General features: G+C 36.7%; 3 protein-coding genes and 1 long non-coding RNA gene across 4 annotated transcripts; 1 reads left to right on the top strand and 3 right to left on the bottom strand.

Annotated features, from left to right (window-relative positions):
* The first annotated feature begins 38,344 nt into the window (after positions 1-38,344).
* On the top strand, positions 38,345-39,623 carry LOC144350473 (uncharacterized). Its single transcript, XM_078008656.2, has 3 exons — positions 38,345-38,610; positions 39,141-39,221; positions 39,338-39,623. The coding sequence occupies exons 1-3, from the start codon at positions 38,371-38,373 to the stop codon at positions 39,401-39,403; spliced, it is 387 nt and encodes a 128-aa protein (XP_077864782.2). The 5' UTR covers positions 38,345-38,370; the 3' UTR covers positions 39,404-39,623.
* Positions 39,624-45,644: 6,021 nt separating this feature from the next.
* Positions 45,645-47,649, bottom strand: LOC146736537 (uncharacterized). The gene is made up of 2 exons (XR_014930942.1): positions 47,357-47,649; positions 45,645-47,064 (listed from the first exon to the last, which is right to left on the bottom strand). It is a non-coding gene; the product is annotated as an uncharacterized LOC146736537 (long non-coding RNA).
* A 925-nt stretch (positions 47,650-48,574) lies between these two features.
* Positions 48,575-50,552, bottom strand: LOC100378974 (serine protease 23-like). The gene has a single exon (XM_002736748.3). It carries the CDS (start codon positions 50,327-50,329, stop codon positions 49,226-49,228), a length of 1,104 nt encoding a protein of 367 aa, XP_002736794.2. The 5' UTR covers positions 50,330-50,552; the 3' UTR covers positions 48,575-49,225.
* Positions 50,553-54,413: 3,861 nt separating this feature from the next.
* Positions 54,414-64,035, bottom strand: LOC100372766 (uncharacterized). Its single transcript, XM_078008655.2, has 4 exons — positions 61,853-64,035; positions 60,304-60,486; positions 57,074-57,206; positions 54,414-56,559 (listed from the first exon to the last, which is right to left on the bottom strand). Exons 1-4 carry the CDS (start codon positions 62,420-62,422, stop codon positions 56,261-56,263), a joined length of 1,185 nt encoding a protein of 394 aa, XP_077864781.1. The 5' UTR covers positions 62,423-64,035; the 3' UTR covers positions 54,414-56,260.
* Positions 64,036-70,328: the final 6,293 nt, after the last annotated feature.

Genomic DNA, 70,328 nt, shown 5'->3' with positions numbered 1-70,328 from the left:
TAATGCTCATAATTAAAATGACTAACACTTTCAAATTTAAATGTATTATCGTTTCGTAAAAAGTTAAATATAGTGCATAATATGGAGATTCAGTCATTTCTTTTTTTCACCATGTTTCTTTTTTATTATTTATGTACAGCCTTGCTAAATCTTGCTAAGCATTAAAACGAGAGAATGTTTGCACCTGATATCTATATTCTAAAATAGTTTGTTTGAGTATGTTCCACTATTCATAATTTTACGAAATTGTAACAGTCTATAGCCAAACCTGGATAATAAAAAGCAAAAAAAAATTCACTCCCTAGTGCCCACGAACCTGTCTTTCTACCTTAAAACGAAGCTGGTTAAACAACTCACATTATAACGATATGGATAGTCGGCATGACAAATATTTTACATATACTTTAACATCGAATAAATAGTATCCTAAATATCGATGAATAGAAGAACTTGCATGAATCTGAGACTAAATTTGCGGCACTTTCTGGGTTACTGTAGTGTCATTTACGCTTCGGATAGACAAAACACGCATCCTATCAGTTGGCACAATTACAATAAAGTTGTCTTCTCGCGCGACGTTACTGCGCGCCACTGCGCGTTGTGCTACACATTATACACATAGGATATTTTGACGAGGGCACACATTATCACGGTGACGCCATTCGCAACATAGAACCTGCAAAGGGCAGTGGTCAATACTTAACCGTTTGTTGAGTGACCGTGTTGGTACTCACCTGTTCAACAGAGACCAACTGAATGACGGATGATGTATCAAAGCAGTAGTCGGCAGCAGTAGCTCACAACGCATGCGTCTAGTTTAGTAAACTCTGCGAGACTGGACCTGTTGCTAACAACAGTATTCTCGTGTTCAAATATCACATGACAATCACCTATTTTACAAATGACATCCATCAGGAATAACGATCTCATCTGCAGATGCATTTCAATGTTGTCAAGCTATTCACAGCGTGTGATGAGCAGGGTTAAAGTTAGGTCAGGGTTTCTTTAAACAGATTAACATCCGCGAAACAAACACAATTTGGAAGATAAGCAGAGTGAATACTATGTTAGTTCGCCCTTATTACAGGTTGCAGTCATGCTGTCATATTCATATAAGTCGTATATATACGCAGCTAAGACCAAAATGTTTGGACGATCAGGTTTAAATGTGTATGACTTTATTTCATCATGCGTTACATGTAAGTTCTGTTGGTCCCTGTTGTAAACATAACATGAATGTAGTACAGCCAGATTTTCAATCCGTGTGTATAATAATACTACTTACATGAGACACTTTGTGATAATTGCTACACAAGTCAAAGTAAATTGAGACATCACAAACTAAATCACTCCCTGGATATTGACATAATTCCACTCATTCTACATTGAAATAGATGGGCGTAAATGTAGTTCTCTCATTTACCATTTCCTTATTTGCATTTCCGTGTACTTATCTATTTCCTCTTCATAGATACCACTTGTTTATGTAGCTGAGAATTGTGTGTGATCGTGTGATATTCCAATCATCAGAAAACTCAAAATGCAAAATTGACACAAATGCAAAATTCAGCATCTGACAGGCAAGTCGTTTTGTTGTTGATTGTCTATATCTAGATGCTATGAAATGATGATTAGAGTATTTTTTAATTCCAGATTCTACAGCTATCAATAATTACAATTAAGGGATAGATAAAGACTTCAAAATAATATAGCAGTCAAGAAAAATCTTATATTTATATAGTCTTAATACCAACAAACGTTATCACCAAAGACATATCAGAACACGTATTCTTGTCCTGCTATGGCGTCTGCTCTTATTACGTCTTTAGCTTCATACTAGTTATCTAAATTAGAATAATATCTGGCTGTCGTCTAGGCCATTCCAAATATTGGTGTCAATCATAAAATAACAAAATAATAAAATTGAATGAAAACAATTATCGCGTGTAATAGTAAGGAATATTATTGTTTGTAAAACATTATGTTAACCAGACTGACCATGTATCAGAATCCACACATTCTATCAAATGCAATCCACAGTTTAGATATTCACAGCGTGAGGTCAACGAGTTGCTTTACACAGGTGGATAATGTACACACTACACGACGTGATCAAACATCAGTGATACCCAAACCAATTAGTGAGATAACAGGATTAAATGGGGCTGCAATTGCAACTAATTCACCTTATATCTCATAAGGTAAAAATACCTTGATAATCATACTATTGTGTAGACAGTCTTTGGTTTGCACAGAATGACAGAGTAACTTGTCCTAGTCATTTCGACCGTCAACGAAAAACCAGAACTGAGATAATACTTTCAGGCTTATTCACTGCACGAGCCAATGTGAGTAGAATTTAGTTGCTGAATTCACATCGCACATCCACACCGCCATCCTTCAATCTGTCCTCTTTCCATGCCTTCCCTTCCTTTTTTCTTCTCCACTACCACCTTCCCATACGAATTAGATATAATACAATCAATATTAGCACACTACCGAGATTTGAATGTGATCATGATTGTGCTGGACGGTTCACGGGAATTGATGAACACAACATGTGTGTTGAATTGATTGAACAAAAAAACTGGTTTGAAAGATGAATCTATGATGATCTAGATGAACAGATTAATCGACGTTTCTCGCTACTATCACCTGTTCTGCATTTTCAATTATAGATGACGAATGGCAAAAATGCGTTCACAGCGTAGTATGTTAAATATTATTTATCCCTGGCCAGTACAATTTAGCGCCGCATAGCACCGCCATTAATACACACAATATTTATTTTCTTGTGTCTTTATTTATTTTCTTCAATGCCATAGTATGATACTCAAAATTTGTAATGAGCCTAAACAAACAACACAGAGTTATTTGACCCCAAACTCCTTTCAACTATCACAAACAGCATCAAATATGTCGACCTTAACAACATTTAGACTCTTCGGCCCTGTTCCATTCTACATACACGATATATTAACCTGCATATACGGACTGCCACGTAAAAAATCGTAGTTCATGGTTAAATGACTTATCATAATGATAATATTCATGTTTTTTATATTTATTACATGCACCTATAAACCACTGTTTGAACAAACTAAAATATACCGAAATAATTATGATACAGAAAATAAATAAACTGCTGGTTTTACTCAGTGGTTTCGTCTTTGGCCGTTACATTACGCTGTTGCAGTACACATAGCGCCTGTTCATATATATTATATATTTTCTTCTATCTCTGCTACCTAATGGGTACATGTCAATAAAACTCTAGTCCAGACTAATTATTATTATGTGCCACCTATTAATACTCAGCAGTTAAGTAATTCAACAAATAAGGTGAGGACTTAAATTTAATTTGAACTGTGTGAATCTATTACACTAATATAAGTAGCAATAGGGACGTTCGGTGGTGATGGTTGTCGCGCTACGCATGCGCGAGAAATTGGTTTCATTTGAACGCAGATGGAGACTGTGTCTGTCTGTGTCTGTACAGATCAACAAGTACAAACTGAGACCTAACCAATCTTTAACTTGGTAACCGGCGGTGATTAGTGCATGTCACACCAAGGTCAAAGCTTGTAACTATGATTTTCATTAAAAAAATTCAACGGTGTATTCAACGGTGGGAAAATCAATTTTTATCGCACATGCGCGGCGCGACGTCCACCGCCATTTGAACAGATGTGTGACAAATACACAGACGTTGGGCGTACATGTGGTTAATCAGAGTGACAATGTAATCACCATCGCAATCTTCTTATTCTATTCTGCAGATACATAACAATGTTTTCTAGGTATTCGCAGCATGTGGTACTAGCAATGTCAACGATTGATTGATTTGAACATCAGTTACACACAAACAATAAGGCAAGATAACGTGAGTAAACATATTTTACGAAAACTACAATTGGTACCAGGTCACCTCTTATACCGAGAAGTTAATCTACCCAGCACACAGATATCAGTCCCCATACAGACAGAGCCGCTGCGGTTAAACATGTCTCGAACATTAGGTCCGCCGCCGCTTTTGGTATTATTATTTCTTCAATGCATTTATTTGGTCAGTTCTATTTCGCTGTTTCGTACAAACAACTTGATTGTTATACAGCCAGATACCGAATACGTGTATAAATATGAAGACAGGACTGACATGAAACATGTAGGCATATTCACTACAGTCGCCAAGGTGAGTCGAAACAGTTGATTTGAACGTATCAGTGAAATTTGAACTATGTTAAATCACATATCGTTCTAGTACATCGGATCGTGCAAAACAACAACAGCTATTGAAATGTCAATTTGTTATTGTACGATGGTAGCAAACAATGCGATATACTAAAATAGATAATTTCGCTGGTAATTCTGACGGCATCCTATTGTCCGTGCAAAGTGTGTAATTTCTTTTAGTGTCAACACATGATTTAAGTGCATGATTGTCCAAGGTCACTGAAGAGCAACTGTTTCTGAATAGACACAAAGAAACAAAATTATAACAATTTGGTGATGTGAAAATTTACCATGCACCGCATTAACATGTATGTCCATGGCAATGCGTGTTTACGTTACCTCAACAATATGTAAATACATTAATCAGTTCGAAATGTATAAAAAGCATGCAACTTTGTATATAAATCATCCGTGTGTCTGTCAGACCATCTATATACCAATGCACCAATGCATGTAACTATCCGTCCATCAACTCAATCCAATCGTCCATCCATGCATCAACTTCCTCACTGGACCATTCATCGACCCATCCACCCATCAACTCACAACCTTATACACCTTCGAATCATATAATCAACTGATCCACCCAACCTACCAGCCATACTTCCAACCTTCCTCCGTCCACATATCCACTCCTGGACCAAATAACCAATGGATCTGCCAACCAACATATATGTTTTTGTTTTTATTTTGTATTCAGTTGAGTATCAGTCTGTTGGATAAACGGGACGAAGGGTTTCATTGTCAGCTGCAGTTAAGAGATTTCAATGTTAAGTATTCGAATAAAAACTATGGTGAGCAATATTCTAACCATTCAAACAAATATTGATTGCATATTTCCTATCAACACGCATCAGCGTACAGATATGCTCGTGAGCTTGTTTTCAATCTCTGTCTCAGTGATTTCCCAGTCACGTATTGCACGTATTGGTTTTGTGAACAAGCTAATAGGGAGTCAACAAGTATTCTTTGTGAATCACTGTGAATTTTTTCAAACTTTATATTTTAGTTAGTCTGGCTGATGAACAATGTCGACTTAGGACTTGTTTTTTTTTACGATGGAGTGTTCATTCGTGTCGCAATAACTAAATCGAAATTTCAGACACTCATGTGAATCTTCAGGCATTATTTTGTTGAACAATAAGTTGATATGCAGGATATAATTGTAGCTGTGTTCCATTGCATTGATTTATAGATACGATCAAGCCACCTATGATGCAATGGGATTTAGATGAATGGTATGTTTTATCATTGATTGATAAATTATGATTAACATCGTTACCACAGTTGGAATTTAACGTAATTTAAAGCTGTTATAAAACTAAATAAAAAAACATAAAATAATACAGAATCATGCCCAAAATTTCACCAACCAGGTTTTCATTTGTAATATCTGAACATGGGGAAATACACACCGTATACTATTCAGTCGACGAGAATCCGGAGGTTATAAACTTCAAGAAGTCACTTTTGAATCAATTATCCGCCAAACTTCTCTCCGCTCCATTGACTAGTAGTATTGGTAAATGGTCCTACCGAGTCAATGAAAGCAGCCATGAAGGTAATAATAGATTTGTTAACTAGACAATTTGTTTGTTTGTTAATAGTTGCAAATTATATGCACAGTACCATAGTGGCAGATCAATGCTTACACAACTCTGCTCAATCTAATATTGCACAGTACACTTGGTATATTCCTGAAAACGATTTCAATGACTTTTTTAGGTCATGCCCAGTATAGATATTCAGCAGAGAATGTGGATAAGAATTCTATTAAATTTCGAAAACAATTACACATGGAAGAAGAACCAGAATTTATATATAGAAAGCACGAAAGGGTAAATACTGTTGCAGAATGTTAAATACTACCCATAATAAGTAATACTTAATATTATCGTCACTATTGTCATAGATGATTGTAAATACTATTGTTATGTGTGCTGCATAATATCATAATTGTAACTTTGACATTCAATTATTTTCAAGGAAATCATCTATTCAAACAATCTACAAGTTCCGCATTCTATTTCCATCACAGAAAACCTACAAGACGTTGACCGACGTTTAAGGTAATTTCACAATCACTTTTACATCGCAGTTGTATATAAACAAAATGTTATGTTGTACATCTCATGATATATTTATTAAATTATCAGAATTTCTGAGCTATTACGGTCGAGACGATCGGTAGAAACAGAAGAAGAGGGTTTTGGAACGAACATTACAGGTTGGTTTTAAGATTGTGGACGTTTAATTTCCAAAATTGAATTGTCTGGCTCTCAGACTTACCTGTTTAACATTTAATATCAGCGTAATTTAGTCTCACTGTTTACTGTATCATTTTATAATTCAATTCCTCGGGAATTAAATAAATGATGCAGCTAAATAGGTCGCGACCCGATGCGGAAGACATGTAAGCACCCATTATTACATTCATTTATGATTTCCTTATTTGCGCTTCCCTGTACTTATCTATTTCCTCCCCAGGGATGCCACCTGTTGATGTTGCTGGGAAGTGTAGAATCAATCTTGTTTCTACTTACCATAAAGTATCATCCCAGTTAATAGAAGATGAAATGGTGGACACAACAAAGGATACACTTGTTGTCAGACAGGTATATAATTATTATTGTTAATTCTTGCATTTTAATTAGAAAGATTTACATTGGAACGAACAATGATTTGTGTATTTTTGTTTCAGATACGTCCAAAACTAATACCAATATTTGCAATAGAAAAATATCTGAAAGCAAATCTAACTTGCATGAGAATTAAGCGAGCACGTCCTGGTGAGATATGCATTATACTATACATTACACATGAACATTATATTGTGATTGGATGTTAACGAATATATGTTATGTAGGATATATTAATTGATTTGACTGAAGAGTAGAAATAAACAAATTTCTTTGCTATAACACAGATGCACTGGAGCCTCTGCGTTGTTTTAAAAATCTTACTAAGATGTTATCAAAGTTATCAGATGAGGATGCATACTATGTTGCTGACAACTACATTCGACAACAAGACAATATAAATGTTATGATGGACACATTTAATATCATTGATGCATTGGGGTCGGCTGCAACGCACTCGACTCAAATGGCACTAACTCGGAAAGTATTACTAGCAACCAACCCAAATGCAGATTTTGTCATGGCTGTGCTGGAGCAGTTTGTAGGCCTGGATAAACCACCACCGAAGATATGTGTTGATACGATTGAAAAACTCGCTTTGAAAGATGAACTTAAATTTGAAGGTAATAATAATACAGTATAGTCATGCTAAACCCGGCTTAATTTCAATGAGTATTACTCAGTGACTTGGCCTTTATATTTTATTTCAGATGAGAAAGATTGCTATCATGTGACAAATCGAGCAATTCTGGTTCTAGGTTCCGTGACAAACTCGTTGAAAGATTTTGACTTTACCAAGTATCAGGAACTTATAAGAACCATGGAAAAGAGACTCAAGGAGAATAGTAAGTTCGATACAAAGATCACCATCGCCCGTGGTTAACTCTTAATGTATTTTATTTTTAATAAATATATTTCATTTCTGCATTCCAGATGAAAATTATTACCAACAGAAGTTCATGTCTTTGTCAAAAAGTAAAAAATATCCGTATATTTACAATGAAGCTGCTATGATAATGTCACTTGGAACAGCTCAAAGCGAATCTTCATTCGACTTGTTTGTCCACTATCTTTCCGATACTAAATATCATCATCAAATCCGTAAAGCTGCATTGGTTTCTGTAGCCAGGTACAACACAGTTGAGGTGAGAATAGTCACACTTTAGAGAATAAATTATGAATTTTATTATTGCTATAAACTGTGAAAGTTCAAACTCGCTTATGTTATTTGATTTCACAGGCTGCAGCACTTTTGTTCAAAGTATATAGTTCGGATCCATCTGAAAGTTTGCAATATAAAGCAAAAAAAGAGTTGGAAAACCATTCCCACAGGGATCATTTAGGACGTAAAGTACAGGTACCAACGTACAGGTAATACATATTGGCAATTTGGATGAATTGCTAGTATAGAAATACTCGATCTCTACGAGTTCCACTAAATTGAACAAGATGTGGTCAGAATGTCTATATTAAATAGTTTAGATGAATGGCATCCGTATTAGCTGTTTTTAAGATGTACTAATTCATTGCAATTTCAAACTTGTTCTGGCATGCCTTTCTTTTAATTTTTTTATTTGAGCTGATGTGATGAGGTTCACTTTCTTAAAGTCCATAGAAACATTTAAATTCAGGTGAAATATTTTTTTTTTTAAAGTTTGACAAGTACGTGATACGTCATGACACTTATTCGATAGTGGCCATCTTTGATTTGAAAAAAAACGTGGTTTGTGCTTGGTGCGTAAAAGTTCATTGCTATTGATTATCAATAAGTTGACGCAATTAAACATAACATTGTTTTTTTGTGTGTGTGTTACATACAGTATTGAAAAATTTCTTGTTTATCAATTAGTTTCACGTTGTTTTCTGTCAATTAATATAACTCGACTTAGCTGATGTAATATGTAGTGGTGGACATCTACCTTAAATAAAGAGCATATACATGACAAATACATGACGTTTGTTCCTGGTTCAAAGTCGATGGACGTTATCTGTAAGCTGTACGTTAATGCATTCAGTAATTCCCAATGCAGATAGCGTATCTAATTTAATACTGACACTCAGCAAATAGACGATTCTTAGGCGCGACGCATAGAAGTGCCATTAAACAAAAGAATGACAAACAATGTCTTCCTGGTGGCGTGAACACAACTCAATGTATCAACACTATAACAACTTTGGGTGGGGAATTTTATGGAACATAAATTTATTTATTATGTTCATTACACTCATCAGACCGTGACTAAAATGCACCTGTTCGACACAGGTTAGGTCATATGGTCATATTTTTACATTTTTCATATATATTTCAGGACTTACAATCACACAAATGTTAAGAAATCAGTCACAGTAGCACAGAACAGCGATGATAGTCAAGTGTTCGATGTAACACCAGAGCCCATGGACTGGAAAAAAGATTTCGGCACCAAACTGATAGGAGGAACGTTTAGTGCATTAGCCACTAACCCGTACACTGTTACCGTAGGTGTGTTCGGTCACCTATTGGATAAACAAATTATAACATCGAAGTTGGTTAAAGTGAATTTAGTGAAATAAAAATGCTTATTGTTTTGTTCATTATCTGTTGTCTTATTCGCACTAGAGAATTTTAAAAGCCTTGCAAAAATGGACCTAAATGTTGATTCAACTATTGGTGGTCGCTTACTCTGGATGGATATTTTTTCTGACTTCGTCAGGATGGAAGCCAATGTGAAAGGCGACATTGAATATGACGGAAATGTTCTACAGGCAAGTATTACTAAAAATTGTTGGAGGAAATGTTATTTTCAATAATCAATATTATTATATGTTTATACAATTATGCATTACATTTCCTTACAGCAATGGGATTACAACGTGATAGAACAACAGGCGCATGATTATGACGAAGTGGTTTATGATGTAATTGGGGGGCTTCAGAGTAACGTTACTGACTTTACAGAGTTGATGTTTCAAGCGGACAAGTCACCACGAGAGTTATTCACAAAGCTAACATTAGCAGCCTGTCAATTGGTTGAAGATGTGAAAGATCTGCGCAGAAATGCCAGAGTAGCAACACGTACAGTTGGTGCTTATAGTGATCTCTCCGTTGTCTACCTAGACGTATTAAATATTGTGGAAAGGGTCGATAATCTGTTCAACAATATAAAATCTGATGTCATGGACTTTTACAACGTTAGTTTCCGTTTATAACACGATACCTAAGTATAAATTCGAGGTTTTGTCAAATGTTAAATTTGTTTGATTGTATTATTATAATAGGTTTTACATCTTTCTTAGAAAATTATAGATATGTTGGAGGTCAATATTCCATGGGGAATACATCAGTTAGAAGGTGCCTTGGAATCAACACACTCTGCAATAGATAAGCTGTTTGACTCGCCGAATATTGGTATTGCTGATGCACGGAAAATGATATTGAAGTAAGGGAAACTCAATTCCTGTAGATTAGGAATATCACAGCAGTTTTGAAGGCATTGTATATTTATATATATACATGGTTGTATAAATTCACTGTAATTGCCAAATGATTTACTTCCAGACAAAGGGCAGCTATGGAGGAAATTGGAGACGCGATGAGCAATATCTCCAAGTCGTCATTCCTGTCGGGTGCCAGTTTGTATTTATTTTCAAGCAATGACGTCATGCGTACACTCATGATAGATATTCTGCGCATTCGGGATTCATGGTCGAATATAGAAGTCAGGTTAAGAAGTTCAAGTTCGCCTATGGAAAGTGACCCTTACTTCATGTTTTTAGGAAAAAACAAGGTATTTATAACTCCCTGGGATCACAGCTGCCATTGACCCGAACATGCATTGCGTTAATCTATATTTGACGACATGAAAGGTAACAATGTTAATATACATTTTTGAGGATATCAATCATTCACTTTCTATTTCTAATCTAAGGCTTTTTTATTTTTAATCTAAGACTACAGTAAAGTTGTCTACATTGAAGCATGTGAAGGAAGTTCTTCGTGACGTATTTACTCCACTGAATGGTTTAGACATAGTTTTTAATCCTTTTCTGAAATCGTACACAGACGCAGTGAATATATTCAGAAATATGAAAGACAAGTTCGAAGGAGTGAAAAGGGGGTAAATTATTTCTGAAAAATCGTATTACACAATGACTGAGCAAGTTTCATAACACATTCTTCTGATTACAGCAATCAACATTGTCGACTATTATATCAACATTTTTTCAAACATATATAATATTGTCTCTTTTATAATATTGTCCCACCCTAATATAGGTTTGAAGTTTCTCTGTCACTTATCAACTCCGTGTTCGGCCCAAAGATTGCAAAAGAATTTCCTCGCAAAATCGGGGATTCAACTTGCGGTCATGGTTATTACCCAACAAGAACAGGAGGCACATTACCTGGAATAGACCTTGAAATAGACAAAGAAGTTGTAAGTAGCATGGTATTTATGTAAAAATATGAATTCTAATTGCTATGTTCTCACAGTTAAAAATGTACAATGTTACATCAACATCTAGGACTTGGTAGCTCCTTTTGATGGATTGGCCAAAGTAACTGCTTTTCAACAAGTGAGTATTTTCATGTATACTCAAGATATATCAAATGAAATTGGCAACATAGAAGTGATCATATCACCAGTGGAAATAGCACCGAATAAAGACAATCACCCGGTAAGTACCTAATGTATTAAGACTAGTTATTGGTATATTTAAGTTTATTTATTAGATTTGACATTTTAATCCTTTTTATTCATTTCTTACTGGTGTTCTGTTTCTATAGGTGTATAAGGGTGAGGTTATTGGAACAGTAAAGGAGTCTACTTGTACACCCAATACTATCCATCTGACAATGAAAAGAATGGACAAACACTCATATCTAAACCCACAGCCGTTCCTGGAAAGAAGAAATCTCACTAGTACTTGGGTAGAAGAAATAAATGATTATGTTATTTATGTTATGGTAATGTTTTGCTTGTTTATTAAGGATTTATTGAATTTGTTATCGACACACTATATTTTATAAACTTATCGTAATGAATAAATGTAGGCATACTGGGTAATATAATTATACTTTATAGTTATTTTATTGTTACTTTATTGTTGTGTTTATTTTTATTTCTATTTCAAGAATATCCCATTATTGAGTGGTCGATATGTTGGTGACACTTATGAAGTTGAAACCTCGCCGGATAGAGTGGAAAAGCCGTCAACCAATTACTACACACATCAGGATGTGTTTAGGCATTATCAGAGTGAACCCAACAATTTCAAAACATCAGGCAAGTGAAATGTGACCTAATAGCACGCACGGAAGATGTTTATGTCCTGAACACCCTGTTTAAGTTCTCTACTAATTATTCTGATATGGGAATTGCTCATAGTATATTATATGAAAAACACACATCATATTCGTAAAATTCGTGAATGTGCTTGAATATAGAAATATCATAATGGGGAAATGTGTACATATTGATGCCATGTTGTACATTTCGCACAGGACATGGATTATTGCCAGAAGTCGATGAATTGGGACCTCATGAATCATTCAAAGTCGGGAAAATCACGCTTGGACAAGTGTTTCAATACATTGAAACAAATGATAACGAAAACCTCAAAACAATGTTTTCAGTATTATTAAATAAAACACTGGTATGTATGAACGAAAATTCTCGATTTGATCTCATATCACGCATTGGTGACATAAACCATTACATTTACCATCATCACATAATTAGGTAGAATAAATACAACTGTTCCATATTACAAACTCTCAGAGCTTTGAGGGGGTACAAAGTCCCATAGAATTATTTTAGTTGCTAAAAAACATCGCACGGTAGCGCTAGTCACTTTGGCTCACAAATATCATTTAACCCAATCACTCTAACAAATCAAAAGCAAGTTACACAAATTTAACATGTTTGGTATATAACATTGAAACATTGAAGCCCTTCTGATCACAATGCATTTACTGAACTACGCAATTTCTAAAAAAATATATATATGATTTAAACGCATTAATCATTCTTCATAGTAATGCAATATGCAATAATCTGCAGCTCAGATCCTAGTTGTGAATTCAACATACTGCAAGCACGGTGTTATGTGCGTCATTCCGTGTCTCTGAAATTTGTGATCGATTATGTACAAACTTCACATTTGCATACTTCCACAGCTATGCATATGCATTCAATACTCATTCAAATTGGCATAATAATTGCCCTTTTGTGTTAACAATGTCATATTTGATTCAAGACGATTTCATCATGAGTCATTGATATCCTTCATTTTGCTCTACGTCCTGATTCAAAATTGGCTTATCTATACCACGTCATGAATTTGGGATATGAGGCTGCAACAAATTTATATTTGTCACTGTCCTTAAAATAGTATTAAATGGTCTGATATGTAGCTGCAGTAGACAGCTTTCCGTCTCATCTGTTTGTAACTATTTGCCGATGGGCACTGTGCGATGTCTATGCTGTAAAATTGGAGCATACACCTATACGTGTTATCTCCATCCTGCTATAGCAAAGTTATGCCTAGATATGCAATATGTATATCTTGAATGAGAGTATCAGATAATTTATTTAGTATATCTAAGTAGTCACTATCCACATAAAACATTGGAATAACACCCCAGGACCGGATTCCTACACTGTCATTCAACAGAACTTGCTCATCGATATAGGTACCCAACATGTGTTTTCTAATCATTGCATTGTTATGTACTTTAGCTTGCGTTAAACAATGACAGATGTATACGACCAGAGGAGCTTGACAACGTTCAACTGCGGCTGACGTTGCGTAAAAAAGGATATCCGATCTATGGTGCACGCAATCGACTAATATCACTATACAGAACGTCGGCTGAAGGTAGATTCCTTTCACAAATGATATGGCTGTGTTGAAATAACATTTTTTACCAAAATTATCTGAAGTGTGCAAGAGCAGAAAAATTGCACTCACTAACAACATATTTTCGATTCAGGATGTCCAGATATAAGGAGTGGAATATCACCAAACACGTGGTGTCGATTTGATGATGGATGTCTTGGAGTTCAATGTTGTGCTGACGTGCAGTTTCTCTCAAGCTATCACAAATGTATCAAGGTCAATGTGAAGCTTGATACATGCAGACAATCAATGACATTAGAGACCAAGCCATGGACAATACATTTGAATCTTACAGCAAATGAAACAGGTACACTGTGATAAAGTTAGTATAAACATGTTTGCCGGCGTTTGGCAATGCCATGACGTAATTGAATCTAAATGTGTCTGCATTTACTTAACATTCTTTGTTGCATTTAGTAAAACTAAAAACAATTGTCGTTGCAGCATACGAAGACGTCTTGAATTTAAGTATTGAATCCATTGGTAATGAAGAAGACAGATTGTTATACAGAGTTATCAAAACTGGGTCAAGGGTTGAGGTGATGATTTAGTTTACTAAATCTGTCTCGTTACTCATGGTTAGATAAGCTCTGTGCAAAACATGTATGTTACTGTTTGTTTTAATTACAACAGGTCACTTTGCAGTCGACAGTGTGTTCTACAAATATTGATGATTGTACAAAAAGGGATTCTATTCTTGAAAAATCGGTATTCACAATGACTGACGAGTGCTCACATGCTACCGCGCCAGGTCGGATGTTAGATTACACTTTGGAAGGTAAGTTAGTATATATTCGCGAATCTTCACAAAGTCGAAAATAATAATTTACATTTTGCTGTCAGAGTATGCTCATTGGATACATGTATTTTATAAATGTCTTTCTCACTTCAGATTTGAAAGAGCTTACTCTTGTTGAATTTGAGAGGATCCTTGACTTGTACAATGTATCAGAAAACGAAATATCTGTTTTCATGTCAAAACTACGTGACGAATACAGATCGTCGGTAAATATACTACATTAACATCACCACTAATTATGAACTAAAGATCAAATGCATCCCTAACGCATCGTTGATTTTGACAAATTTCAAAGTTAGTTGGGGGAAATTTCTGCATCTATATCAAACTACCCAAATAATAGTGTAAGTTATAGAATGAAATTACGTTTAAAAGTTGGTGAAAATATGATAAAAATGATTCAACTTGTTGGTTCGCAGATTACAACAGATTACGACAAGCAGTTTAAAGGTCACTGCATTTGGTTTGGCGCATGATCAAACCACTCTATATGAAAAGTATTTTTTGATTATAGGTTGATATATTGCAGCCGACCGAAGACTAAGGTGCCTGTCTGCAAATGACTAAAACTTTAACAACTGCATAATTGATTTATTTGTTTTGTCAGAAGCCCAGGTTCAAGTTGACATACGTGAAATGAAGATGTACGAACAAGCTAGTTGCTAAAAAACGAGTCATTATGAACCTGAACTACGTGACGTACAATCTCCCGGTCGGCGCGATATCTAAAAAAATATTATGTATCAATACAATTCAAGATGTTTGATAACTACCGAATTGGATATTATCAGGTTCATGTGCAACGATGTGTTCTGTGAAGCTTCTTGTTCAGATCGTGTTTTACAATCCACCAAAACAAGCGATCGCGATCACGTCCTCGTCTTGATTCAAACACCCAAGATCATCGACATTCCGCTTTCTACAATTAACTTACAGCAACAACAATAACAGATACATTACAAGTAAAGTGTTTATGAATGATTACAAATGGCGGCCGTAATAGAACATTTTCAAATTTTTGCGAGCAAATGCGTCTTTTTTTTGGGGGGGGGGGCAATGTTGAACGCATATATAAGGATATGAGTACAAACTGTCGGTAAAGATTGTTAGAGAAAAAAAGAGTTAATATGGGTGTTCACGAACGTGAGTCGCTACCTTAATAACTATGGCTTTAAATACAGTTATGTTTCATTTAATGCAATTGAGTTGCTGAGACAATAGTTTTTCTCATTGAATTACATCTTTATTTAATGCTAGTACGTGAATTAAATCACAATGTTAATTGTTTATCAAAATAAATTTGCATTGTAAACGTTATTCGTTAATTCAAGTCAGGCATGCAGACCACAACCGATTAACACAACCTTATGCTATATTACAGCTGATAGCAAACATAGATGTATCAATATCTCGACTTAGCCCGAATGAGTTTTATCGTTCAACTATCGCATTTGGTTCTCCAACGGTTGTTTTTGAGAAGACGTTATATGAGCAACACAGGAACTTAAAAGAGACAATAAGGCCACCTCTAATTATTTGGTACTTTATATTTCATTTTGGTAAGTAATAATTTATTTCTTACAAAGCCATGTTTTTAGGGCCCAAGTCTGAATAGAAAATTATTACGATCCAGTTTTGTTCTTTCCTCTTCCGTAACTTTTAATTGACTTGTTTATAAATATGGCTAACGCTAGAAGCCAGAAACTTCGTGTTCTGATGCGTAACAATGAAATCTACTGCAACTGAATTCAAAATGTCGATCGGTCCGATGGTTTGTCAATTATATTGTTTTGGAATGTTGTATTGGTTCTCACACAGCAAGTTTCAAACGGTTGAGATCATCACTTAACTGCGGAATTTTCATCTAGTCTTTCTCCAAAAGTATGATTGCTCAATCACTTTGTCCACCATCCTGGATTATAAAAACCCGACAGTATCTCATCATTGGATGCAATTCCCAAATCACAAAACAAGTCATTGTTCGTCACGTGAATTTCGCCGCAATATTGGATTTTGTGAAAACGGTAATTGTGTTGTATCTGTGCGACTTTTCCCAAATTTTGTATGTGCATTCTATATTTGGGATACATTTTCCCTCCCGAATGACACATGGCTAAGTCACGTGGTTGGTTTCTTTGAGGGGGGCTCATAACCTCATTAACATGCATAATTGTTATATCTCAAACGTTGAACAAGAAATCTGACTAAGATAACAGATGCCCGTATATGATCAGGCGAACTTATTAATAAGAATATCTGTCATACCTGAAACACTGTTGCAGAGTGGGACATGCAACCAGTGCCATAATGAAGACATCAAAGAAAACCTCATATAACCTCATTAATATACAAAAGCATTAGGAACATTATATACTCTGAAAACCATATCTCGATAACCAAATCAATTGAATACATGTAACCAACTGCATTTCGATATCATATATTACTGATCATTCAAACTACCCTAATGGCAATCAAATGACCTAATGAATTATGAAACGGATGTCTTACAGCTTGGCTCAGCTCATGACGTTTTATTTTTTGTTTTATATGATACTTCTGTATAGTAATACATCATATTATCAATCATTATTTGTTCATAGGTTACGAATTATCGCTAGACACAACAGTGACAGGAGGGCTATCAGTGGAATTCGATTCTTTTAAATTGGAGGTTTGTACTATTCAAATTATTCTTAATAGTACTAGCAAGTTAATTGAGGTGTTTATTAATGTTTCATGCTGTGACAAAAGTTGAATCATTTTAAACCGTATATCCCAGGTTAAGAGACTGCTACGAGAATATCGCACTCTACCCTGAAAATAGCACATAATCACATAATAAGGAAGACATTCGATTGACGCATTCGAATATGTATATATCATTTTTGTTATTTACGAATCTATAAATTAAAGTATTTTTTTCATAACATGATTTTGTCATTATAGGGTGGAATCAGTGTACAAATTATTGCAGAAGCAAGTGGTTTTATCAGACTGGGTCCCGACTCGCTTCACGGAGAACTAGCTGTGGGTGGTACATTTGGATTCGGATTTGACAAATGCATAACAATTATCGACCGCTCCAATGAGGCATTTGATAATAGGTGAGATTGTTATCTCCAAGTAGGCATAAACACATCCAAATCTAAAGCAATAATTTGGCTGGCATATTAAATAACTGCCCACGCTTTTATGATCAGTCGTACCCGTGTTCTTAATTTTAATTTGAGTCATGTCTTTATTGATGATAACGTATTCAATATAATTGCAGATTACATGTCGTTTCATATAATAATATAAAATATGTGAACATACACATTTGCCTGTAATCATTTATTGTCCAAATTTCAGTCTTGAGAATGATTTATTTGAAAAAGGAGTGGATTTTTGGATGGAAGTACGAATAATCAGCGACCCTCCAATAGTTGATTCTATAACAATTCTGTGCATAAGAATTGGCTTATGGTCGACAAATGAAGACAAGTATAGTGACGCAAGTTCGAGAATAGAAGTGGAAACAACAGATGCTTCTCTTCCAGAGCTAACAGAAGCAATCTTCGTAAGTATGGTTAATTCGTTTTAATGAATACTGCGATATGTTATTGAATTTTAGACACATGCAATGCATTTGTTGATGAAATGTAATCTGCAATCATTACACATTGAAACCATATATTTGGGAGTGAGCTTTGGTATGCTAAAGTTTGTGTTTGTCAATATTGACGTAAATACTAATCTCGTATGTTGCGTGTCTATGTATATTACATTATTATACATTATATATATATTTATATATATACATGTATAACTAACGTTTCATTTGAATTTTCTCAAATTATGACATTGTGTTATTGATTTCACAATTGACTTTGATAGCAAGCAAGTCTGAACGTAATTCATATATTTGTAGGATATAGACTTACCTGACCTATGTAACACATCATTACCAGTACCAATACCAATGCCATTAATGAGTAAATCGGTTGGCATTGCATCAGAAGAAGGAAGTGATAGCACATGTCGAGTGTATCAAATTGCAGACAGAGACTTTACAAACCCAGCTTATGAGTTGATCATTTCTGCTTGGGATGACGAAGGTCCTGTAGGAGTCCTGTATTGCATAGGGTCATATTATAGTGGTTGTGATGTTGCCAACAACTTGCACATGGAACAAACGTCCGTTATAAATCCCAGGGTAAGAGTTAACATTTATTATACTGTCGTTGTCATTGTTAATCCAATATAAATACAATTTCTGTATTTGCAATACACATGCACAAATTACAACCTCTTTAGATAATGGTAGACGGAATACCGTTGTACTATACAGCAACGGTGTCAAATCGAGGTGGTTTGTCAATTACCGCAACATGTGACCTCCAAACATATGACCTTACAATTCCAAGTGGTAGAGTGACTCCAGATTTTCTATCGTCAAGTCATCCATCTATTCTACGAGCTTCCTCTGTGATAAATGAAGACTCCGAACTGACGTCTCAATGGGTAAGCACAATAACAATACTCATTCAAGACATGGTTTATAGGATGTGATGCTGTTCATTGTTCTCCATATAATTATGAATATTTGTTAGATGTGCCCGAGGAATCTAATTTTAGTCAAATACAACAAGGCTAACATTTTATCTATGTGTAATGTATTAACGATTTATCTGTAATTATGATTTAATTAAAAACATAACATGTAATATTTTAGGAGGCAGTTGGTTTCGGGTTAGGTAGTCACGGATGTCAAGTGATTCCGTGGACAGAAGTGGAAGCTAAATCATTTGAAACAAGTAACAACGAAGCCATCTCGAGTGACCAAAACAGTCTTCAGTATTTCACTCATCCACAAGATGGCAGATTGAACGCAGAACCATTCGAGACGATTACTGTAAGATATGATTACTTATGCGGCGAAGAATGTCTGTCATATCCAGCTACAAAGTGTTTGAGTTTCAACTATGACTATGGTGATAGTGAAATATGTGAACTTCTGCAGGATATCCAAGGGAAATATGACATTCATGAAGTAAGTTTACGCACTTTATATTATATTCCACAATTATCATGATTATAAGGTAAACAATCGTTGTCACTTAGGCCATATGTACTGTAACTGTTGAACGACATCACTCGTAATATATTCTCGGAAATGTCATTTCAGAGTGGAGCATTCAAACACTTTGAACGTATTGGTGTTGGATATAATAACGAACACAGTTACTCTAACTTGACATTGAGTCATGGTAAACTCTACTTCTTCAATGTCTATTCAAAAAATGTTCTAGGTAAGTCTTTTTGTAATTACATTTATTAATTGCAGTAATGGCATTGACAATCTTATTTTTTCTAAACAACTCTTATTTCATGATTGCAACAATAAGAACCTTTTAGCAGTGCAATTTCAAGTGTCCTACAATACATTGTTTTTTTGTTTCACAACATAGGCTACGAGGCCATCGTATCTTCGGATGGTGTCATTATTGACTTTATCCCACCGTCAACTGGGGTCATTGAGAATGAAGAGTATGACGCTATTCATCATGAAACGTGTACAGACTATGTCCACGACAAATGGCAGGATCGGTGCATTGAAGAAACACCTTTACCCAACCACAGGTGAGTAAACACGAATAATTGTACTTTATATATCATATCTGATGTTCAGCTTCTAATAAAATAGACAACACATGCTATTTATTGTCAGATACGTAGTCGATGGACCTGGTTCTTTGACAGTATTTAATGGACACACACCATTGGAAGACATGCTGTATACTAGAATCAATACCTATGTATCAGGTATTTACTTCATTATTTTTAGTTCGTCAGATCAGTTATTACATAATATTTACTATACGCATTACATAATGTATGTTATCGCCTTTGGGGATATTAATTCAAATATATAACTGAGAGCTTGCTAATTTTCAGCAAATTGGGATGGATTTGAAGATCTGGAAACCGGTATCTATGGTTACACCTGGTCAGTGGGAGCCAGTAAATGTTTGGATAATATTCACCCACATAGTGATCCACACGCGCATATTTACGATGAAAGTGAATGGACCCATCAGGGCATTGCGTCACCTTTATTTTTAGACGGTATGTGCTACACTACATTTTTATTCTAAATAGAAATCTTCATAATTATATAACACTAGTTGCATAGTACTGGGAAAATCCAGTATAGTGACTAGTTTATAAGTTCATTAAAGTATTATTTTTCAGATGGACACTACTTTATCACTGTGCGTGCAATTAATGGGGTTGAATTTGGTGGTCCAATGGCGACTACAGTATGTCACACAACTGAGTACACAATTGATTCTACGCCACCAATTGTATATGATGTATATGAATGGGAATATGATGACGTCACTTGTGAATTGTTTGTCAATTACAATGTAAGGTATGTAAACAAGAAACTATTATTTATTTATTTATTTATTTATTTATTTATTTATTTATCATTACTTGTATTTCATAACAGCGACCCGTTGTCCAAAATAAGAGAAGTAGAAGTGGGATATGGATTAAGTATAAGGGATGTGTATGTCATGGACTGGGAGCGACATTATACTCTAACAAACCTTACTCAATATTTCTGCATTCCTGATGGAGTGCCTTCATGGGTTAAAATTCGAGCATGGAATAATGGTATGTGTACATTGTATATATTGTCTCGTCGCAATATGAATGTGAACATTGCCTACTTCAATTTATAGGAACACTAGCAATATTATGTTGATCATAAGTACGAGAAAAAGGAAAAGAAAATCGAACATGTATAACGGATGTCGATATACTGTGGTTGTTTCAATTGCAGTTGATCTAAGTGGGATAGGATACGCAGATCTTCCAGTTATTGTGGATACGACTCCTCCCACTGCTGGTGATTTGTTCGATGGATTAATTCATGGTATAGACATTGACTATCAGAACAGTGAAAGCTATATATGTGCAAATTGGCAAGACTTTTCCGATGCTGAAAGTGGATTAGGTAAGCTATGGTTTTGGGGTTCAAATTCAAATATGCCATTTTTGAGTCGTTGTCTTCCTGGAGTATTTACTCAGCTGGATTTTTGTTAGCCATTTTAGTAAACTCTTTTATTTTCCTAGCATAAATTACTCAAATCGCCGATGTTGATTGACCGGCAGGATAATGTGCGAGGCTGCCTTGTCAATTTATTCATATTTAAAATGATTTGAATAACTATGCTCATTTCAACTATACTTCCAAGACTCTGAATGGAAAGTATGTTCTTCTGGAACAAGTAAATTATGTGTATATATGTGTATAATTTAACGAATCAAACGCCCCATCTACCACGCATTTAATACGAATCACATGTATTATTACAATAGATAGGTTTGAATGGTTTGTTGGTACGACCCCATACGGTGATGATGTCGTTAAGGCCAAGACACTTCCACAAAATTCCTTTGACGCGTGTGACTATAGTGTAATGCTTATTCATAATACAATGTACTACTCAACTTTAATTGCATACAACGCTGGCCACAAGGGATTGTATACAACTGTCGCATCAGACGGAGGTAAGATCAATGCTGAGGATGATATAAGTGTCATATATTACTATCCTAAATATATTAACACAGATGGTATGTTAAATCGTACATGTCATGATCATCATTGTAATATCAATTTATTTTTAGTGCTCATCGACGTTACGCCACCAACAAAAGGTTGGGTTAACGATGGATTAGACCCCGAAAACGATATGGTGTTCTCTTCCGAGTTATCATCAATATCGGCAAATTGGGGCGGGTTCGACGATCCCGAATCTGAAATACTTGAATATGATATTGTCATATGGAGAACAACGTATGACAATGGTAAGTAGTGGGAATATATAAACAGAGCTCCAATAAATGTTCGTACAAAGATCTTTTCCATATTTTAATATATTCCTTGATTTCCTAGAGCCCGAGATTATCCAGGAACCCGTCACTCTACCAGGCAATACCAATGATTTTAATTGGCACCACTTCAACCTCAATCACGGTGATCACGTAGTTGTTAATGTGAATTCTGTCAATCATGCACGGGCCGCAACAAGTTCGGCATCCGATGGGTTTAACATTGACTTGACGGCACCTGTTATGAATTTTCTTGGTGATGGAATGAAAATAGGAGAGGACAAAGAGTTTTCGGTAATGTATCATTGGTTGAGTTGTTATTTTAGAATTGATTATTTCTACACGCTTGTCATTCAAGAACATTCTCTTATCATGTCTAATTTGTTTGCAGTCCAGTGACAGTCACGTGGCTGCTAACTGGGATTTCCGGGACGATGAATCTGGTATTGAATATTTTGAACTTGCGGTTTATGAGAAGTACGGAGGAAGTAAACAGAAAATATATCCTGAAAGCAGGTGAAATAATATGTATATTTCTTATAAATTACACGCTGTGATGTTTGTCTCACTAATATTATGTTAAAAATAAAGATATTATAACATTTTGTATTAATTTTTTAGCGATGAGCAAGAAATTGTCGACCGAAATCAAATATCATGGATATCACCAGATTTATCTCTGAAAACTGGCGGTATTTATAATATACGAGTACATGCAATTAATTCTGCTGGACTAACTAATGTACAGGACACAAATGGCGTTAAGGTGGACCCTACCCCACCAGAGGTTTGTAATTTGATTTTTTAAATGTTACGAATCACAACAGAATGTATACCAGATCGATGTACACAAAATAATCAGACAATGGCTATTAAATAGCACAATTATTTAAACAATTAACAGTATTTTGGTAATTACCAATTAAATTAAACATTTTTGATATTTCAATCTTATGTGTGTTAATAGTTTTCATATTAACATTGTATCCCTATTTTACTTTCATTTTACTTTCTTATGTGCGTAACGCATTATGGGTTTACCTTTTTTCATATATTCATCACCTCTAGATGCAATCACTTGCAATTGGTGACATGGTGGATGACTCTGAAGAATTGATTGATGGATTTGTTCAACAGACTGACGAGGTTGGAATAACTGCTTATTGGTTTGGTATCGACTATGAAAGTGGAGTTGATACATATATAGTTGGTGTTGGTACAGAACCAGGTGATTAAATTTTGTTTATCATGAATTTAATGAAATCGATGTGCATAGCTTTATTAATTAAATTGTATCTATCCCCAATCAAATTGTTATGAACAGGTTCAAACGATGTAAGTGGCATTCGTAACATGGGTCCTTCCGCTGGGGGATATATTGACAATCTACAATTGTTTCAGTATAATGAGGACAACAATTATCCTGTTTACTATGTAACTGTAAAGGCAAGGAATGGGGCCGGAAATGCGTCAAAGGCTATGATTTCAAGGTATAGACAAAACATTTATTTCTATCGGGATTGTTAGTGGTACTATTATACAGCATTGCCATTGTGTTGTCTCATGCTTCTTTTCAGAATATAATAAGGATTTTAAAGCAAAATGAAAATAAGGAAACACATTAGAGTCAATAATGTCGGTATCATATAATCAAAGACAGAGTCTCTTATATTTGTATAATATTTAATATTCTAATAATAATTTGTAATAATAATTTAGCCCTATTAAGGTTGTACCAGGAGATTCTGTAGGTATTGTTCTTGACGGAGCACAGCCATTACAGCCTTCTAATAATGGCAGCCTTGATGGAGATGTTGATTATCAATCAGACGCTACTGCTGTCACTGCTGAGTTTACGGGATTTGAAAGTCATCAACATGGGATTGTTGACTATGAATGGGCGATTGGCACTTTTGCACGGGGTGAAGATATACAACCATTCATGCGTGCTGGTATTGTAGTTGAAGATGAAGAGGACTATCCCGGGGATGGTGAGATGTTGATTATTTTTAAATTAATTTCATTGATTGACATATCACTGCTTTATATACATAACGATATAATTGCACTGTTGAATGAGGTAACTGATCATGAGCAACATTAAACTTATAATGCTTGTCTTCCGTGATGCATATCCCCCACTATTTGTAGGCATTGCTGGTTCAGGAAAAGCCCAGTCACTCCTGGATCTGAATCATGGTATTAAGTACTACGTGACAGTACGTGCTATCACTGGGGTTGGAAATGTCTTGGAGGCGGTGTCTGACGGATTCACAGTTGATGCTTCTGCGCCAGAGGTTAACATTGAAAGTGTCGGGACAAGCTCGTATACTCAAGATAATACTGTTGTATCAAGCACTTTCTATCAGGTTAGTACATCATTTCATTCACGTTTCTGGCTTAAGAAATTAACATTTGGCGTTGTAACTGGGTAAAGATCAACGTTTTTTACAGCAATCATCTGACTCTATTGTTGCTGAATGGACTGCAGTTGACGATGAGAGCGATATATTATATACAGAATTCTGCTTTGGAAGTTACCCTGGCGCTGATGATGTATATAACTGCACTGAATCCACAGACAAATCAAACATACCAAATGCATTAGTGACACCAGCTAACGATGGCATACCAAATGTTCTCCTAGTTCGCAGTATTAACAAAGTAAGATTTGTTTTCATACCATTGCTGTACCAAGGAGTAGCCTGCATGGCAGTGAATATATTTTGTTTCGGTATATATCATGCAGATTTTTCATAAAAAATTTTCAATCAAGCTTCAATAAAGAACGACATGCCTTAAAATTCAAAAAGTTTTTACAACAGATATAATGATCTTGTAGCTAAATAAAAAAGTTCTCCTACAAAGAGCATTTGAATATACACAGAATAGTATAAGTTGTGATGTAGGATGTGCCCACTCATTTGGATTTATGTATCGTTCATTCACCTATTTGACTACACATTGTGTGTAGTGCTTGTCAGTTGTTTTGTTCTCAGTCAGTATTATTGTCAGACTTTTTTCCAGTGCTCTTAATGCGGATGCGTTTGTCATTGCTAATTTTGATATCTGTTTCTCTTATTAGGCAAGTCTCTTTGCTGAAACAGCGTCTGGTTCTCTAATTGTTGACACTACTCCCCCAAATGGTGGTGAAGTAACATGTCCTGATTATGTTGGACTAGTGGATATAATACGTTGTTCATGGTTTGGATTCAATGACCCAGAAAGTGGCATAGTTGCATATAAATTTGGTATTGGAGTAGAAGAAGGTGATGATTCAGTATTCCCATTTGTGGATTTAGAGAAAGAAACTAACCGAATTGTTGCTGAAGGTAAGGATAGTTTTTCCATGACGAAAACATAAACATAATTTAACTACAAGGAACAATAAAACTATAAAACATTAAAATATTTTATTTTCAGATTTCAACATTGAAAGTTTTAATCACTCGCAAAAATACTATGCCACTGTGGTAGCCGTCAATGGTGCCAGCTTTGATGTAAAGTCTTATTCCCAGCCTATTGTAGCTGATGGAACGCCACCTATTGCGGGACAAGTTATTGAGTTATCAGGCGTGGACTATGTGAATGGGTCGGCGCCTAGCCATCAACCTAACACATGCGGTGATGAAGCAGGTACAGCTACATGCATCGTTTTTTGGCATTGTCCATGTTTTCAGTTGACATATACAAGTGAACAGACAAAGAACATTTAGAAATGTTGATAATCTTGGTAAGGACTGGCATTTGCATTTAATATTTATCGATATATGGTGAACTAATAATGCAATTTTCTTTGTTCTATATAGAGTGTGAAGAAATGGACGCCGTCTGTCAAAAGTCATTAAGTACAGTCTATGTCATGTGGCAACAATTTGAAGACAGTGAATCACCTATGCTGAAGTAAGTATACACAATAATTTATGACATAGACTGCAATCAATATATCTGCTGGCCAACAGTTTGCTTCGCATAAAGATGTTTTATAAGTTTTACAATTCACAATATTTCACAGCTTACTATTACTGCATGTAGATGTACTAATAGATTCATACGTGATTGATTACATACAAATTTTTATATTAGATCAATCTAGGAATTACAATGCAAATGGCCTCAATCAAAATGCGTATCATAGCCTGCGTTATATTGGTATATTCCAAGATATCAGAGTGACAATCCTTATCTGTAAAATGCTGAGTGGTTTCTAAGTTCTCACGACGATCGAAGTCACATATATATATTTTTTTCTAATTTTACGTATTTTCGGCAGTGCTACCCTTTTTCAAACTCTTTCAGTGCTTGGTAAATATCACATTCAATAAAGAGAACTATGTTTCTGTTTAAATGTTTTGTTACATACATTGATATTATTTTTTATAATCTTTGACAGATACGAAATTGCTCTAGGAACATCTTTTGGCGGCACACAGATACATGATTTTAGAGAAGTCGACATATCTGCTAGTCCGTTAACAATCACAGGTCTTGATCTCGCATACGTCGAACAAGTGTTTGTCATGGTACGAGGTTACAATTTCGTAGGACTGTCTACAACAGCGTCATCAAATGGTGTATATATAAGCAGAGTAAGTTCGGGATTGCCCCCAATCGGCGAAGTGTTGGTGTGGGATGGAAATAAAGATAGTGATATGTGAGTACATGTATCTTGAGAAACATTTGCACTATAATGGACTCCAAAATCATGTCAATTATGTAAGGATTGTAAACCACCATTGTGGTTAGTATAACGACATAATGTTTATACAAAACTTTACCTTAAGTGAATTATTAATTATATTTGCAGGGACTACCAAAATGACAATACCCAAATATATGGAAAATGGGATTTCAGTGGTGACCCTTGTCCAATCGTAAAATATGAATGGGCGATTGTGAGATTTGATGAAACTGTAATTCAACCATATACTCCAGTACCTGATAGTGAGTATAATTCAACACGTTACAAAATTTATTTCCTTGATTATAATCTTTGATATGATCTCATTTCAGCTACTGAATTTTCTTATCCGTACAATTTGCAATGCATTTTATTTTATTTCAACATGCTAATTAATTCATTAATATTGATGGCAAATTCGCATTTTCTCACAGCTAAGACAGAAGCCATGAATGACAATTTAAATCTTCACGACGGAAAATCTTACTATATAATTGTGAAGGCAACCAATGCTATTGGTTATACATACTCTGTTCGATCAAATGGAATAACAGTTGCTGTGGGAGCGATATTACCGGGCATTGTACGAGATGGTAATATCATTGGTTATGATGTAAATTACCAAGCGTCCATAGTATCTTTGTCAGGAAACTGGGATGGCTTTAGTATGAACACCAATGGTTAGTACCAAGATTATGTAATACGCCTACTAATTGCCAATTCATTATTAAATATTGCATATGCCTACAGTTGTTCTTCATCTATTTTGCAGCTAATACCGACGCAAGTGAAGACAATGGAATTGCATTTTACGAGGTTGCCGCTGGTACTGATCGGCGTTATGCTCTAACCCGAAGTGATGTCCATCCATTCGTTTCTGTTGGCCAAAACACCTCTCACACGTTTCACGGTCTTCAACTGAAACCTCGAACCATGATTTATTATATAACCGTAAGAGCATACGGTGTTTCCACTGCTGTAACTGAGGTCACGTCAAATGGCATAAGTGTTGGTTATGGTGATGACCCTGTTAGTACAGGCACAGTGCACGTTGCAAGGTATGTGATGGAATTCTTAATTTAGGTCGATTTAAAACATGACAAGTAAATAACCTTGTCTCAGATTTTGATAATTATTTAGGTTCTATGGTTTTTATTAACCCAACTGAAATATGTATTTATCATGCAGGTACTCGAAATCGACAGATTACCTTACAGCATCATGGTCTGGTTTCCAGTTTACAATGCCAATACTTTTTTACCAGTGGGGAATAATGTCATACACCGGGCCTTTTGGTGATGCGGAATGCTACGGATTGGTATGTACTCCTAACGGTCTATATGTCTTCATGTCTTCATTTCGCGATAATCAGTTTGCATAAATGAATCTAAATTGTAATTCTTTAATTACAGCAAAACAACGATGAAACCGTTCAAATATTGTTTGACAAATACCCTCTCACAAATGTTGGTAAAGATACGATGGTAGACACCAACAGTCTCCTACTGGAAGATAAACACACGTACCTTGTAGTGGTTGTGGCCACTGACCAGGCAGCTTCGTGTTCTGTCGCCTCGGCGAAAACTACCATTGACTTGAGTCCACCGACGGAAGGAAGGATACTCATTGGTGAATACTATGATGAGGTATTGCAGATTATATTTTTTGATTTTAAATGACACATTATTCCATCTGCAGGTTTATTATTAAAACAGCACTTATACATTTTTATTCAATTAATTATTTATAATGGCCCACCTGTGCTGCATAGGCCAAATAACAACATTTACCATGGCCCCATTTCAATTTCATTTTAATTAGCAATCTAACGTATTTAATGACATTTATAATGTGTTCTCCAGAGGGCAGCATACATAGACAGAGATGATGAGATTGCTGTATCTTGGGATGGATATTATGATAAAGAAAGCGGTATCAGTCAATATGCACTTCAATTGTACGATGGACAATATTGTGGGGCTGATGATTCATTACACGTGTTGCTACATGCTTCGAATACTGTACCGGCCAACGAAAGTAGTTACACATTTACTGGTCTCAAGCTCGAGGTACTGTCTAAATTTTTCCCTTCTGTGGATGCAATTAATATAGTTTGTGGAACTCATTGTCTAAAATGCTATGTTGCATTAAATGAAAAACTTGTGTATAATTTCAGGTCAACCATCCTTATTTCATTGAACTAATGGTGACCAACAATGCTGATCTATCCATCATATCACTTTCTATGCCAATATTAATCGACCTAGTGAACCCAATATCTGGCGTTGTAAAGGATGGATATACATTCAGCTCTGATGTTATGTACCAATTTGAAACATCTACAATGACAGGTAAAGGAACTAACATCGTGTAAATCAGTAATGTATTGCGTTATATATCTTGTTCTGAATCACTATAACTACTTATTTAATACAATTGTTGCAGGGACTTTTCTTCACTTGCCCAATTCCCTGATCCATGCTTGTCCTGGAAGATTTTATTTATTTGAAGATTATAACACTGATTGGTATCATATTCAGTCAGAAGGAATCTGGGGACTCAGTATTGAACATCGGATAACGTTCACAGAAAATCAGGTTTGTGTGATTTCCTTCAGTCAAGCATTATACATTTCGTAGATTAAGAATATTATTAGATACACACGGCTATTCATCAGTGTAATATACCTCCCCTGTTGTTTTTAGATCTTTTTCTCAGATTCTGATGGATTGATTCTAGTTATGGAGCGAGATGTCCAATCAGAACAGATGTACTCAGCAGCATATTATCACAAGGAACCGGGTATAACATCTGGTGGTACTTATGAGGTACAGTGTGTAAATGCGATATTAAATACTATATTCGAACATGAAATGCCATTAAGAAACAATTTTGTCGGACAAGATAGAATAACAACAAAAGTACCGATTGCATGATAATGAAAAGCAGATGTTGCACACAGTAAGTCAATATTTGTGCCAACACTGAATTCGTATGTGAATTATTACCAATTACATTTATATATTCAACAGTTTGAAATTCAAGCTGCATCTGAACAATTGCGTTCAATTACGTCCGTGGTGTTTTGGGATGGGCCGGAAGGTGTGGTTGGCGATTTTGACACATGGATTTACGACTATGAGTTCAAGGAGTGTTCATGCTGTGATAGTAAGTTAATGTTGATATATATTCTGTCTAGTCTGCATCACCTTTGATTATATAATAACAGAAAGTCTTGGTAACACTTCATGGGTGAATTTCATTAATATAATGTATTACAGGTCCAAGTGTTAACACAAGCTGCACTGAGAAATGTAAGTGTTTAGGAACAATTACTACTGCCACTTCCTATGAAGAAACTAACTCATGGTTCATTGTGGAGGACGGACTCGAAGGAGAAACTGGTCCAGTAAATCCAAATCTAAAATCAAATCCGCAGCCCTCAATAGGTTTTCAGATTCATCCAGGTAATGTTTATTACTTATTCAGTTTAATGCTTTTGTGAATGAACACCAAAACATGAGCACTTGGGATTTATCATTGCGCATAATTTAAGTGTTCTAAAGTTGAAATTCTTCTCCGAATAGGTGTGATGGTTGGTGATCAAAGAAAACATTATATCGTCTTATGGGGTCGATTTCTGAATGACACAATGTCTCCACAACAAAGCATAGAAGAGTTGGCATTCGATCCAGCAGAGGGAATTCACAATTACAGTCTTACTGTTAAACCAGACCAGGTACACCTCTTAGTTTAGTTGAATTGAGATTAACAAACCAGCGTCGTTTAGAATTTAATAACTGAAAAACTTCAAAGGCTCATCACACGTGCATTTATTTGTATGTATTATTATTGATAGGACCAGTCAGAGTTGCAACTGTCAGTTGACGGTGAGACAATAATAACGCTGTATGGGTGTCCGCTGCTCAGTGAAAACACAACCATGTCCCTATCAGTGTGGAACAGAGGTGATTACGTGCCGCCGTTGGATGATGTGTTCAATCCACCGACTTCTACCGCTTTTTTCAGTAGTGTTCGGTGAGCTATTCTTTCAAATGTTATCGTGTGGAATCGATATTCTAATTACCTTGCCTTGCTAACTGTCATTATGGTTCTTACAGATTACCACCTAGCGAGGACGAACTGTGTCGATATGGTGATCCATTCAGGAATGGAGATGCACCCATAGTTGCCTTTTATGCAGGTGCTGGAAGTGACCAGAATGGGGTTGACATAGCTGGATTTAGAGAGGTGTAGTATATATATGTATATGTATAATGTGTATCGTCTTCGAAATTGCTTTAGAAAACACTTTTGGAGTATATTGTATTACGTTTAGCGCTTCACAGCAAGCCTATCTAAACCGTTGATATTGTGCCAGTTATCCTTTTCCTAGCAGATTTCTCTTGATTTTCCAGGTTGTAAAGCCTTGCATACCATGTGTTGATTCCTGCAGTATGTACATTTGTGATGAAGAATGCTCAGATGCAGATACTTATGAATATAGTTTTTTGTTCGATGGACTGATTCTTCAAGAATTTGTTGAAGAAGGCAATGTGACGATTCCAGCAGTCTATTATCTCCACATAGAGGCAGTGGCTGGTAAGTCGAAGTATATTGATGCGATATGTAGATGTGGAATATTTCTAAGAGTATTGGCCAACAAATAACACGGTAGTGTGTATGAATACCGCAAAATAGTGTCATTACCTGTATGTAGTATTTACATAAATATAGGAACCGCAAAATAAACTCGATTGAATATCTGAATATGATCCTTTTGTTCAGAACTCATTCGTTTAGTAGCTCTTGGACAATTTCAGTATGCTGTAGAAATTTACATGTTTCTATCATTCCAACAAAATATAATATGTCAAAAGAGAGCCAATATTTGTTATGTGTGTATGATATATTTCAGCTTCTGGGAGGACTGCTTTGTCATCTTCTAACGGAATAATGCTTGATATCACTCCGCCTGAATTCACCCAATTGTATCACTTTGACGTGACATGGGGTGAATACGTCATATCCGAGTATCAAAGTAGCAAAGATACCATTGCAGTCGCTTGGGAAATAAATGAAGGCACATCGGTAAGTTGCTTTTCAAATATACGACTCAAAAAATTGTTGTGTTTAGCGGTGTTTACCCATATGAGATCTGACACTCTTCAATGTTCGATTTGTAGATAGTTGACTGTCAATGGGCTATTGGCTCCACTCCGGGGTCTAATGACATTCAGGATTTCGTGTCAGTCGGTGATGTAAAGCAGGCTGAGAACAGTAATCTCTATGGGATTCTGCAGAATCGGCATAAATATTACGTCACTGTCACAGCGACTGATGAGGTTGGATTAACGACTACAGCTTATACATCAGGTTAGCCTCTATAGAAAAACAACATAATACATACACGATGAAAACCTCTTTTATTAAGAATTAATGGTGTTTGTACCATTCTTTACACAGGAGTTGAAACCATTTTCACGCCACCAGATATATCGTCAATGGATTCATCAGTTCTGAGCGAGTCAGGTGAAATCCAACAAATTGAAGAAACGTCATATCTCAGCACAGACCAAATGTCTACAGGAATAGCGTGGCAGCGTGTGGACGACACCTCAATTGGAAATTATTGTGAGTTAGTTACATGTATATTGTCCATATATGATAAAGTCATGTGTATTCAGGAAATATCATAGATCCTTCATTGTTTGTGTTGGCACCGTACTTTAGAAAAAAATAGACGCCCCAAAATGACTCCTTTGTTGACGCAAGAATACATTTTTGAAATACTTTTTCGATTTAAATATGGTAAATCTGAATGTTTCCACTTCATACTGTAATCAGTTGCTTCAGTTTATTTGCCGGAAACCTCCGAAACATGGATATAGCCTCAAGGACAGCCTCTGTGGCATAGTAACACACCAGTTATAAGATTCAAGTGTAATTTAGTAATATTAAAAGTCCAAGCTTAATAACTGGTATCAGGGAAGGTTAAATGTTGGGGGGTCCCTCTTCTATCATGTCCCGTTATTTTTACGTCTCCTTATTGGCGACAACATTTATCCGTCAACGTGTGGTAAAACGCAAATTTATACAAAATGTTATCCCCATCACGAAGTAATAACCGTTTTATAAATTTCACAATTTGTAGTTCCAGGTTTCTGGAAAGCCCACTCTACGTGCATAAATTTCCTACGCATATTTTTAGTCGTGTCCGTGCAAAAACTATATAAATGTGGTATCATGGTTTACCTAATTGGAACACACGCTGGTGACGTTGGCAACGCACATCTTTCAAATCGATAGAAGTTCAGCGCAAATATGAAATATCCTAGCGAAAACTCTTGTAACCCAGACCTGGAGTGGCGTTGAGCCCTACGTATGCTTTATAACTGAACATGCCCGCCCCATCTTAAAATTGGTATTTGGTGCGGTATTCATCAAAGAATTGTTTACACTGTCGTATAAAAACATAAAATCGCATTTTAGCATGTAAAACCACATTGTATTCCATACAGAGACTGACATTTATTTCCAAAGCTAGTCGTCATCGTCTTTTGTTGTGTTTATTTATTATTATTTTTTTTAAATTTGTGGGTTTGTTTTGTTATGTCTCGCTAGTGAAAGCCCAAGCTCACTTTGTTTTGATTCATATACACCCATATGCTAATAACTCGGAGAGCATCGGCTTTCTCCAGTAGATCAATAAAACACAAATACATTTTTTCCACAAAAATGTTTTTTGCGGGCTGTATGATTGAAAATGATGTTCCCATTTTGAGTGAATAAATAAAAAAAATATACGCGACTCCTCAGTAGAATCCGGCACGTGGCGAAGTATGTTTACATCGAACTGGCGAAAGCGTCTGATTCGGGCGCCATCCAGTCGTTGGGCTCGCGTTCTCAATTTATGCAATAATGGCTACGCGCCGGTAATATGTCTGCGGTTTTATATCTTCTGTTTCCAAATCAGAGTGTTAATGTGCAAGATTACTTATGGTCTACATGTCCTAATTTTATTAGTATGTAATATAACGTCTATTTTTTCACAGATTTCAAAATCGGAACAGCAGAGGGACAGGACGATATATTTCCACGTATTCAAGTTGCATACAACACATCAGGTGCTGCATATATTATCGATGGGCAATTATACTTAAATGACAATGTCTATGGAAATCTCTCTCAATATAAACATTTCAATAAGGAATGCATGGAAATAGTGTGTGGTGATATAGATTATACTGCCAACGAACTATACATGGAACCCGGAAGGTGAGACATAGTATTAAACAATTCAAAGAAATATGTATCTTATAATTAATATGCACGCAACAAGACACGGTACAATGTCCGGATGTACGTTTATTGAAAGTTTGTAAAGACGCGTATTGCAAAACATTAAGACTACATAATGTATTCATATACACATAACATGCTAATTATATGTCTTCCAATCACCCAATCACGTTGTATACACTTGTATGCAGGACGTTGTTCACGCAGCTCACAGTGTGTAACGTTGGTCACTTGTGTGAAGACGACTCATCATTGAAAACAACAGTAATAAGTAAGTAGTATTCTCTAATATGTTTGTCATCGTGTATAAAACGATCCTCAAAACTCTAACAATATTTGGATACTTCCAATATTTACACATACTAATTTATTCAAGTATATGTATGGAGTGCGTACATGAAGCGTAATTATATCTCTCAGTAAGAAATATACTTTAAATTAATGAAAATTCGATATTTTTATTACATTCATGCCATCATCATGGGTAAAATTGTCACTGATCAGCCTACGCCTGATCAAAACAAAAACTCTCATGTAGTAAAATTGTGTTATATTGTTGTATTATTCAGGACATAACGACACACTGGTAAAATCGATAAATAGCAGTGACATTATGGTGAATCTGGAAGACACGTACGATGGCAGTGTCTGCAGCGTGCACATACAGACAAACGGTAAGGCTTAGTCGTACTATTTATCGTAACATTGTGCTTTAATTTTGTATGTATTCGATTTATTTGTTATTGTATCGTAATGCCTGAGTATATCACAACCGGGGATATTTTACTACAACCCACCATCTAGTAATTGTATTAACAGTCTGTTTATTAGCACAATTGTTGAATTGAAGCGAAACATAAGATTTGTATAACTTACATAAAGCAATAGTCTTTTGTGCAATATTTTTTTTACATTAATAGGAATATCTGATAATACGTATCTGAGTGCTGGAATATTAAGCAATGATGATTTACGTCAACCATACACATCAGATGCGTCAATCACGTTCTCACCATTCATTGTTGACCCGGAAGTCACGAGAAATCAGACAAACCGTTTTCTGAGACATAGGTATAGACAAATAGTATAATATTATGGAGTTTTCCTCCAACACTCCGCAGAGATTCGTTCGTCAGTCGGGACCTCTCTGATATCAAGACGAGAATCGTTTTCCAGTCTTATAACTTCAATGACAGCGTAATAGTCTCGCACCACGGTGTGGGATTTGTTTGGTGAAAATATCTCGCTTTCGACTGTGCCACGTTTGAGATCGGGGGGGGGACAAAAACAAATAAATCACATTATAATAAGAACATGGCAATTATTGTTCCATTACGTGACGTTTAACACGGAACATCACTGCCGATATTGCATGGTAATCATCACAATGTCATGGGTGAACGTTACAACACAATCATTGAATTCCGTATATCTACACAGAAAGTCCGAGTCTGATTCCATCTGAAGGGTAGGGCAGATTATTACCAATTTCACGTTTAAGCCCTCCCCCAATGACGCATAGCTACGCATCGTTGTCGCAGACTGACATTTAAAAAAAATAGTCTCTAGTTCCACGGTGTTGGTACATTTACGTGACCTCTTGTCACAGCATGCTCTGCGTGTGAAACTGAAAACACACAGTGGCTTTATTTTACAACACAATTTGGCTACAGTTTATATAACATTTTTCATCACATTATTATTACACTTTATACATTAACAATATCATTAATTAAATACTATTCATTTCTAAACTATTTATTGTTGTTTTATTCAGAATTGTGGACTTTCAACGCCCAGCCTTCTATCTATCAACAATTGCTCGGACACCCCTTCTTGGACCAGTGGACATAATTATACAAGGTGGAATTGGTGTGTCTGTTTTGCAGGGATCATCGTCGCATGAACTACGGCTGCTGTATTGGGATCCTGGTAATATTTTTTATTTTAGTTCTTGATGTGACCATTTTCGTTGTCCATGTATGTCAGATAATTTATATTTAAGATTAACATTACCTTGTTGTCAGTATTACTGCACATTGCTTTTCAACAGTTAGATATTTTGCCTTGCATAGTTATGTATCACATGCATCCATACACGAGTAGGGATATAACAACCAATTTTCATGTGTTATCTGACAGATTTGAAAGAATGGAATGATGCAAGTCATACTTGTTTTGAAAGTTTTAATAAATACATGTACAACACACAGGATGGTTCGATAACTGTAAAGGTATGTTACCTAATTCACATAAATTGTGGTTATTTCAAATTCCTTAAATCCTATTTTATTTTTCTAGTTTATTGATTCGGATTAATGTGAGTTGCAACATCATAGGATATTGACATATTTTTTAACTAAATTTTGTTTGCAATATATTTTTGACAACCATCCAGCGCCAACTCAACCTAATACAGTAAGAAATCTGTGTCGAAAACATTATGTTTCGTTGGATATCTTCCGCCGTTTATCTGCTATATTGGTATTTCCCTTAGGTGTGCGGGACATATACAGACGAACAACAAACATTCCAAAATTTCACAGGTCCAAGTTACTTTATGCTTGCACTCGTAAAAAAGGAGTTCGCCAACAGTGCGCCCATTGTGACGTCACGTTTGACTGTGATGATACCAGAAGATGGAGGTACTATGATGTATCCAATTACGGCTGTAGATCCTGATAACGACGATATCGTGTTTCAGCTTACGAAAAATAACTCGGAAACAACCGGGCAATGCAACATGACCTCACACGGACTTCTAATGTACAGGCCTTGCTTAGATTGTTTTGGTACAGACAGCGTGGAGTTTACAGTTATTGAACACCGTGATGACATGATAGATCCATTACATACAACAGAACTATTGAAAATTCTCGTGATCGAACAAAATGACAGTCCCGAGTTATTCTTTGCCGTAGAGGGCAGTAATGTCTTAAACACATATGAGTATGACATATCTGTGACTGTAGAGGAACGTAACCCCAATAACACTGCTTATGAAGATTTTATAGCACAGGTTGGTGCTTATGATCCCGACACTAACGATTACCTAACTTTGGCATTCGACTATCCTACACACGGGCAGCTGGTTACTGATGACGAAATACATGAGTTTAGCTTTGTGCCCCAAAACTGTTCATTATTTCTCATCGAAGAGGTTACACACATACCAAAAACATTCCAAAACAAAGGCACTTTTATCCCATACCCATGTGACCTGATGTTGCCTCATGAGATTGATCGTTATGCTTGGGTTGTATCTCGGATTAGATATATACCAAATGAGCATTACTATGGCCAGGATCAATTCCAGATTAATTCAGTGGATAGTAACAATGCTGTGTCCAGAGTAGCAACAATTAGCGTACATGTTCTAGAAAACCGTTGTGTAAATGGCGGTATATGCAAAGGACCCGCAGAAGATCCAGACTGTTCAAGTTCGCGGCGTAGTGAAGGATTTGATGACTATACCTGCTACTGCCCTCCTGGTTACACGGGTGATTATTGCGGTGTTGAAATAAACGAATGTCTATCTAACCCATGTGCTGACAACTTCACTTGTTATGACAAGGTGGGTGTGGCACTTAAAATTAATATCATTGCCGTGCGTTGATTGTAATATTATCCATGTATGTTACGTAATTGTCAATTTTATTTTTACAGATAGCTGGTTATATATGTCGGTGTAACAACGTCAATTGGCCATGTGCTGGAGATGGTGGGAAACTATATCTGCTGGCGGTTTTCCTCGGTATACTGTTATTTCTTTTAGTGTTGATTATTATATACTTCTATGGGAAGAAGAAAAATACGAAGAAGAATATGAAAGTTGGGTAAGTTGGTTATTGAAATATTTTAACTGCGTTTAGAAACATGTATAAAAGTATTTATTATTTATTGTTTGCGCCCATTTTAGGCCATTTGAGGAGAACCTACACAACATAATGTTGACTGAACGCAAGAAAAGTGGATTGAGGAGAACCAACAAAGTATACCCGTTTCCATCGGAGGAAAATCCTCTGCCAGTGGAATCACGTGCCGATGAGTCAGAGTTCGTCAATAATGACACTGCAAAGGACGATGATGAGAAAAATGACAGTATTGAAGAGACAGAAGCTGGTGATATCAAGGAGGAAGAAGAAGAGGCAACAATTCCTGAAGGTAGTGTGATAGAATCGCAAGAGGTAAGAACGCAGTACATTAATTATGTTGCGCCTACAGTAATACTAAATTTGTATTGAATGTGTAATTCTGAAATTATAATAAATTAAATGAATTCTCATATAAGGATTTATTTTAAAATGATATGCTAGTTTTTAGATACATAATCTCACGTGTTCTTGATGGCACATTGCATATTTTAAAACATAGTGCTAAACATAATTTTACTAGCTTCATCCTAACTTTTCATAATCGTTTTAACCCCACTTTTAACACAGATTGTACCGATATTGTAAATTATTTATATTCGTGTATTTTTATTTAAATGTTAGTCGACACCGATGAAAAGAGATCCAAGACCAATATATATAGAGTGAAAATTAAGTGATCTATTATTATTTCACACCCACCAAGTGAAATGTTATAAGTACATGTTCAATGTGTTTCTTCTATTTGTTGCATTTATCTATACATGGCATGGCGTTGCACTGTGTGGATCGAATGTGTAGATATGTCAAACATTTACTTTGTTTTCCTGTTCCTTTGTTTGTAGGACGAGGAGGATAATCCTACTTGCACACCTATCAAAGTTATTCCACAACGTTTCGGATTTGTCGATGCGCCTCGCAAAGCGGTAAGTTGATTTGGGTGTCACTGTGTTGTTTACAACGAGTGCAGATGGAATATTGAAATGATTATTCGTCAATAGGCGTTTACTTCGAACTTACATATGATGTTTATATTTTCCAGAGAGTTGCATGGGGTATTGACATCGGTGACCATGGAAACGACCAAAACAATCAGAGCCACGTGTAAAATCCTGGAGATCATATCTTGGACAACGATAGTTAGTCAAATATTAACCCACGCTTTACATATTATAAGTTAATCGCGAATAATTGGATTTTAATGTCTCCCGCCGTTGTTAATGTGTCGCATTGCCGGAACACTTATATTCAAGATAGTAGAGAAATAGTATCAAATATGTAGCTTTGACATATTGCATTAAACTATAAATTCTGCATACATCATATAATTTGTGTCTATTGCATCATTTCTATCTCAATCTCCTCTTATGTGAAGTACTCGCTTCAGACTATACATCATTTTCGCAAGTACAACCTACATAGTCCTGGAAGAGATGAATAATTCTTGTCAAAGCTAACTGTACTTCCATTGACGGGATACATGGATCAAAACCGCCTCCGTGCTACTATCATATCACCGTGCAATAAACAACGCGTGTAAACAGCGCTGTTTATTTTTAGGGAATTTGTACCTGCCATGCGTGACGACTTGGGCGCTTTTATACTGTGACAATATGCAGTTATATCGGTGTGTAATTTCTTATTCTTAATTGGATGTCTGTGGTCGTAGAAAAAACAACAACAAATAGAGCAATTAGCACAACCTGACTGTCATTGCCAGGTAGCAACCACGCGAAAATAGACTTGTATTTGCTAGTTGATCGGGAGAAAAGACACTAATAAGGTTATAGAGTATCGTGAACAAATCGACGAACCGTAGAAAATATAATAGTTACTTAAGTTTTGGTAAACGGACCTTGCGACCCTCTTTTATGGACACGTTCAGCATTGCTATTGTGTATGAAATTATCAACAGATGGAAAGACCCAACTAATTAACACGTGGTGAAAGAAATAGAAAATCTACTGATGTTGCAGGTATGATATTTGAAACATTGCACGGTGCAGTAGTCCAGAAGGAATCAAGATTTTTTTCAATTTGAAATAGTGTAATCGACCTGTTGAGAGCGCTTTATAACTAGTGGTTGTACATATATAAACCCTATAAACAAAATGTGTTGTTTTTTTAAATAAAGTTTCTAGCTATAGAACATTATAACTTTTTCAGTACAATAAACGTGCCACTGCTTGAGCCGTGTATAACGCGACTCCGGTGCCTTATAGGTCTGGTCTTGAAGTAAATTTAATGTTTGATTATTGAATCAACCTCACGTTATATTTCACCACAAAATGTCCATTATATAAATACAGAAAACATATTGTGTATATTAGTTATAAACTCGGGTCTACAAAATTCCGTCAAAAACGATTTCATTGCAAACCATTTCGCCGAGCGACCATTTTGTTGAAAGTCAAAAGATCGTTATTTGTTACGTGTTCAACTACACAAATTAGTGAAGTCATGGCTTAGACTTGCTTGCAGTCTGTTGCGATTCAGATGAAAAATTCTTGAAAAATAAATATGAATTGCATAAACGAGGGGCGAACGCGAAAGTCATGTGACCGCGAAATCCCAACAAACTTGCCATCAGTGTAAGCGCCCTCACATTACCGGCCAGATTCGGGCTTGTAAATTTCCATATACGTCATACGGTGGGTGGAGCAGCCGAGCCACGGATCATAACAATAAACCGGACATCGCACGTGCCAGTGTTTACTTGTCTCGCGCTATGTTACCATGTTGTTGAAGTCAACAAAATTGAGTAAAACAACCATCGTTTCTCCGAGAACGCAAGAAATTGTCTGTATTGTGTGCGGTCTTGAAATCGTAAAGGCAGACGACAGGCGAAAATTGCTTAAAGCTGGCAAGAAGACCCTTGCTTGCCAGGAGATTGAAGTCGTTATTTGCGAGATTGTTGATCCGCTGTTGCAGACAAATGTCACGTATCGAAGTTGTTCAAGGAAGGCGACAGCTATAGCAAAAAATATCCACAATTTGAAAAAGTTGTATCATGAAACGAAGAGAGCAATCGAAGCCAAGGGGCAAGTGGAAAAACCCAGAAGACTTATAAATATCGAAGAAATCGCGGGCCCTGTACCGTCGTATATAGGAGCCGGGATCAGAGCACAAAATTATTCGCTGCTTATTAACAGTTTTCGATCGGGCGTGACAGGTCGCGGTCGGTAGTGCGAACAGTTTTCGCTTCATTATATAAATTTGCGAGTAGAAGCAGTAACGCTCTGATTGCTTCAAACTGATAAGAAAAACAAATGAATGATCAGCATGTTTGTTATTCATCATGTAGGTTCATGGTTATAGCACCCCCCCCCCCCCCAACACGTCATAATCATGCCAGATGTATATGATAAGTCTCTCACCGCTCCGGTCGCCCGGTGAGTAGCTTGCAGTGAGGGACGAAGGACACTTGGTCATAGTGCTGTATCTGTCAATCATTCCGAAGCGTGGAGATAAATAATGTTATCACAAGTAACGCATACTTTGGGTCAAACACGAAACTCGAAGTGAACATGAGATTAAAAGAGTGTCGCCGTGTCTCGGTATAACCATGGAGCTAGAAAGGGGTCCATTTCTAGCTCTATAACCATGGAGAGATTTCTTTCTACCTTCATGGTATAACCCACAGGTCTCTACTCCTGTGTTTCATAACAGATACCGTTGAGGGCGGTATGACAACAGTCTGGACAACTACCAGTATTAGTACACGCGCGTGCAGGAATAGACTGGAAATCGCGTCCATCCTTAAGCATTTCAATAAAAAAAAATATTGTTTTTTGTTGTTTTTTTGCTCGTTTTTTTTATTTATTTTAGAGTACCTCACTATTTTAGGTTTTGTACTGTTACAAATGAACATATTACCTTTCCTGTACGTGTATAATCTTGGAAAGTCACTGGTCGAGCATTTATGAAAGTGGCACTAATCAAATGTTATATGACCTGTTTGTTCATAGTCCTCAAAATACATGTATTTTTAAGGTCTATGGTTCGCCCGAGGTAAAACCTTCTTCACATGAATTGAGAAACTGTGGGTCCGAGCGCTTTGTAAATATTCCTTATCAGTGAGATTACTTGGAAAGTATAAGCTACATCTAACACTTTTGCTTGCCGCTCTTGGTTCGTTGCCCGGTTTGCCAGAAGGTGCGGGGCGTTCGTTCGATTGTGCACGAACCATAGCGCGCTCCGTGTTTCATACAAACAGGCTACGTGTGAAAATTGCAGCTAATGAATATTAATAGTAACTCAAACTTCGGCGCAAGGTATACAAGTCTCTTTTTTTTGCGATCACTCACCAACGCTGAACTATTTCTTATGTTGGCTATTTTCATGGCCTTCTCTCAAATGCCATTGTCGACTATGTGGCGTAAATCTTGTTGCCCCGTGACGTTCCCTCCATCGAAGTAAAACAATATGGTTTTTCGAAAGGGAAATTAAAAATTTCGTCTTCTCTGTTGCCCAAGTACTTATGTCACGGTGTTCATGAGCTGCTTGCATGCTGTCTGTCATCTTGTGGTATAATGACCCGATACCATTGTTCACACGTGTCTCAACTCTGGGTTAAACCTCAGACTAGTAATGTATTACTAGTCTGAGGTTAAACACTGCAATCGGGATCGAGACCAGCCCTTTCACCCTGAGCTAAACTAACCTGGATCGGGACCTGGTTAATCTGTCCCACGGGTTTTTAAACAGTGATTTAATAAAAACTCGGACTAAACTCCGCGTTTTGCTACACGGATGAACGCTATATACAGTAAGCTACTGATTCATAGATTAGATGTCCATATGGTTTGCGGTTGATTTTGTCACGCTGTCCTGCAACCCGACGGTAAAAAGTGAATGATTGCCGTTGACCTCGACTATCATGTCACATAGTTATTCTTAGATGAAACCTTCACCTCAAATATTGATGTCACATACTAGTAGTTAGTCGTAGTTCACTCTACTCCATTTTATAGGATCAGGTCGTGGGGTCAATGAGCGTGCAATGAATGCATCAATTATTTCATGTGATTGGCAAACACAGTTGTTACACATTTCCCAACAACTTGACTGCCATACGAAATAGATCATAACAATTCCCAAATCACGGAAAAATTGTCATGTTCTCTGGTAAAAACAGAAAGAAAAGATACATTATTTGGAACATTATTTGACTGGTTGCCCGTGTTTTTACGCAACGTAAATGATGTAAATTACTTAATTGTCACAATTGTCGTCTATGTCCACTATGACACTGCGTTCGATGTAATGCATAGCATAGTGTGTTTCCCAGGGTCACTAGTGCCGATACTAATAACTATCCCTCAAGCTAAATCTAGACGTTTTGGGGCTCAACCATTTGAAATCATGGGGGTGACAACTGCATTTTTCCCATCGTGTTTTATTCGTACAATTCTATTTTTCTTGAATGTGCATGCATTTTTTTCTTCTTAGTGTCTAGCAATATTTGCTCAATATATCTCCCAGTCACCCCTCTGATTTTAAATAATAATATATCGACTGTAGGCATTAACAACTGTACCGTTTGCTACGTTTTCAATTGATGGGAAACGTGTACATAGAAATGACTTCCAGATATATTACAGGAAAGTGACTAGTCATAACATCATTATTCTAGTCACGTGACCGATGCCAACACATTCATTTGTCGGATTGGACAATGACGGTCGAGCGCGGCTTGAATACAAGAACAGTAGTACGTGTCTTATATCAATTAGTAGAGAATGAACTATGTAGTGTTTAGTTCGTAACAATGATCACTACACTAAAAGTTGTGAATAAAACGTTATAATCCCTCCTAAATACGTGTAGTTATCCGACTACAATAAACATCACCACGGTTGCCAAATAATTACACGTTAATAAGGTAAATCAAGCAATGTATGTATCAGAGTAAACTTGTAACCCCAATATTTGATATCACTGGCCAAACATTTTATGTATTAGGGTCGCGGTACGGGCCACGCTCCATACATCAGAGATATAACAAGTGAATGCCGGCTTTATGTAATTCAATACGTCCAGTATAGAGCGTGATATGTGACATTGCTAGTGCGATGTCGGGGGAGGGGTGATTTTATATCGTACGGGACGGGAAGGGGTCGTATTTATAGGATATATCTCAGACTAGTAATAATCTGCGGGTATATTCTACGTCCTGGGGTAGCACCACACTCACAATGGGAAGATACAACACCAAAGGAAGTGCTCGAAGATGCACGAAACTTTAAATACCTATTTCACTCCTGTGATACTGACAAGAACTTGCAATCGACAGTATTATGATGTGTTATGTGATATGTGATATGCAGGCTGACACAACACACTAACTACTAGTGAACAGCCAATCTCTTAGCGCAGCAACACCCACATTGACGTATCACTTGGAAATGGAAATGTGTACCTGTAAACAAATGCGGCATATCTTAATGTGTCATGCGCCAACACAAATCTTATCAAAATGATAAATATATAATTCTAACAAATATGAGTTCAGGACATGTTACATCATCATTAATGTTTGTTGTCGACGCGGAACAACCGCACCTGTTTATTATCATCTTATAAAACTATATCTTCTTACAGACGGTGTTCCGTAGGGTATTCCGACACCAGGTGGACAGTGACCGGTGTTTGTCAGGTTAATCACCTTTTGATGATAACATATGCCCGTTGGTCATTGCTCTTATCGCGTAGTACAAGGCAACACATTGTTGCACCCCGGGAAGCGGGTGATCTGACCATGCCATTTGTCATGACAAACACGCACACCGGTAATTAGCTATCAATTGGGTGAAGAAAGTGCCAGAGGATCAAATCTCATACAGTATGAAACTGCCGTGAGAGAGTGTAAACAGTGCACCCATTCTAGTACTGTAAAATGACTAATTTTCACTGGGTTTAAATTTCACTGATTTACCATTTCAGGCATATTCAGTGGGTTTTAAATTCACGGTTTCGTCATTTAGATAATGTGTTCTATGCTAAATTTTACATATTCACTGGGTTTTAATTTAGCGCATTTTTCCAGTCAGCGAAATAAGCTAAATTAAAACCCAGTGAATAATTACCCCCTTTACAGTATCATTATAAAGGGATGGTCATTGGAACTATAGGGGGGGGGTATTACACATGGAGAAATATCTGCACAGAGAACAATCTGCAAAGAATCTATAAGGTAAATTTAAAATGCATAAGATAGAAAAAGCAAACTCCGAATTGAAATAACGAAACCTAGCTCAGAACTGAATGAAAGAAATAATAACAGATTTTCTATCATCTTCATGCGTAATGGCTAACCCCTAATGCGTGCGATGAATGAAAAAAAAGAATAATGTGCACGTTGTTTATTAGACTGCATTCTATGCCTGACTTCAAGGTTGGAATGGAAACACATGCATTTGTTGCTTTACTTGTGTGGGATTAGTAAAATACGCGTAAAGTCCTTGATGTACTCAAAAAAGGAAAATATCTAGAAATGACTGAACGTATTCGCAATAATAATACAAAGCACTATAATCAGGTTATAACTGCGTGTGTGGCCAATCGGCCGGTAATTCACAGAATTTCAACGTTGCAGCTTAATTAATAATAAAATACGGAATCAACTAAACAAACCACTATGATAGACTATTTTACGACTGGAAACTATACATATTCCCGTCACGTGACAATAATACTGGTATATATTTAACCAATAGGCTGAACTCCCTATAACATAATACAATCCATGTTTTCCCGACTTGGGCACTTCGCCGAAAGCACCGTGTAATTATTTGAGTATCAAATATCTCCATTTAGTTGGCCGAAAATTACCAAAAATGCGGCCGGGTCATATATGCCAACATATGAGCATGCACATTGGAGAAAAAATAAACGAGTTGCGTTTGTTCTGCGTAAGATAACTGTCGAATTAATCGTATGCGAAGAGACTGCCCAAGCTGTTTGATCGGATTTAGTTACTGCACGCTATGTGAAAAATGGCGTCGATGAGACACATAATTTCAGCTCGGTATTTCTGACAAATATTATAATGTCGATGTCGATACGGGTAGACCAGACCAAACATAAGCTAGACATTTCACTGCTATCTCACACATGCTCGACTACTTCAACTTGAGTGGCATGTGACTCGTAACAGATCTCACTACTAAAGTATACTGAGTTCTACATTCTTGGTATGTTGGGTTGCACATGTATTGAAGTAAAGAAATTGCGAAACGAGACGTCAAAACGAAATCATACCATAATGGAGGCAGATAGTGGAATTCGTGGGAACTCACGTCATCTCCTTTACAGCTGTGTGCAAGGAGTCTTAACTCTGACATTTGTGATGAGTTATGGTTTCCGCTATGTTGATACAGAAAGCAATGTACTATACATCGCTGGGATCGGCATTACAGACAAGCTTAAAAACGTTTTCCACATGGCTGTGGCATTGCCCATGACACAACCTGCAGGGCATTTTCGATCACTGCGTTGGTGTTTACTTTATGTTTATATTTGAACTTGATTTTGAAGTGGCGTAATGGATACTAAAATAAACTTGAGCTGTCAGATTTGCGGTCAATTTCCACATCATAACAAATTAAGCACGGGACCGCCCACAAAACTTTGAATATGAGCCGAAAAAAAACAACGCACGGAGCTCTTCCAGCCACTCAAATTTGTTTACGGGGCGTGACTGTGATACACCTTCGAGCGTTGAGTCACCTCCTTGTTCTCGTCCTTGTATATCATAGCCCCGAGCATCTAGAAATATTAACGGAAAAAGGGATTAATCACAGGTTTGTTTATGGCTTTTATATCCTTCAGTTGGTGAGACAATAACTCATGGCGCGATAACAAAGTGTCTCTTGGGAACAAATAACTCAACGGGCATACCGCGTTACCGGCACATACCACGAACTAAATTGCGTTTGAAATGTGACAACAAACACGAAAGCTGTTGATATGGGTCTCCCAGCTTAAGAAACCTGCGAGTGCATTAGACGGTATGCATTACATTTGAAACAAATGTGCAAAATAAACATTGAGAACCTACCTCGTTGGTTTTTTTGTACTTGAATTGTGGTGTTTAAGATGTGGAGACACGGGTCAGTCCTCGAACATGATATCGTGTTTGAAGGGGTATAGTATATCAGTGAGACGGTCCCACTGGTCGCAGTTCGTCTATAGTGTTATTATTGGACTTGGTATATTATTCCGCTTTGTAAGTTGTACTCGTGGAAAGGTATTTTTACGAAATGATACATGATCAGCGAAACTGTGTAGCCCTTCATGTCTTTTTCGTAATAGTGTTGCTGCTTGACACTCGGGTATGGGAGCCAGTTTAAAATCGCTTTGTCAGTATATATGCTACTTTCGTTCCAATTGGCGTGTCCAATAGCAATCGTGAAATAACATTCGATATAATAAAAACACCGGCCAGGGAAGCTGAGTACGTATTAACTATCCAGACTGCACTGCACTGTATTGAATACAGAAGACATTTCAGTATTTCGACACGAACAACATATCACTATAAAACCAGATAAAAAGCGTGTATGATTATTTTACATTGCCGGTAGTTAAAGTTCGGTGTAAATGCCATATTAACTCATACAATGCAGTAAATGCAAATTCATATGTTTTGTTGTCAAGTTTTTCTCGGGAAGTGCGACTGGAGATATGTCACGAACGCGTGTTTTTGATACGGCAAATCTGTTGGTTAAACTTAAAAAAACGTGTAACATTTTGCTTTAAAGGGATTTTAGAAGCAACATAATTGAAACGCCAAAATTCGTCGCTACTTTGATTGTTTTATAAGAAATACCTGCACGTCAAGTTATTTGGCCTCACAATATTTTGGATTAAAAGTTTAGTTGTAGTACGACAACCAGACTGACCCAAATAACCTCCGACTAAATAAATAATTGATCATTTGTAGGGGTTCAGCGTCACATAATAGATTTTGTCGGATTACGTCATAAAATTTGCCATTTTGTCCATCCTCGTTCGCAGCTAGTAATGTTACAATTACTGGGCTAGAGACTATTCTCATAACACCACTGAAATAAGTTTCACGAGAAAGGGCTCACGAGAAAGTGTCGCAAAAGGTCGCTGTTTTACGACGACGGTGACCGTACGGCTAAAATGGCGGCATTGCATTTAATTTACGCATCACTATTGAATGAACATACTATCAAACATAGGATCTATGTCGCACCAATAATTACCTGGCAGAGAATCGAGGTATGTGGCGAATGATAACACAGCGAGGTTGGTTAAAATGTGACTTTAATGCCTCGAGATATTTCATGAATTCAAAATTTAAAGTACACTCAAGAATAGTAAAATATATTTGCTGATAGACATGCGCACAAATGATTATATTGTGTTATTTTGCTTACTGTGAGGTGATCTCAAACAGAGGAGTGCCAAGCATCGGGGCTGTGAGTGTCTAATTGTAAAAGTTACAATTAAATTTTCGAAAAATAAACAGTCAGATGCAATTACCTAGTATATGCGTTTCTATTGACAACGAACATAGATATATGAAGTCAACTACTAGTCGTATACGATGTATTGTCTCAACTTTGACCTTGCGGTTGACTTGAAACAAACAACGTTAATATCAAATGAGTTAACAACAATGTGAAAAGTTGAAGCTCATTGTAAGTGAAATTACCAATACTTCTGCGTCGCGTGTGTGACATGTATTCCCGGGCGCTTTGATTCTTATAACATTGGCCAGGAAAATAGTAAAGTGTATAGCATGCAACTTGGAGTACTGTGAAATACTAGTAGCACAGTTGTTACTGGACATCAAAGTCAGTATTCAAATATATGTCTTTGTATGACGAGGTACACACACCCGACAAGCGGGCGACCAGTGTATAGCACCATAAAATATAGCATACAATCAGAAGTGTTAGTTTCGTCCATTGCAGCTACTGTAATCCCCTTCTAACCAGAAACACAACTGTGCGTATTTCAGTGGCGTAATAAGCACAGCAACGTTGAAGTCGTCGGAAGATCCTCGGCTTTCTACCCACATATGGCCGTTGAATACACCGACTACTTTACGTTTCCACTCACGCGTCAGGCTGTCCCACACACGGATGTACATCCCTGCACCGACTCCGCTTGCCTTGGAATCGCAGTAGTGATATACCAAATCTGAATTATCTTCGCTGATTGGGCAAAAGCGATACATCAAATCCGTGGAGTTGTCGTCGTCGTAAGCAGAGAAATGAACGCGGCGACCCGGATAGATGACATCCCTGCTACCTACTCCGATATCCATGAAATCATTGTCGTGTTTTCTTTTTAGCCGAATTACCGCGTAATCGTACTCGCTTGCGAGGTTTAGACCGTTGCTAGCTTTCCAACCTTGGGGGATTTTCACCTCCGTAGATCGAATCCAGTAAAAATCTCGATCATCGTCGACAGCCTTTTCCGGACCACTTTCTTTGTCTCGATCTCGTCTAAAACCAACCCTCAAGTTTTTCGTGCCCTTTATATACGTCACGCCATCATGAACGCACCGGGCAGCGGTCAGCACATATTTTTGTCCGATTAAAGTTCCCGAACAGCCAGTAGATAATTTCACGACGGTATTGAATGGGTACTGCATTAGATAATCCTTGTCAGTGAGGAGAAATCGCGTATCGTATCCGTACACCTCTCGTTTATTTCTTGAATTCCCTCTTCGATTTTTGGACAGATATTCCATGTCAACATTGTTCAAATCAACATCGAGCTTAGTGAAAGAAACACTGCCATTTTCGTACAAAGTTTCGTATGAAAACAGATCACTCAATCTCCCTGTCTGCGTTGCCTTTTTCATTTCTTCTTCCAGGCACACCAACCCGCAACTAGTTTCCACAATCTTAGGCTGAGAACCGGAAAAGTCAGCGTCACCTTCATCGACGACTTCGTTGACCACTAAAGCCGGGCGGGAGACACCGCCAGCCGCTGATCCAAATCCTGTCTGACAAAAAGTCAACAAAAGAACGCATAGTAGAAACTCCATTCTGGCACAAGACGAAATTCTATTTTAGAAAGACCAACTATATCGCTCACATGCCGTCTCGTACAGCGTGTATCAAATTCAGCTGTAGTACCGTCTTCTCACCATAAGGCAAACTGCTTGTTGAAGGAAACGAGGCCTAACTTGGTTAAAGTAGCTGACAGCCAATATGTGAATTCCACTGGCCCGGATCTTGTAACCTAACACTTGGCTAATTAAACGCTGCATCCACGAGGACACGATGAATGAAATCCCGTGATCCTTCGCGGGGCGTCACGGTGTTAATGGAATTTAAGCCTGATTTCACTTTTGGAATTCCTTTGCTATTCGTCCTCGCCAAATAATGACAAAATTTCCCGCCAAAGTCTACGAGCAATTGCAATAACAGGTTTCGCAAAAGCGTGTGCTTATTAGTGTATGGGAATGTATTGTTGTCCAACCCCAATAACGTAATTGCTATCACCCAATTCATTTGTCTGTCCGTTTGTGCTAATTTATTGCCAAATTTTGCTAGACGTTTACATACAGAACTCGCGGTAGGTGAATGGTGAGCAGAATTTAGTAAGCAATACATATAACGTTACATCGAAAATAGATTTATTCGACTGAAATCGCAATTATGTTATTACTGGTAAAATTATAGTGCAATAAATGGGCACTGTTGAATAGCCTGGGCTACTTTGCCCTGAGATAATCGCATATGTCAAAACCTACATTCCAATGCATAGAAATATTATATGTTCTTGAAATCACTACAGATACTGATCGTGTCAAGGGTCACGTGAGGGTGAAACAAGCATATACTTAAATGTACGTATGTAGATATGCAAATGAGCTGTGTACAAACTTTGAATACGGGTGTATACAAAATACGGATGTGTACAGAATACGGGTGTGTACAAAGTACGGATGTGTACAGAATACGGGTGTGTACAAAGTACGGAAAGAAATCACGTAAGAGCCGAGCATGCTTTCAATTACATTGCATGAAGAATGTAGTCGATTGATCAGCGGGGAATCGACTCATAGGTCATGACGATTCGATGTCGACTCACTGTCACGATGTGTTGTTGTCGAACTAACCCATACTGTGAACAAAACACGTAACAAAGTTATGCTAAAAGTCAAGTGAAAGACATTCCTACACGTCTCACGTATCGACACTGAGATAATCATCACCATTAATAACAAACTCTTAAATCCTCTCAGTAATCCTTATAAGCACCATAAGAGCATTTGTTTTGTTTAGTTCGTGAGAAACTTTATACAACAGAATCCCGCAATTGAGTTTAGAAGATTCTTTTTAAATGATGTAAATTACGCAAATGTTATGTTTCTGTCAGGGTAAAGCGAATCCGAGTGCTCCAATATTTCAGGACTGTTTCCCAATTAATTGATTATATAACAGTAATCAGTGGGAGGTGTTCTTCATAAAATACAAGATGGAAATTCAATTTTAAGTCTAGCAACATTTCCTTTGCGTCATTATGAAACCATCACCTACACATGGAACAACTGACAAATGTGTGAACGTGAATATTATCGCGAATTCAAAGGGGGCGGGGGTGTTGTTTGTGGCTTAATGAGGCCCGTCTTTCCGAATTTGATCACTGGTTACCAAGTAAGACTTGGCACATTTTTGAAATGGTATGACACCCCCCCCCTCCGCCCGAAAAAAATAAATCGCGCATCCGCATGACGGAGAGGGAGACAGTTAGTGGTAACATTGGCAACATATATGGGAGATTCAGCCAGACATGCTAAGGACAGTGTCATAGTGTTTTGTCTGATGTATTCAAATGGGGTAGCCGATGTAAGGGCGATGTTCCTTATTCAGGAGCATACTACTGTGTGTTTATTGTACACAGTCACGACCGGGTGATCCCGGTGTTTACAATATTCTCAATAGCGCGAGAGGTGTGTCAAAGATCGTAATAGAGGACGTCTTTGGTGGAAACCATGACGTTATATTCTCCAGGTTGCGATCACACGTGATGGTCACAAAACAGCAACACAGTGACAGACGTACTGAGTAACCATTTTGTAAAGGCATTTATCCTTCGCTAAAATACGTTTCATTACACACCGAATATCGGCTCACTCCAATCATTCCAAGGCTGTGACGGTGGTCGTATGTGATAATAGCAGTTTAAATAAATGAAGTCGGTGCCCCGCAAACTTTGTTTACCACACAGGTCGGTATATGACACTATTGGTAATTGTGGATATGCGTGAAACCTCGCAGATTGGCGGGATTCGCTGCACGGAACGACTTCAGGTATACATTCAACAAAAATTGGTATGATAGTATTAATGTGTATACTACGCATAGTAGTATACTTTGTGTCAGTAGAACACCCTAACGTTTACACTGTGATTTCAATCAAATATGTTAATTTCCTGTGTAATCATAGTTATTTATACGCCGCGTGTGTTTTGTTGTCAAGTTTTTCTTGGGAAGTGCGACTGGAGATATGTCACAAACGCGTGTTTTTGATACGGCAAATCTGTTGGTTAAACTTAAAAAACGTGTAACATTTTACTTTAAAGGGATTTTAGAAGCAACATAATTGAAACGCCAAAATTCGTCGCTACTTTGATTGTTTTATAAGAAATACCTGCACGTCAAGTTATTTGGCCTCACAATATTTTGGATTAAAAGTTTAGTTGTAGTACGACAACCAGACTGACCCAAATAACCTCCGACTAAATAAATAAGTGATCATTTGTAGGGGTTCAGCGTCACATAATAGATTTTGTCGGATTACGTCATAAAATTTGCCACTTTGTCCATCCTCGTTCGCAGCTAGCAAAGTTACAATTACTGGGCTAGAGACTATTCTCATAACATCACCACACACAGAGACGAGTTTTTAAGTAATTTTGAAATAAGTTTGGATCTAGTAAACTTACGTTGTTCGGTAATAATCGATAGTCAGCATTCTCACCCGCTACGTCGACTTATTTTGGGCTCACGAGAAAGTGTCGCAAAAGGTCGCTGTTTTACGACGACGGTGACCGTACGGCTAAAATGGCGGCATTGTATTTAATTTACGCATCACTATTGAATGAACATACTATCAAATGTAGGATCTATGTCGCACCAATAATTAGCTGGCAGAGAATCGAGGTATGTGGCGAAAGATAACACAGCGAGGTTGGTTAAAATGTGACTTTAATGCCTCGAGATATTTCATGAATTCAAAATTTAAAGTACACTCAAGAATAGTAACATATATTTGCTGATAGACATGCGCACAAATGTTAATGTTTATATTGTGTTATTCTGCTTACTGTGAGGTAATCTCAAACAGAGGAGTGCCAAGCATCGGGGCTGTGAGTGTCTAATTGTAAAAGTTACAACTTAATTTTCGAAAAAAAACAGTCAGATGCAATTACCTAGTATATGCGTTTCTATTGACAACGAACATAGATATATGAAGTCAACTACTAGTCGTATACAATGTATTGTCTCAAATTTGAACTTGCGGTTGATTCGAAATAAACAACGTTAATATCAAATGAGTTAACAGCAAAGGGGAAAGTTGATTGGTGGGATTCGCTGCACGGAACGACTTCAGGTATACATTCAACAAAAATAGGTATGATGATATTAATTTGTATACTACGCATAGTAGTATACTTTGTGTCAGTAGAACATCCTAACGTTCACACTGTGATTTCAATCAAATATGTTAATTTCCTGTGTAATCATATTTATATATACGCCGCGTTAAAAAGTTCGTCCACGCATGGCCGCATTACAGTCTATTTGGACGACAGAGGGCGCTGCAAGTAACAACAGTAATGCATTTGTATCGATACGTGCTCGTTATCACCTGGTAAATAAAGTGTATCGTGTTTTTAACACGTGTTTATTCTTCTGGGTAAAATTCTGGCGTAACTAGGATCACTGTTTCGCGAAATAAACAGTGAGATAACCCAGGAACGTTATGAAGAAGTTGTTACTAGTGCATCGGCCGGCGAAGTGCAACATGACGCCAACGTGTTTCATGTTATATTTTGATCATCTGGTTAAAGGTTTTAATCAATACTTGTTCTAGCGAAATAATGATACCGAACTTAATTAAATTTGTCATGGCTAAATTCCTTTATTTAGTTTTAACAATATGACACTCTGACTGAATATTTGAAATCTATAATAGCGACACAATATGCCCGTGTCAATATCAATGGTAATATGTTTTGTTTGTTTGTTTATTACAATAACAAAAAAAGCCATTGGCCCAAGGAGCAGTTTCATTTAATTAAGTTTATACAATGGTAACAGTGAAATACATTTAAACTAATAAAAATGCAATGCAAATGCAAAAATATACACAACTAGATAACTGTTTTAAATTGTTAACATTTCTTGAACTCATAAGTAAGATATATTTAATGATATATATAGTTCATAATTGTCTTCCCTTTTCACGCAGATTGTGAGACAACGTGACTTTGATATTAAACGCATCTTTAAATTTGAAAAAAAAACATGAATGCAAGACAAATATTTTAATTAAATTTTGATATGAGTTTGAAATTTGCGTCGTGCCAGTCTTCTTGCGCACAATTATTATTTGTCTCTGTATAATGGGAAAGTAACAGACTTTTTGACCCCACACCTTGGTTCATCCATACATGGCCGAATCCAAAGCGAAGACGCAGCATTTTTACATTGTACGCTCAACATATACGGCGTTATAACATTTTGATATAATAGGTTAATCTTTCAAAAATTAAATAATATTTAAAAGGATATCTATCAGCATCCATTGTAATAATTTCAGCCAATAGCTAAAGCATCTTTTAAAGTAAAGATAATAAGAGTGGAAATCGACCACATTCGCCAACAGCTGATTTATTACTATTTATTACGTACACCGAGTTATTACTTACACCGAGTAGAAATTTACAAAATTGATTCTGAACTTGTTCAATTTGAGGCACGTTTTCTTATCACCAGATTTCACTACCATATAATAAGTTTGGCACAATGATGGAATCAAATAATTCAAATGAATTAGATATAGTCATACCACCAAGTTTTCGAATCAATACTTTAAGTTGAAAAATTGCTTGTTTACTCTGTGCCGATTGGTTTAGCGGATTACAACTAAATATGTAAGAAAATAATACACTAGTACTGATAGATAATCGTAATTTCATGATCGCGATAAAAAAAAAAAAAAATTCACTTTGCTTAGGATAACTACCCATTTGAAAGAAAAACAATTATCTGTGTTTTTTTGTTTTGTGTGAGTATTTATTTGTCGTTGTGTGTGTATTGGCATAACCAGTACTAGTGTATGAAACGAGGTCATTGATAAATATAGTAACTAATATAGGGCTAAGCATATAACCGTGACGTGTCCCGATAGTGCATTCAAAGTATTTAGTGAGACCACCAGATGAAATTACAGATTGCAACTTCTTGTACATTTAGCGGATAATCGACAGGAATTTGCTATGTCTACCATATTTGATTAGTTTCGATCACAGAAAATCGTGTTGAATCGAATCAAACGCCATTTACGATTCGTTTTTAAAATCTTACTTGTTACAGAGAGAAAGGAGATACCTTGTAATGTGTAGTGGCTAGGTGATGGCATCAACGTTACAAACACCTTATCGAACCTGGGCCTGGCCTTAGCAGTGCTATCACAAACTAGAATTTGACGTCTCTTTGCTAGTCATTTACTGCCAATTCCCCTTATTCTTAGATATTACATAACATCTAAACTAATGTCACATTCTGTGAGATCACCAGCAAATGGACATTAAAAGTATACACTCATCGTGAGATCAACGGTTCCAAACAAGCGTAAGTATATTCGTTCTCGAACGACTCTTTATAGAAGGAAGTTTTAACCGGATACAACGTTTGACATGTTTGTGGGGTCATGCTAACTTAAACAATTATTCATGGTGTTAATCCATTGCAATGCTGACCAACAACTTTCGTTGTCCAGTAAATCCCAACCGTGCATGCTGCGTATACACATTATCTAAAACAAGCATGTCGCTTTTCTTTAACTGAAATCCAACAGACAACTGCCAGGCGATGTCACGAAGATGTTGCAAGGTTCCCGGCTCCACGACGCTTCCGTCGCCGTAGTAAGAGTGAAATGGATACCTGTCATCCGAGATATTTCGGTTTTTCCACGTGGGATGATCCTTGAAGTAGGATGCATTGTGTGAATGTAGTTGATTAAACCACACTTCCTCCCCTGTATGATAAAATGTATGTCTTCACTATCAATTTGATTGCCGTATTCAGAAATTAAAATTGCGAAGTTGGAAATGATATTGATACGTAAAAATTAAAGGGCGGCAGACGCCGTGCCGCGCCCTGTTCGATATGGGACACATAGCGACGTATACAACGCGTGTAAAATACATTGTTTGTTTACATGAAATTCGAACACGCACTGCGCGACGACCACCGCCCTTTAATAATCGTAAGCAGATACAAAAACTATAGCAACAGTCAAATATATCGCCACAGATACGATGCCAATAATAGCGAGATTTTACAAATAATCAAGCGTATACTAAAACCAAAAGTTTGATCTTAAATGTAAAGAATCTATCTGAAATATACCAAAATTCCTGCCATAAGAAAAGTTTGAGCGATTGGCGATGCAATTGGCGAAAAAGTCCAAATTTATAGTGGCATTTAAATCATAATTGTCGCCTTTGCGAAATATTGAAAAACACCATTAGTGAGCAAAGATGACTTACCTGTTTTAGGATGTTTCACAAACGCTGGCAGCGTATACCAATATGATAATGAACCATCCTCGTTCCAGCAATACGTACGATTGCGTTTCTCCATGAACCTTTCGATGTCAGCTTTATTTTCAGTGAAGAATGCCTACAATACACCGTGTATCAAGAGACTTAACAATTTATACAATATTTAAAGCGCCAAAACGACGGCGTTTATAATAATAATAATAATAATAATAATACCGAAAAAAATAAATTTTCGGATTACATTGTGATACGACATCTTCGGGGCCATTGTGTGTAAATATGCACAATATGTGACCAACATATACCACTCAATGTACATGTTATGTTTTATTTGTTATGTTTTATTTGAGCAATAACGAGACCAACTCATAATGGGCGAGAGCACAAAGTGTGCTTGAGTTCATTGTGGATTGGGAGTTCATTGGCGTTATTATATTCTAGTGTTGTCGATACTTTTATAAAATCCCGTCAGCTCTTGTTGCCTATCCAAAGCGTTCTCTTTTTCCTGCTAACAGTATATAGGTCGACTGAAACTGAAAGTGGTCCAGTTTCGCAACTAATGTGATACACTTCACTACAAAAATTAAATCCCCCCTATTTTCGTTTATTGTATTTTAATTCCAATGGTTAGTCTTGTTTTATCGGCCTCCATATCTCGCGGTAAAACTAGCTACCGGGTTGCGCTAGACGCGCTTCATTTGCGGAAGTGCCCGTACATAACCGGACACTGCAAAGCGTACGCGAGAGCAAACGAATACGTAACACGATAATTATCGTATCACGATATCGAACTGTGTACAAATGTTTACGTCCGGTATCAACTATGACAATTTGTAGCAAAGTTGTTTCATTCGTAATTTTTAACAACGATCTAAAGGCGGAATTCAGCGAAATCACGTTGTACGAAAGCACAAAGAAATCACGTCACGGAATCACGTCGTCCAAATGAGTAGGCGCGAGTGAATTACAATTTCGTCCAGCAATTTTTTTTCTTCTTCTATCGGCCCATTCTATTTCTATGTGAATGTAACATACGTACATGTCGTATCAACCCTGAACGTAATAATGACCAACCCCTTTATATAAAGAAACAATAATAATAATGTCAATAATAATAATATTATTTTTAATTGTTCATGAAGGTGAAGGAGGCACCTCGGTAGATTTGGTAATTATTTTAACATACAAGCGGGAACCAAAGGTCATTGTAGATTAATACGGTTTATTGTGTTACTGATGTTAAAGTAACGCATGTATTGATAACAAAACATTAAACTATGCGACAAATACATACCACCCACATTATAATATATATAATTACAAATTTTGTTTTTATACCAAACATTCCAAGTAGAATGAAAAAAACAGTAAAATTCGCAGTCGCAATATTTCACAGTCATAACAAACATAACTATCACATTAACAAGCACGTATTTATTAACAGATGAAATCGTGTATGACGTCTCAAACGTAATACAATGTACATAGAAATATTAATAATAAACATTAAATCAAAAAAGTAATCATTTGCAACTCATTAGGTTTGGGACTTATGTACAACTGATATTTACTGAAATTCATTAGCTAACAATGGTGAATACTTAAATCAAATGCACAATAAACTGAAACAAACAATAACATCTTTAACAATCTTTCTTTGATATAAACAAACTCGTAAAATTTCTTTTTCTGACTCCATAGTGGCAATGAAGAGATCTGGTGGCATTGCTGCCTCAAATACCATCTCTTCGAGCACATCCGATTCTCGCGAAAAAGAAAAAAAAAAACACTTGAAAGTTATTAAATAGGGAAATTAATCTCATTAATCGATTACTTTCCATATTGGCAAAATCGTCTACTCCGCTCCAGTAAATTTTAATTTATGATTACTTTTGTTCTGAGCAATGCGATATTTGAATCAGAATTGTGTGATGTACAATATTATATCAGTGTGTATAATTCCACATACCTGTCGATGTCTGTTAAATGTGCCTAAACCTTGCTTGGCAACTCAGATCATGTATCTAATATCGAAAACAAATATGTACAGCATAGAATCTTCTGACCATGTGAATACGTGACTTTGTAACAGACAGCAACCCGCAGGGCTACCGATCCTGCTCAATCAACTCAATTTTCGACACATTTTGTAATGGGGACACTGCCTAGTGTATTTAAGATAACTTTCAGTTCCCATCTTTATTGTAAATCTGCTGTTGACCTTGTCGAGCAGACCTTATCATATGAGTGATTGTCCGTCGTCGTTCGTCGCCGTCCGCGTCAACTTTTTACTTTTTCGACTTCTTATTGAAAACTACAAGTCTGATTGCTTTGATACTTGTTATATATGTACCTTGGGTACACCCTTCTTGGATTTGTTTATTTCGTAATGATATCTTTAATTCTCTAATTTTGGTGAATGTTTTTGGCATTTTTAGTAAAAAGTGATATTTTCGACTTCTTGTTGAAAACTGCAATTCCGATTGCTTTGATAATATACGTGTAATTACCTCAGGTAAACCTCTCAGATTTGTTCATTTCGTGATGATATCTTAAATTCTGTGATTGAAATGTGCATTGCTAACAGCGAAGCTATCTCAGCCGAGAGGCTGCTTGTTCATCTTTAAACGCCTTCGGCCGAGTTGTTGTTTCTTCTAGTCGCGAAATCTCAGTCAGAAAGATTGAAATCAGCTGAACTGAACTTAAATTTTGGACACACTCAGATGGAATGCGTTAACTGGAGGCGGGTATATTATGATTTGTTTCATTGCACTGAGTGTTGGCGCATTAGAATGTGACAGATGAAAATAATCATTATTTTAAGCGGAAAACTATCCTATCATAATGCCAAACACTATTAGTAAGCATGCTATAAATATGACCAGCTTATACCGATAGAAAATCTGACATTAAAAGTTTCTCCTAATAATTATTCTTTAGAATAATGATGCTGGATGCTATTAAATAATTAATTAATATCACAATAAGGATAATAATATAATGACACTAAATTAAGAACATACTATTACATATTATTCTAAATTTCATTTTTTACATGCGATTTGATAAAAGAATTTCTAAGACGTGGCCAACTAATATAATCACATGAGATTTGAACTAATGAAATTGACTTCCTATTACATGTAACAGAAAAGTGGTTGCAAATCAAATATTGCTCAAAATGAATTTTATTTTTCACATGTATGTCCCTTTACCTCTTGCCAACTAGTATATCCGCCAGGAGACTTGGATGGAAGGTGCCGTACATATTGTATCCCATGCTCTCGCACCTTGTCAACAATGTGGTTGTCCACCCTAGGTAATATTTTGCGCACGTCAGTTATCACAGTTTCTCCTCCACATCCCTCCCCAGGAGGAATCTCGCAGTAGAAAAATATCTGCAGAGTGACGAAACATCAAACAAATCAGTCGAAGCAATGATGAAAATAAAAATAGTTTTCTATGAAAGGTCAATTTTATGCTGGGTAACCTATCCTAGTAAACTTCACCTAAAAACATACAAAGTTATGGGTTAATATCGAATTTATTATAATGATAATTATATTATTACACTTTTATATGGCGCCTAATCCCTATACGCTTCACAATTTAGAAAAATACAATTGAAAAAAGAATTTCATTCTAAAGCATAAATACTTAAATTAAAACATGGTTGCTTTAATAAGATGTTAACATCACACGAAGTGGTGGAATAGCAAGCAGATACCAAGCAAGCTTTCGATTGGGAATATAGACTGAAAATCTCAGATAGTTCAATTGTCATGAATAATTATAGCTAACAAAACAAAGACATGTACAATATGGTCAATGTAGATCATACACAAGCCAGTAGGCTGGTTAGCGATCTTCTCCGCTCAAAAAACAGCCGTAGGACATAAACGTGAAGCTAACGTCGGTTTGTCACTAAAACCAGACCCCATATACGAAGTTCGCAAAAGCATTCAGTCTTCAGATGTCACTTCACTTTATCACTAGCTCTTATTCTGCTGTTATAATTATCATTTCCAACCGTTTCTCGATTGTACTTTCTAGATTCTTTGATTGAACGCAACATTTGCAGTGGCATTCAAAGCTCAAAGTTGCGTTGGATTACGTTGATGCAGTGTTGATGATCTCTTGTCGGTGCGCAACTTAGCCAAAATAAAAAGCATGATCACTTGAGCATTGCTATAACTTTGCTGAGTAGAATGAGCTATATCCGAAGTTTTTATTCCTAGAATAAATTATTGTAGAATGAGATACATTTGGCGCGAAGGTAATCCTAAAAATCAGTTTTTTGGCTGTTGCATTTTAACATCTTACCATCTAACTAGAGTGAAGAAGAATTAAAATGCCGATACAGCTGTTGAGAAGTTACCCCAACTTTGAGGTCAAATTTAACAAAACATACCAAAAAAACAATAGTAACTTTGTGCCCAATATTTCTGGTGTCGAGGCAGGCAGAACGACATACATTATTTAAATGAGTTTGTATTCAGTATACAAATTAACCATTCACCGTTGACATTTTGTATTTCTTCAATGACGGCGAACTGATGCCGGCAATTATAGAACAATATCACCACTTTTGTAAGATAAATGCGAGGGAGAAATGCTCTAGCGTATATCTTTATTGGTATTCAGCTATCTCAAATCTATTGTCACGGTAATGAGCATGTTATTTGGGTTACTACAATGGGGCCAATCTAAAGCCAGTATATATATATTATATAAGCAACATATATATGGCAGACGTGTGCTTACCTTTGACGGATAAGTATCCGTGTAAGACATCTCGTTATGTGGTTCAATCGTGTAAGACGGGGGGTCGTTGCTGGCTGTCAATACGCTTCTTGCAACCTTATGGCGGACTGCGACGCCTCCTTCATATCCCGACAGGGAGTAGCCAAGACCACTCATAAACCTAGAGAAATCGTCGGCTTTTTCTAAAGGCATGCCTCTGAAGAGGATGGCTCCGTGTATATGAAGTTCGCGTTCAATCAAATCCCGTGCAGTTTTGGAAAGATTTTCCATAGTATCCTCCCGGAAACCCTGTAGTTTATATGCACCAGACAGAGTATACACGGCGGGAAAATTGTCCCGAGGACTGGCAATATACTGCGGGTATTTATTCAGCGAGGACCGACCACCCGCTAACCACTGCCGACCGGCCAAACGGGATGACATCAACGGTCTTTCTAGTCGTTTTTTATAAATGAAGCTCATTGCGGCAGCAGCCAAGGTGTACGACCTTGATAGCATTGGTTTTGTAGCGGTGGCATGAGTTGTATATTGTAGCGAGTTCGAAAGAGTGGCGACGATTATCAACCTCATGATTCGGATTTGTGGTAGATGTTATCAAAAGCCCAGACACGTTAAAATGACAAAATCACGCGATACTTTGCACTGTGACCACTGATTGACTTATATTTTTTTTATGCTGATACTATAGCCCATCGATGACGTCTAAACGTGTTTGTTACAAATAGTTGACCATAATTTATGCTATTGGTCGCGAGGCATTCAAACCTTTGTGGGAACAGGCCACACTCGATCCCAGACAGTTATTTTTAGACAAACTCAAACGAAGAAAAACAAAACAAATACAGTTGAATCACACACACCAATAATTAATATACTATGATTATATTACAAGGCCAAGACAGTATTTGGTTTTATAAAGACACAGAACTGATTCGGATCCATTCATTTTGTGTTAGCTTGTTTAGTAAAGCGATCGAGGCTCACGACAATAATATTTGTTTTGGGGTCGTGAACTACATGCATATTTTCTTTTGTGCTATTGGGAGTGCGGTGATTTTTAAGTTACTCACATAGCCCAGTCTCTATAGTAAACCTCAGACTATTACTAGTCTGAGAGTAAACTAATGGAACATCGAGTGGATACCGAAGTCCACAGGTGCTCGGAACGTTTCTTGGATAATAAAAAAGGACCTAAAGTGGGGTCGGTATACTTTATCATATAGTCAGTCGCTGGTACATTCGCCGACCACTCATATAATAGCACAAGGCAGGAAAGCTGTAATTTTGCTCTGGTGTTTCTTTTTTTTTTCATAGGATTTTACCCGTTTTATTTCGAATAAAGGTAATATAAGTTGATTGATAGTTTCTACCGATATCATACTTGAGTTGTGTAAAACCAAAGACATTAGAAATGTCTAATTTTCTAATGTCTTTGGTAAAACAGGGCGAAATATAATTTCGCAAATCGTGTTATTTTCGGACAATTTCGATGTCATGGTGGAAAAGCTTTCCTACCTTGTGTTATTATATGAGTGGTCGGCGTATGTATCGGTCACCGACTATAAAGTCTACCGACCCTACTTTAGGTGCTTTTTTATAGTTTCCTTTTTATTATTCAAGAAACACAAAACGTTCCGAGCGCCTGTGGCGAAATCTGGTGTTTATACAAATATACCGCCGCGGTTTTTTACTTACGCGTAATAATTTAGGTGAACGTGGATGCACTCGTTCGTGTCAAGTGTTTTAGACGCAATCAAACATTGCCAAACAAATATATTTTGCATCACCCACACGACCCACAAGTGTTATGATAGCGACTTCACGTCTGCACACTCGGTTCACACGCCATTGCACTATTGTTTAGAATCAACAACTTGCATGTTTAGGGTGTAGATTATAAACATATATTTCAGGAATTTGATAAATACTTATTGTATTTAGTAGTGGCGACTTTGTCAGGCTTTAACCGTGAGACACATCCCTGGTAATCACGTGATCGTGCCAACGACTGCAGTGATTGGCTGATCGCATGTTTACTCTGTCACGCCTTAGAGACTTGAGTAGAGATAAAGAGTTTTTAACCTTTTGTAAGGAACGAACGAGAGAAGTAGACAGCGAGGGGTTACCACAGCTGACTGCTTTTGTGAATAAAGGTGGACTATCTGTAATGAACTAATGTGTATTCTTTTGGGTCGAATATGGTATCTGTACGTGTAAGTGTTATCAGCTATTAAGTTAATCCAGAGTTAGCGGTTCCAGCGCAATATAAACGTTACCTTGGGATTGTGTTTTCCCCAAGTGTTCAAATAATAGAAGCTGACATTTTTGGACTAACGTTATGTAATTGAAACACAAAACAAAAGTATTAGAAAAAGTTCCAAACGGTTGTTTGTGTGTTACTTGCTTACAATAGAGGCTATAGTTAATATGGGCAAATGATTTGCTTGAACCATTGGTAAATTTATGTAATTGTGATGTCTTTGGTTATGTCATTTGAATCAAGAGGGGGAGGTTAAAGTACTTGATCGGAAAGAATGATTATATTTGTTATTTGGCAGTGAGTGGCTTATTTGTACTTGACTGTGACCCACCCACCACTTGATTGTAATTTGACCAGTTGCTATTAGACATCACTAGCATGACTAGTTGGAAGACAACCATGTAAAAATAGTGTGAATAAAATAATCGTCTGTAATGAACAAGGAAATAATAAAGTTTTTATTTTTTATTTAACCAACAATAAACAACAAGTTTACAAAAAACATTCGAGTAAGAATAAAGTAAAAAGTTTAACTAATAGAAGATACAGGTGATGGTTGAATTATCTCGCCTGGAAGAAAATTAAAAAAAAACAAGTAAGTGGTAAGAATTATATAATTGTAATGAATGATTTGAGTAAGGCGTTGATTAGAGGAATGTTCAACAGGAAGAAGATTGTTGAAATAGATAATGCTTTGGAAATGATTGGACTTTCCATAATTAAATCTTGAGGCACATTGTAAATAACTGGTGAGAGGATGCTGAAAGCACTACCGTGCATTCAAGCATCCTCTCAATAAACACGTTATGCACATTTATATTATAATGAGGTAAATTAGTGTTGTAAACAGTATGTCATGATTAAATCTGGTATGATGTGAATGAAACGACTCATGGTGCAAAAGCGCATAATTGTTGACGGAAGACCCAAATGATAGGTATCACCACCGACAACCAATTTGGAAGTAGTCATATTGCCGAAAATACTATATCTTTCAATAAGTATATGTGCTGCAACGATAAACTGTACAAAACCAGTAGTTAACTGTTTACAACATTGTACAAGACAGTATTATAGACCCATATCATGCAAAGTTACAGGGTGTTGTACAAATATACCCCCCTTACTTTTAGGTTATTGTATGTTCATCCAACTGTCCATTCAGAATGAAGAGGAAATAAAGTAGGTGCAAAGAGACTATATGGAATGTAATTGTACTTCATAGGAATATCATCCCATCAGACTGATAGAACCCGTAAATATAATGAATTTATCGCTTGGCAATGGCAATGTGCCATCTGACATATAACCGGAGTGAATTGACCATGTGCAAAAACAGCATTGTTGGTTTGCATAAGACAGCCCACACATATGCTATAAGGAGTAAAATCCTGGTATCACCAATGACAGGGCTGTAAATAAGTCAATATCAAACCAGAAACATAGAGTGTAAATGCATAGGCCAGTTCATCCCTCATTATTTATGTGGATCATGTTAAAAAGATCTCAAACTATTATGAGGCCAATGAAAAACAAATTTGGTGTTTCCAGTATTAGGGTAACAAATATTGGGTAGTTAGATTTTATTATTTTAGATTTATTTTTTTTCCAACATGTTCAGTCTATATTAAATATAATCATTTTAAACATTTTTTTTACATGATGATATTAATATCAACTTTTGTTAATTTTAGAAAAAAGGTAACTCATTTCCATAAAAATAAAATTTGGCCTTAATAACAAATGACAACACATGTCATTGTTTAAGGTTGAGGTGAGTGGCATGAACTGTTGATCGGTGGCACCATTTCAAAAATGGCAGCTGGCCACAGAAAAACTTTTACTGATGTACATGTGTATGTAGACATGATCACAGGAATTGGCCCCTATCAGTTTCTGCCTAATAAATGACAGTTATGTACATTCCTGCTGTGGCCATTTACCTACAATAGCAACAACACAAGCATGATAAAAACACTCTGATGTACACATTGCAGCTCTTGATGTTTCTTGCATGTGACAAAAATCCACCTAAATCACAAGAAAATTGTAGTGGGCCAAACAATGGTCCTGAAAAAGTAAGAATGAATACAGCCAGCCATGCCAATGTGGTGAATGAAATGATATTTCTTGCATGACTGTCTGCTCAATATTATAAAGTGTGTGGTAGCATATGCCGAATAATCAATGGCGTGGTCTCAAATGATCATGAAGATTAATCATGATCACATACTTCATAGACACTATAAAATTACATTAATGGGCAAAGACTATAAATCATATCCATGCCCTAGACATGGCTACATCCGAGGTCATAATTTTGCCAATGCCATTCTTGCAATTTCATTATTGCTGGCTGCATAGACCAAGTATTTACACATATCGGCCTTATTTTAGTTTTAGATGCTATTTTATTGAGATGCATCGTGACAACTGTGGCCGTGAAGGACCGGTAGGTTAGGTAATTGTTACTAGTCACACCGTGCATGTGCACATCACACAAATCATATGAGTTCACAGGCCATAGGCCTAGTAAATCGCTGTCATCATTTATGTACGATGCAATATTTGGCGATTTATTTTTGGCCATTAGATTCCCTGGTTCATGACATCATGTGCCAATAAATCCTGAAAATCGGCTTTGCTAAGCGATGAGTCGTTTAGTTCAAAACACTGAATGATCATAGCATGGTGTGCAGAGTTTTAGAGGTAAAGTAATTGTTAAGAATATATTAAAATTTGTGGAAAAGGGCAAGACCTCTTACCTTTAGTACAATGTCTCTACGGCGTCCTAGGCTCGCCGGCAAAATAATCTACGTCATCGAAAGATGCGTGTACGTGAACTGTAGACAATTTCCATGACGCTGCATTGCATGCGTAGAGTCGACGTCACGATTTATATCAATTTTTTTCCGCTTTTTTCAACAAATGATTCACTTTTTTTCTTCTGGGAAAACGTCATCAATCTTATTTTATTAACCTGAATTTTGTCTTGACAGCGCAAATTATACCCAAATAAGCGTCTTTGGTTGATTTCTGGCACCCAAAATTGATTCTCGACTCAGTCCTAATTACGCGTTTAAGAATGACCTGGTGATCCAAAATTGACCTCGCATGAAAATACTGCCACTTACGGCGGGTCCGGGACCATTGCGTCAAGTTCCCCGAACACAAAGGTAACTAGTGTTCATAACACAAGTATTATACTATGATTGAATTGCAATTCTTGCAAAGTGCTTCATTTTCTAACGCGACAGAACAGTTTCAGACCTACGCACGTGGTCATATCATTAGTATTAAATCGATCGAGGTCTACATCGATTTTCTAAAAATAACCATACTATTTGTTGCTGGGTCGTGAACTATGTATATTTCCGTGGCGCTAATGGAAGTCTGGTGAACTTGATTATCAAGTTGTATATCAAAATCTGGTTCTCCGGAGCTCTGAGGAACCCCGCGCGATATGCAAATTTATGCAAGAATATTCCTGAGCTGAAAATTCAGTCCGGCGCCTCGTTCCCGCAAGCAGACTGGAACAAATTTAACTCCAAAAGAACATCAATTGCTGTATAAAAATAGGACAACTTAAACGTAAATACATTTAAACGTTTTTACATTTTTGGACATTGTAACAAGGTTTTCTGCTGACCTATTTCTTACCGTCGTGTAAGTAGTCGATTTCACAAAATGGCCGTAAATATTCGTGTTGCTTTGCCGGTGTAAACATATGACGACTTGTTTAATATAAACAATTATTTCCAAATAATAAAAAAGAATTATGGTGGAACGAAACGAAACGGAACTATGCGTCTCTGCAAATTCTGGGTCTGAAGTTCAAATACGTGTTAGCGACTTCCAGGTCAGGTAATAATACTGTCTCCATCCCTAATTTTCACAAAATTACGGGCCGTAAATATTTGCTGTGTCACGTTGCATCGTTGACGTAAAACATCGAATGGCTTGCGTTATAATATCTTGCTCTGATTTGAATAAAAACAATTATTTCCCAATAAAACGAACTTTGGTGTATCGCACTGAAATAAAAACTCATGCGCCGTAATTCATAACATCGTGTACGGCACCCCAAGTGTTGTAAAAATATTCTATCATACAGAATAATAAAACACAGAATTTCATAGCACTTTTCTCAAAATCAAAATAATATATATATATATCAGTAATTTTAATGAAAAAAAAGTACATTTATCTTAGTAATAGTGACACCTGTTGTTTAGTGTGATGAACCCCCACGGTTGGGTACAGGAGCATAGAAGTTTATAATTAAAATTGTTTTCCATAAGAAACATGAAACCATCATACATGGCCTTATAAACAGCCTTTTACTTCATAGTGGGGTGGGTGGAGTAAAGCTGTGATTATTTGTATTACTTTCTGACCATCTAGTTTGCCATTTACCATGTCCATATAAACTAAAGCTCCAGCCAATATCAGATTTGACTACTTGTTTCAAGCTATGGCACTTGGAAATGAGTGTTGTGACATGTGGCAAATGTCCAACTGTCTTGGTTAATAAGATTGGCTATATTTCAACTAGAAACAGGTAAACCAGTATACCTGTATGTACGAAGCCAGTGAATGTTATTCAAGCCAAAGAAACTGCATCTATTTATATAAATACACATGGACAGAGAATATTTTCTTGGAGCACTAAATGTGACAATTGCCCTACTGTCTGTGATAAATATACCACACCAGCTACATAGTGCCCGACGAAGAGTTGGGTAGGTAGTGAAGAAAAACATTGACTGAAGCCTGGCAGAGGACTGAATTGTTGTCAACAGCAACAAACATACTGGGAAAGTCAAAGACAGTGAAAAAACAAACAAAAAAAAACACACAGGCATATAAATACTAACTTTCTAGGATCTTTATTGACTCCAAGTAATCCAGAGTAGAACGAGATGAATCAACGCTATACTCTGCCATCTTTATTTTAATATTAGATGCAACCATTATTCTGTAGGGGACAACGGGTCATAACTTGAGGGGAGTTAACACCCATGATTTTTAAAATGCCTTGATCAATAAGAGTCTAAGTTACAGGGAACATTATTTTCATTTTTCAGTGGACCAATAAATGCATTTGACAGGAAAATAGAAAAACTCTACCACAACAGCAATTAGAACAGCTTGCTGCATTATAAGTATCACTTCCCTGTCAAATTAGTGGTTCATGCTTATTTGAATCTGAACATAACAGGCCAATTCTATCACACCTTGCTAGGCTTGAACTTCCATCCAATCAGAGCATTCCAAATGAACATGATTCTCCACAATACTAGAGGGCGCTCTGACCAAAAAACTTCCATTATCTAAATAAAAAGAACTGAATGTCCACAGTTATGTCTGTAGGTGTACCTTACCTGCATGCAAAATAAAGTCCAAGATTGGTCGGTTATGTACGTACTTATCCAGAGTGAATTCATACCCATTTTAACACGTAGCAAGGGTAATGAAATTAAACGGTACCCACCGAAAAATACACAGGGTCAGAACCCTGACCAACATATTGAAATAAAGTCCAAGATTGGTCGGTTATATACGTACTTATCCAGAGTGACTTCAGACCCATTTTAACACGTAGCCAGGGTAGTGAAATTAAACGGTACCCACCGAAAAATAGACAGGGTCAGAACCCTGACCAACACATTGAAATAAAGTCCAAGATTGGTCGGTTATGTACGTACTTATCCAGAGTGAATTCTGACCCATTTTAACACGTAGCCCGGGTAATGAAATTAAACGGTACCCACCGAAAAATACACAGGGTCAGAACCCTGACCAACATATTGAAATAAAGTCCAAGATTGGTCGGTTATGTACGTACTTATCCAGAGTGAATTCATACCCATTTTAACACGTAGCCAGGATAGTGAAATTAAACGGTACCCACCGAAAAATAGACAGGGTCAGAACCCTGACCAACACATTGAAATAAAGTCCAAGATTGGTCGGTTATGTACGTACTTATCCAGAGTGAATTCTGACCCATTTTAACACGTAGCCAGGGTAATGAAATTAAACAGTACCCATCGAAAAATACACAGGGTCAGAACCCTGACCAACATATTGAAATAAAGTCCAAGATTGGTCGGTTATGTACGTACTTATCCAGAGTGAATTCATACCCATTTTAACACGTAGCCAGGATAGTGAAATTAAACGGTACCCACCGAAAAATAGCCAGGGTCAGAA

Source organism: Saccoglossus kowalevskii, chromosome 11 (assembly GCF_978046115.1).
Source record: "Saccoglossus kowalevskii chromosome 11, keSacKowa6.1, whole genome shotgun sequence".
In the NCBI taxonomy this organism is placed as follows: Eukaryota; Metazoa; Hemichordata; class Enteropneusta; family Harrimaniidae; genus Saccoglossus; species Saccoglossus kowalevskii.
This window is presented reverse-complemented; position numbering and strand designations above follow the sequence as displayed.

Coding starts and splice junctions, on each gene's coding strand:
- LOC100378974 (XM_002736748.3), bottom strand. CDS start 50,329: ATGGAGTTTCTACTATGCGTTCTTTTGTTGACTTTTTGTCAGACAGGA.
- LOC100372766 (XM_078008655.2), bottom strand. CDS start 62,422: ATGAGGTTGATAATCGTCGCCACTCTTTCGAACTCGCTACAATATACA. Junction 60,487..61,852: donor CGGATACTTATCCGTCAAAG/GTAAGCACACGT, acceptor GTCACTCTGCAG/ATATTTTTCTACTGCGAGAT. Junction 57,207..60,303: donor GATATACTAGTTGGCAAGAG/GTAAAGGGACAT, acceptor GGTGTATTGTAG/GCATTCTTCACTGAAAATAA.
- LOC144350473 (XM_078008656.2), top strand. CDS start 38,371: ATGTTGACTGAACGCAAGAAAAGTGGATTGAGGAGAACCAACAAAGTA. Junction 38,611..39,140: donor GTGTGATAGAATCGCAAGAG/GTAAGAACGCAG, acceptor CTTTGTTTGTAG/GACGAGGAGGATAATCCTAC. Junction 39,222..39,337: donor TCGATGCGCCTCGCAAAGCG/GTAAGTTGATTT, acceptor TATATTTTCCAG/AGAGTTGCATGGGGTATTGA.